At 42.7% G+C, this 70488-nt stretch overlaps 7 protein-coding genes across 8 annotated transcripts; all 7 read left to right on the forward strand.

Annotated features, from left to right (window-relative positions):
- The first annotated feature begins 10328 nt into the window (after nt 1–10328).
- LOC133118478 (cystatin-like) lies at nt 10329–12065 on the forward strand. Its single transcript, XM_061228521.1, has 3 exons — nt 10329–10629; nt 11262–11372; nt 11705–12065. The coding sequence occupies exons 1-3, from the start codon at nt 10420–10422 to the stop codon at nt 11783–11785; spliced, it is 402 nt and encodes a 133-aa protein (XP_061084505.1). The 5' UTR covers nt 10329–10419; the 3' UTR covers nt 11786–12065.
- Nucleotides 12066–17708: 5643 nt separating this feature from the next.
- On the forward strand, nt 17709–20072 carry LOC133118658 (cystatin-like). The gene is made up of 3 exons (XM_061228806.1): nt 17709–18015; nt 18654–18764; nt 19724–20072. The coding sequence occupies exons 1-3, from the start codon at nt 17806–17808 to the stop codon at nt 19802–19804; spliced, it is 402 nt and encodes a 133-aa protein (XP_061084790.1). The 5' UTR covers nt 17709–17805; the 3' UTR covers nt 19805–20072.
- Nucleotides 20073–24213: 4141 nt separating this feature from the next.
- LOC133118744 (cystatin-like) lies at nt 24214–26034 on the forward strand. The gene is made up of 3 exons (XM_061228930.1): nt 24214–24516; nt 25130–25240; nt 25794–26034. The coding sequence occupies exons 1-3, from the start codon at nt 24307–24309 to the stop codon at nt 25872–25874; spliced, it is 402 nt and encodes a 133-aa protein (XP_061084914.1). The 5' UTR covers nt 24214–24306; the 3' UTR covers nt 25875–26034.
- A 15075-nt stretch (nt 26035–41109) lies between these two features.
- On the forward strand, nt 41110–42926 carry LOC133118477 (cystatin-like). The gene is made up of 3 exons (XM_061228520.1): nt 41110–41412; nt 42051–42161; nt 42604–42926. The coding sequence occupies exons 1-3, from the start codon at nt 41203–41205 to the stop codon at nt 42682–42684; spliced, it is 402 nt and encodes a 133-aa protein (XP_061084504.1). The 5' UTR covers nt 41110–41202; the 3' UTR covers nt 42685–42926.
- A 5785-nt stretch (nt 42927–48711) lies between these two features.
- Nucleotides 48712–50452, forward strand: LOC133118743 (cystatin-like). Of its 2 annotated transcripts, none has more exons than XM_061228928.1 (3): nt 48712–49033; nt 49630–49761; nt 49811–50099. In XM_061228928.1, exons 1-3 carry the CDS (start codon nt 48824–48826, stop codon nt 49883–49885), a joined length of 417 nt encoding a protein of 138 aa, XP_061084912.1. In that variant the 5' UTR covers nt 48712–48823; the 3' UTR covers nt 49886–50099. The 2 variants fall into 2 exon arrangements, with proteins under 2 accessions (XP_061084912.1, XP_061084913.1); XM_061228929.1 differs by lacking the exon at nt 49811–50099 and adding an exon at nt 50126–50452 and having other exon boundaries at nt 48722–49033; nt 49630–49740.
- A 5622-nt stretch (nt 50453–56074) lies between these two features.
- On the forward strand, nt 56075–57990 carry LOC133118745 (cystatin-like). The gene is made up of 3 exons (XM_061228931.1): nt 56075–56397; nt 57011–57121; nt 57636–57990. The coding sequence occupies exons 1-3, from the start codon at nt 56188–56190 to the stop codon at nt 57714–57716; spliced, it is 402 nt and encodes a 133-aa protein (XP_061084915.1). The 5' UTR covers nt 56075–56187; the 3' UTR covers nt 57717–57990.
- Nucleotides 57991–63436: 5446 nt separating this feature from the next.
- Nucleotides 63437–65062, forward strand: LOC133117881 (cystatin-like). The gene is made up of 3 exons (XM_061227365.1): nt 63437–63721; nt 64344–64454; nt 64918–65062. The coding sequence occupies exons 1-3, from the start codon at nt 63512–63514 to the stop codon at nt 64996–64998; spliced, it is 402 nt and encodes a 133-aa protein (XP_061083349.1). The 5' UTR covers nt 63437–63511; the 3' UTR covers nt 64999–65062.
- The last annotated feature ends 5426 nt before the right edge of the window (nt 65063–70488 follow it).

Below are 70488 nucleotides of genomic sequence, written 5' to 3' on the forward strand. Positions count from 1 at the left end.
CACAGCAGAACTACAGCAGAACTACACCAGTCCTACAGCAGAACTACACCAGAGCTACACCAGACCAATACCAGTCCAATACCAGTCCAAAACCAGACCACAGATGCATGCCAGCTCTAAAACAGAAACACACCAGTGATATACCAGCCCTACACCCGTCATACACCAGTCCAATACCAGTCCAACACCAGTCCTATCACAGAAGTACACCAGTCATATACCAGCCCAACAACAGAACTACATCAGTCCTACACAACAATAGTGTGAAAGCAGGGCAATCAGAGAAAACCTCCACAGTAGTACATTCAGAGCACTAAGAATTATTGGCATCTGAATGTCACCATGGGAACAATACCAAATCAATGAGTAAACAAAGGCAGGCGGACACAAGGGATTCTGACCTGGCAACCCTTCAGCAGGCGGATACGGACCTGGCAACCCTTAATTCCCACTTTAATGAGCTGGAACTAAAGCCAGTAATATCTGACTGGGTTCAATGGCCAGATCGTAAAAAAAACAGATCAACATGGATGCATAAATAACTCGCAAAAGAGCGATAAACTAAAAGATACTCAAATAATTCTGTCACAGAAAGCATTCAAATGCTCATTCACTTTTACTCCATACCTTCAGCATATCAGTGCCTTACATTTTAAAGGGTAACCAGAGGCTTTTAATGTAATTATGATAATGTATATTTTAATGGGTTCTTTTGAATGAGTGCATTAATATACGGTCTCTTTTGAGGCTAAATGATACATTGGCACGCTCTGTATAAAACCCGACTCAACTCAGCAAATTAAATTAAGACGGCGCTTTTAGATGAGGTTGAGTAAGAAGGAACGACTCAAAGCAAAATTAGCATTCATTTTAGCATTTATTTTATTTATTTATTTTTTAAATTTTTATCCGATTTTTTCCCTTTTTCTCCCAATTTGGTAGCCAATTGGACCCCGTCTGATTCAATTAGAGCTAGTATTAGATACACCGCCCACACCCCGTCCCTCGGCGGCCGACGGGAGAGCGACACGCCTTCTTCAAGCCGTCTCGCCTCCCAAGCTGTAACCGTGATTCCGAGGCGCCCGAGGTTCTTGTTTTTGTGCGGCAATCTACTAACCCTGCCAAGTCCCTCCCCCTGGAGCAGCGAGCCAATTATTGCTGCTCCACGTGAGCCGGCCAAACTTGGCTTTTTGGCAGGACCGAGAATCGAACCCCGGTCCCCGGTGTGCAACTGCAGCGAACTGCAACCACGAGTCTGCTGCGTCTTAGCCTGTTCGCCACCGCGGCTCCATTTTAGCATTTAAAATAGATTGTAGACTTGTGCACTGATAATGTAAATTTTAATTCTAATTGATTCTCAAAACACGGATATAATAAAATGGTGTAATTTAGCTGACCGTTTTATCCAAAGTGACTTGAAGTTGATTAGACTAAACAGGGGACAATGCCCTCTCTGGAGCAATGCAGGGTTAAGGGCCTTGCTCAAGGGCCCAACAGCTGAGCGGATCTTATCATGGCTACACCGGGGCTTGAACCACTGACCTTCCGGGTCCAAGTTATGTCCCTTAGCCACTAGACCAGGGGTCGGCAACCCTGGTCCTGGAGAGCCGCAGGGTGTGCTGGCTTTCGTCCCCACCTTCAAATAAGCAACTGATTCAGACCCAAGAAACCAGGTGAGGTGAGTTAACTGTGTAATCAACAGCTTTCATTGATCAATTAATGCCAAGTAACAACGAAAGCCAGCACACCCTGTGGCTCTCAAGGACCTGGGTTGCTGACCCCTGCACTAGACTCATACCCTGCATGAATAACCTGCATATTTCCCACATATGAGGTGTGTGGGGTGCAGGACGGGCCTCTGTAGTGCACAGCAGCGTTAATGCAGACAGGCAGGACTGCAGAAACTGCACTTCCACCCTGCTAAACTACAGCTCTGTGGGAGATGAAGCATCCAGCACATACAAAACCATTAATGCTGGAACAACAAACACAGGAAACCGCGGCAACACTCCACGGACCACTCCAACGAGACACGTCAAAAGAAAATACACTACAGTATATTGTAAGCATGGAACTAGATAAATATTGTAAATGCATTATAATATGAAACTGTATAGCATGGTAAGCAGAATTGTGATGTGTTCTTTATGAAGATCTGCAGCCTTCCTGTGACCTCACACGCCCCTGTAGAGGGGTTACCCTGTGAATCACAGGAGTGTGTGAAGCTCTGCTCTGAAGCAGGAAGCCCCAGGCTAATGAGCACTGAGACACATTCAGCTGTGTGTGGGGAGAGTTACAGGAGCAAAGGGGCTGGCTTATACAACTACAGCACTGCTGCTGCTCACAACACACACACAGACACACGCGCGCGAGCACACACACACGCCCCCCCCCCCCACACACACACACACACACACACACACACACACACACACACACACACACACGTGGGAAGCATTCTGCTGCAGAACATTACCTAAGGAGTCAGCTCAGGACAAACCAAAGATGGAGGTCAGGGACTGGCTTCCCATTATAAAACAAACACACAGACCTGCTGGGCCCATCCTGCCCTCATTAACAACATCTCAGCACTGTCGCTGAAGGCACTAGCACCACCTGCACTAATCAATCAACCAATCAACCAGCTCATCAATCAAGCAGCCAACCAATGAAGCCACCCGCCTGTGCTAATCAATTAACCAAACAACCAATCAGCTCATTAATCAAGCAGCCAACCGATGAATCACACCCCAGCTAAAGAAGCTGAAGATCTGAGCATTTAAAGCTGCTGAGGTGGGCTATTCCAGTCCTGGGGGCCCCCGTAGTATATGCAGGTTTTTGTTTCCACCAATTACCCTGGCTAAATGAACCAATTGGCCCATGTACACCAACACGGGATCGATAGTAAAATGTAAAACGTTTCATACAGACACAAGAACAATCACCAGTGGGTAGCACTGTTGCCTCACAACAACACGGGTTTGAGCCTCGTCCGGGCCATTCTGTGAGGAGTTGGCATGTTCTCCCCGTGTGTGTGTGGGTTTCCTCCAGTTTCTCCAGTTTCCTCCCACAGTCCAAACACATGCAGGTTAGGGACGACATTAGCTAAATGGGGCTACACGGCTCAGGCAGTAAGACCAGTCGTCTCATTGGCTCAGGCAGTAAGAGCAGTCGTCTCATTCATTGGCTCAGGCAGTAAGAGCAGTCGTCTCATTGGCTCAGGCAGTAAGAGCAGTCGTCTGGCAGTCGGAGGGTTGCCGGTTCGATCCCCCGCTCGGGCTGTGTTGAAGTGTCCCTGAGCAAGACACCTAACCCCCAAATGCTCCTGACGAGCTGGTCGGTATCGACCTTGCATGGCAGCCAATCACCGTCGGTGTGTGAGTGTGTGTATGAGAAGCATCAATTGTACAGCGCTTTGGATAAAGGCGCCATATAAATGCCAACCATTTACCATTTCACTGAAATTGTACTTCCCTCTAGGGTCTTTCAGCGCACTTATCCCTGGTTATGGGTATGCACTTTGCACTATGCCATACGTCACTCTGGATAAGAGCGTCTCCCAAACGGCATTAATGTAATGTAATGTAACTCATTAGATAACTCTGGCACATTAACACTGATGTGTAAACTGAAAATGTTGATTAATGTGCACTGTCCCTAATAAATAAATCAAATAAATCAATTCAAAATTTAGGCCAGAAGTCGGCCATGAAAACCAGCAACAGAGACGGCCCCAGCTGCCCACCTGTGGTTTAAATCTTCCACGCGGGCCTGTTTACAGAGGGCCGTGTTCAGCCCTGACAGAGCGGGACGAGACGATCTGATCAAACCGCCACCGGTTTCTGCGTTCGACACCGCTCTGGCTCTGCGCTGTGTGAACTCCACTGTTTGTCCGCGGCTGAAGAGGCGATTGCGCCTACCCTCTCCTCCCAGAGACGGCGGTCTCCCATTCCACCCAAGCACCAGCTTTCACCTCAGATGTGCCTGAACCATCACATCACATTACATCACATTACATCACCTTATTGGCATTTGGGGAAACGCTCTTATCCAGAGCGACGTACAGTTGATTAGACTAAGCAGGAGACAATTGCCCCCCCTGGAGCAATGCAGGGTTAAGGGCCTTGCTCAAGGGCCCCAACGGCTGTGCGGATCTTATTGTGGCTACACCGGGAATCGAGCCGCCGACCTCGCGGGTCCCAGTCACGTACCTTAACCACTACGCTACAGGCCGCCCCCAAACCCAAAAGGTCACGAGGGTTTCCATTCCAACGGCCGTAAAGGGCACTGATGAGGACCGGGCCCAGCCCCCTCCACCTGACCCCATTCCAGCTTTCATTTTGAGTTTTTCTGCGCACGCTGAACGTCCAATCACACTCTTTCTGCCGCTGAGCAGTGTGACTCAGACTCCCGGCGAGAACGTGAGTAATCCCCAGGTCACTCACAGACCAGGGGGTGAGGAGTTCAGAGTGCTCATTTGTAAGCAGCAGACGACAGGGTCTGTCTGCACGCATCGACCGCTACCTCTCAAAGCGCCAACGCCTTTATCGACGTGTAGATCTCTCACACGCTGAGCAATACTTTATGAACAGATGATTGGATATTCCCTCCCAACTACACACATACACATTCATATTCTCCCTCCAACACACAGACACACACACGCACACAAACACACGCACTCCCTCACACACACATTCACCCTCATACACACAAAACACCATCCCCCACACAACCTCCAATACACACTCATTCACACACAAACGCATTCACAAACACATATACACACAGAGCATGCACACACACATACACAACATTACGTGCCGCTGTGACCTGTGCCACACAGGTTCACATTTCCACACTGCAGAGGGCAGCTGGACCCGTTTCCTTCTGCACACAGAGAGGCAGGAGTATAATGAGCCCAGGAAAACACAGCGTTTCCAGCAAAAGACAGCGTTTCCGAGCCGAGCACAGAGCTTTGCGGCAGAGCACAGAGCAGAGAGCAGAGAGCAGAGAGCAGAGAGCAGAGAGCAGAGAGCAGAGAGCAGAGAGCAGAGAGCAGAGAGCTCTCCAGCACAGCATAGAGCACAGAGCACAGAGCACAGAGCACAGAGCTCTCCAGCACAGCACAGAGCACAGAGCACAGAGCACAGAGCTCTCCAGCACAGCATAGAGCACAGAGCACAGAGCAGGGCTCTCCAGCAGAGCGCAGAGCTCTCCAGCACAGCACAGAGCACAGAGCTCTCCAGCACAGCACAGAGCACAGAGCTCTCCAGCACAGCACAGAGCACAGAGCTCTCCAGCACAGCACAGAGCAGAGCTCTCCAGCAGAGCGCTATAACCCAGTTCACATTCAAAGGCCTGTTTTAATAGGGAAGCTCAGGGTGCCCGTTAAACTAGGGCAGGTGGCCAGAGACATTTATTGTGTTTTTACTTGTCCTGCGTTTCTGCAGTCTGCACGGTGGGCTGGCAATCATATTTCATATTTCATACCGCAAGATTCATAAAAGTGCCTCTCTGAAAACCGAGAGGCAGCGACCTTTAAACAAGCTCTTTAGAAACACCGCTCTCAAGAAACCGCCTCCATTTGTTCTGTACTCTCACACAGCAGTTCCCCATCTCCTGCCAGTTTCATCATGTTCAGGCTTTGATAAGCAATCCATTTTTCACCACAGTTCTGGCTACCGACAAAGTAGAAGAAACTGAAATGGAAACGGTTTTGGGCTGCACGCCCACTCCCTGTTAATCAGCTTGAACATGCAATCATTGGTCCAGTATTACATACATAAAATACATAAAATGATCATATTGATGAGATATAAAGGGGGAGGGAACATATATGAAAATGGGGTGGGGGGGGGAGAGGGGGAGGTCATCGAATGTGCCGAGTTTGATTACCACTACTTGTGTATTTATTAACTTTTTTCTGTTCATGCAAACAACAAACAAAAAATGCCAATATTTGTGCCAAGAGGGAAAACTATCTTTTGCCTTGTATATAAGTTTAGCTTATTCATTGATCATGATCACAGAATGTCATTCTCATTCGTGGTCAAGATGATAACCGTTTTGAACACATTTTTCAGATGAAAATGCCTCCAAGTAACAACGAAAGAAAGAAGGGCACAGATAAGATTTAAGAGAATTTAACCGCACCATGTTTCCAATTAGTGCCAGCAGTGTATACATAAGCCATTTCACTTATTTCATCCTTCTGGTTTACACCCAGTAATGCCACTGCAGGCTGTGTTACTTCTGCAGACCTGGTAAGAGTCACGTAAACAGCTCCAGGTTCTAAGCAACACAAAGCTCAGTTATTCGCAGTGAAGCTGCCAGAAGCTAATCTCCCACACTGAATCTTACACACCCGCCCGTAAGCGCCTCTTTATTTAGACTGGAATGTAATTAAGTCGTATAGTGTGAAAACAGAATAAAACACCAGACAGACCCAGTGCATCAGCTTCTCCTGCGGAGGAATTCAGATTAAACGGCGTATGAAACTTTGGGGTGGGTGAAAGTGACTTTGCGCTGGAGCGATAAAACGGGTCGTTTTCTTTTAAACGGGTCCGTTCCCCCTCAGCCTCGTCACGCAGGCGGAGGGGCGGGAAGACTGCGTCCGCCAGAGCACAGGCAGCGCACAGGCAGAGCACAGGCAGCGCACAGGCAGAGCACAGGCAGCGCACAGGCAGAGCACAGGCAGAGCACAGAGAGAGAGAGAGAGAAAGGGGAGTGACCTGCCAGAAGATTGCAGTGTCAGTTATCTAAAGTAATAATTATCAACCTGAATAATCTGCCCGGTGCACAATTACAATTATTAAGCAGTAGACAGTATAACGTGTGCCGTAGGTGATGAATTTTAACATGATTATTGTCATGGGCACGCATGAATACGACCCTTCCCTGAACCCATCAGCAAAGCAAGTTTCTCATTGGTCAGGACCTGATCCCCATACCTTCACATCATTACACACAGTTGCACACGCTGCATCAAAAACACTTCATATGCAGTCAGGCCCAGTGTCAACTGATGAACTCTGACACAGGAGATTGACTCTAATTGACATTCAGGACACTGACGGAATTTTGTGTGTGTGTGTGTGTGTGTGTGTGTGTGTGTGTGTGTGTGTGTGTGTGTGTGTGTGTGGGGTGGAACAGGCTCTCTTTAGCAGATTAATTTAGCAATTAATAATGTCCACAAAAACAGCACAGAATTCACTTTACATTCAATCTCATTACAGAAACTTTACAGTACAGTGACCCACGAGGCAGGAAAGTCTGGCCTAAAACTGGAGTTTAAAAAAACTTGAGACAAGGATGAACAGAAGCGTTTTTTCTCAATTTGTATATAATTATATGTATATGCCCTACATATGTGTATATACGTGTGTATGTATATGCATGTGCATGTATATATATATGTATATATATATATATATAATTATTGTGTTAATTATTATCCCTGCTTTTATATGTAATCATATTACTGTGTTATTTTCATCTGTTTAACATGTTGCTCCAGACAGGACAGACAGGTAGCCTTTGCTCCAGACAGACAGACAGACAGCCTTTGCCAAGACAGACAGACAGACAGCCTTTGCTACAGACAGTCAGGTAGCCTTTGCTGAGGACAGACAGACAGGTAGCCTTTGCCACAGTCCAGCCCAGTAGAGCACGGTTAAATCACACTCCCACTGATAAACTGCCCAAATACAACTGCCTCACTTCCAGCCGAGACCCTGTCCTTTCAAATCAAATTCAATTTAAACCATTCACTACAAGGGGGAAAAAACTGAAATATACCTATCCATAAGACTGAATGCTGCAAGGAAGCAGGAGAGAGAGAGAGAGAGAGAGAGAGAGAGAGAGAGAGAGAGAGAGAGAGAGGAGAGAGAGAGAGAGAGAGAGAGGAGAGAGAGAGAGAGAGAGAGAGAGAGAGAGAGAGAGAGAGAGAGAGAGAGAGAGAGAGAGAGATTCTCAACCAATTCTCAAAGCAAGCAGCATGGGGGGGACAACATAAATATTGTATTTTTTATATTAAACATTTACAATATTTGTAAAGGGCAGTGGGCCCATTGTTAGGTTAGACAGAGTTTGCACAGGTTGTACATAAACAGAGACGACGGATCCTCCCTGGCCTTACGGACGCTCCAGCATCCGTCCACCGCGCCCAGGGGAAATTACAGTCACTCCGCAGGACCGCGAGAGACTTCACGCAAAAGCCTCGTCAACGTGACAGATCACCGAAGGCATATCAGACAGCTTATTTATAACCTTGGTCTTCGGCGGACGATAGCTCTTAATTAAACTGCCAAAATAATCACTGCCAGGGTGTCTGCTAAATTGTGGAAATGATAGACCAGTCTATTCAAGTTTCTTAAATAACACCTCTCTCCCTTCAGCGGTGTGCGTGAGCGCTCCCAGTCGCAGTCAGAGAGGGGAAATATCTCTCAACTCTGAGCGCGTTCGAATACGGTTTCACCTCAGTGAACGAATACGTTGACAGGTAATGACGTAGCGTCGCAACAGAGCTGCACGTTTTGAACAGCCTTATTGTGGCTACACCGGGGATTGAACAACCGACCTTGCGGGTCCCAGTAATGTACCTTAACTAATATGCTACAGGCTATCCTTGTCCTAGTTGGCTATCTTATCCTTAAATATATTTACATTCCTTAAAAATAAATGTAACCTTTGCACTTGCCAGTTCCAGGAAAGCTTTGGTCTGCTAACAGGAAATCGATTACCCTGAGCAATGTAAATTCAGCCTCTATGATTATTTAACCCAGTAATTAAAGTTGAGTTTCTGCACTTTACATTGCTGAAAGGTTTATTCATTTCCAAATCATTTTGGAGTTGGAACAATCCAAGCAAACGTTATGCATTTGTTTTATAGCATGTGTTGAAAAAAATAAATAAATTGCTTTCATTTTAAGTCCTCATAGTTGTTTTATAATACTCATCATCCAATTTAAAAATGTGCACAGAACATCTACACCAGCGCTAGTATTTTTAATACAGTTTCGTTTTAGAATGATAAGCAGGTAATACTAAAGTTTAGGTGGTACGTAGAGTGGAACATGAGCACACTAAATTAATGCAAGAAGCCACGAGTTTGGTGTTAGCAATGTGACAGAATGGTTTTGTCTAATAGACAGACAGCCTGAGAGCAGCACAGCATCAGAAAAGGAGTGCTAAATGAAAACATTTTGTAGTACTTCTACTGTAAATACTTCACATACAAAGAAGCAAGTGAGCAAGTTATAAAAATGAACTACAAATAAGACTAGAACTTAAAGGTGAGCACTTAAGTGAAACATCAAACTTTTCATTTTCATTGACTTAATTTGCAGGGGGTCCACTGAAAAGCAGCCAGTCTTCAAAGGAGTGGCATAGTGTGGTTTGAATGATTTCCTTTCGGAACGCTTGTAAATAAACTTCAATAATATTCAATAAAGTTTCAATAAACGTTTCATCTGACTGGTTCCTGGACAAAGATGTGTTGTCTTGAGAAATATTAAGAAGTAGAGTGGCCTTGATATTATTGTTTGTTTGTGTGTGTTTGTTTATTTTTTTTGGGGGGGGGGGGGGCAATCTATGCAGTTTCCTTAGAAAAGAATAGCGTTTTATGTGAAGGGGGGTACTACTTTTAGATACAGGTAGGAGGCCAGCACCCCAGTTCTGACCTGCAATATATTACACAATACTGGAACTGTACTTTCCTCGAGGGTCCTCAACGCACTTGCCCTGGGTTTGATTTGCACTTTATTGTATGTTGCTCTGGATCAGAGCGTCGGCTAAATGCCTCTAATGTAATGTAATGGCTACTCATCCCGTCTTTGAGAGATTATTTAATGTTGAAATCTAAATCGTGGTTGTTTTTAGTACAGTCAGCAGGTAACTGTATAACATTAAAGACCCTGAACATCAACTTGCCACAAGATGAATATTTAGATTTTCTAATTCCAATTCAATACGTCTGATTGCCTAGATTCTGGAAAACAATCCGTCTGATAACATCCCAATTCAGGCATCTCCTCTCCTCTGCATGATTTGACTCCAGAACAGTGCTGCGTAAGAAGCTTTTGAGCCCGTATCAGGTCATGAAGACCAACGAGTCCAGTTCAAACCAGGATGGGCCAGGAGGGTCCTGTGATGGACTGGCAGCCCGTCCAGGGTGCATTCCTGCCTCTTGCCCAAAGCCAATGCAGTTCTGAAGCCTAAATACAACCTTGAATTCTCTTCGGCCAATTTGACCTCTTTGCCTCCGCGGAAAGTTCCGCCCAGCAGCTCAGCAAAGACGAGTGGATTACACAAGTGCTTATATAAGCGCTTAGTTTGGGCAAGCAGAGCGTCACTGCACCCAACGGCTGCCTGCCGCAAAAAAGAGACAAGAAGAAGCGGCGGAAGGTTTGTTGCAAAATGTCAGCCAGTTGGAAGATGGCGCTGGCCCTCCTCGCGATGTCTCTGGCGGTGGCAGACGCTCTGCGGATCATTGGAGGACCCACTGACGCCGATCTGAATGACCCGGATGTCAAAAAAGCCTTGAAGTTTGCTGTGGATCAGACCATCAGTCACAGAAACACTACTCTCCTCAGAAAAATGACACGTGCACGCTCGGCCAAGCAACAGGTCAGTTGGCCGATTTTCAAACTGGGTTAGCTGTTCAAACCTGCCATTGCTAAAGAGAGGGGAAGAGATTGGGTTGGATTCTTTTAATTTATTATTATCTGTTTAGTAGGGAGATACTCAGAGATATTCAAACCACCCTGTCGGGCACCAACAACCATTCCACGGTCAAAGTCACTTGGATAACATTTCTTCCACATTCTGACATTTGGTCTGAAAAACAGCTGAACCTCTTGACCATGTCTGCATGCTTTTATGCATTTACACATTTAGTGACTGCCACATGATTGACCGATTACATATTTGCATTAACAAGCTAATATACAGGACTACCTAATGAAGTGATCACTGCGTGCAGGTGAATCATTTTGTGGGAAAAGAAAATTAAATTTGCCTTCCTGTCACTCCTTGCCACTCCTGCTCTTTATAAATTAATGTAATGCGATATTGTATGGTATGGGTGCAGGTCAGTATCCCACGTGGTGGGAGTATACCGTTTCTGCTGTAAGAGGGCCGTTAGGCACTGTCCCCACTGCTAATGCATCTCACGTGGTTCTTCACCTGTTCTTCATCCTCTTGAATAAATGAATGTAATGTCAGGTAATTCATGATGCACGCATTGCTTCTGAACGCAGGTGGTCGTCGGCATGATGTACATTCTCACGGCAGAGATGGCCACAACCAACTGTGCAAAGGGCGAGGACGAGACCAAGTGTGATATACATGAAAATGAACACATCGCATTCGTAATGTTTCTCCATTTCTACCTCCACTTTCCCACTCTCTCCGTACACACGATCCACGTTCAGGGCAGAAGCACCCTTCTGTACAGCATCATATGAACTTGTTTACCAACACAAACCTGCTATGGACACTTTCCTCTTTTTGTACAGTTTTGGTCATTAGTTTTGTAAACACACAAGGTACCAACCACCACCTCCTCCTCCTCCCCGATCACACGATTCATTCAGTCACATAAAACAACAGTCATTCACTTCACAAACTGTCATCGCCCATCACTACCAAGAGATACAAACAAACATTTCTTATAACTTGCTTTCTCTCTCATTTGTTTCAGCAAGAGCGATGCACTTTCCACGTGTGGGAGAACCCCTGGCATGGTGGACACGAGATGTTTCAAACTCGTTGTGTGGCTTAAATGCATCAAGAAGAGGCTGCATCACTCTAACTTCAATCACCGATGATAAGAGTCTCTTACTCCATCAGCCTGGGCTAGTGAATACTGAATCAACCCAAATCAACCATATTTCTTCACCCATATTCTGAAATCCATTACATTTTTTGTGCGTTTCTCAATCTTTCTTTTGGCTGTTTGTTATTCATTCCGCAAAATAAAAGTTCAGCTGGCAGTAAAAGCTTGCAATAAATAATTATATTCAAACTAGCCTAATAAATTACACTGCAATGTTTCTCTCTCACTTTTTTCAGTTTGCCACTCTGTTGTTTTCCCACAACATAACAGAACAAAACATTATGATGAGAACAGGCCATTCAGTCCAGCAATGCCTTTTCTTACCACTAGAGGGTACTACTGTTAATTTTCCCACACAGTGACCACTCTGTGTGAAAAAATACTTCCAAATGTCTGTGCAGAATTGATTTCCATTCATGCCACTTTCGTTCTTTATACATGGAATCAATATGGTGGCCCTTCTTTGAACCTTTTCCAGCACCACTATGTCTTGTGTAGTATGGTACCCGGAACTGCACACAATACTCAGAGCCACGTTTACAACTTTCTGAATCGAAAAGTAACACTCAGATACATGAAATTAAATGTTTATGGACATTGGCTTTGGTAAAAATTAAAAAATTTAAAATAAAAAGTAGGCCTATCACGCATACGCGTAGGTTTGGAGGGAGATGCTTTCATAGAAATGATCTTTCCAATGAGACAAGCAGCAGTGTGAAATAAAACCTAGTGATATGCTCGCCGCCTTCTTCCGTCCAAGCACAATTATGAAATCAACAGATTTTGCCAATAGCACCACCAAGTGGTAATGTCTCATATCTCGGTTTCAGAGGGAAAGAAGGCTGAAGTAACTGGCGTTTCCTCAAATACACTTAAATCACCAACTAAAACAGACATCCCACCGCCAGTTAAACTCGAAGCGGTGGAAAATATTAACTTAGTTTTGACACACACACAAAACTACCATGTTCAGGAAGCAATAGAGCAGTGTGTGGCATCTGACGCGGTTTCCTCAGCTGCTTCGGTAAAAGTAGACGCGGTCTTAAAAAGTTTCTTGGTCTGTTGTCATGACCTGAACAAATTTTAACACACAAGTTCATACATTTTCTACGACGAACACAAGTTGTACTCACGTACAGAGCAGAGCTGTTCATTTTCCCTTCAAAGAAAACAATAAAATAGAAAAATGTCGATGTATCAATTCACGACTGCATCAATGCACACCTGAACTGACCAACACCGTCGTTAGTATTCCGTTACTGCGCATGTCTGTCCTCCTCACTCATGCTGAAAATGAGTGAAATACTTCACATAAAAAAGAATACCGAAACTGCGGTCACATTGAGAGAATTGGGTGATTATCTAGCTTCTTATAATAAACATCTCCAAATAAACATTCGGGACAAGTGGCTTCACAGGTCTTTCTGATTAGCCAGGTGTGTTCAGTCAGTTCCGTAGTGAAAATATTGAAATACCAAGCTGTGCACACATATAACACAGCCATATTATTTCACATGCAGTAGTTTGTTTCCTACCTAAATATGTTCTCAAGGCTTCTGTGCTTCTCCTTGACCAAGTAAAGCGAGTGTGTTTTTGACTCGAAGTAAAACGTCGTTTGACGTCAAAACGTCCAATTATCAGGGGATTTTCTGAGCTCAGCGTGCTCCACCGTCTCTTATTTCGGGCCAGTATGATGCGTTTTTATTTGTGACACATTTTAATTGGTAGAGAGGATATTTTACCGAAGCATTTCAGGTGTAGTAGCTTGCTTAAAGATACAACGTGATACCCTAACTGAGAATGAAACCTGTAACCCCCAGGTTTTAAATGCAGTTCCCTCGAAGACACACCTTTGCACAAGCCTGGAGAGACACCTCGCACAAATCTTCCTCTTGCCTAGTAAAATAAAACTGCATTCATATTCATAAACCAATTCACTATAGGCGGTTGTTCACTGAATTTGGTAAAAACAAAATCCTGAATAATTATTCACATTTAAGATAGTGTGAAATATGCAAGTGCACCACAAGAGGGCGCATATTTCTGTGAACGTACAGTATACAACTGATGAGTATGAGCTTAATGGAATTGAATAAATGTCCCTTAAACTTAAAGCAACATGTGCTTAATTATTATACCCCAAATAAACATATGTGAATACATTATACACCACTGTACATTAGTCCAAAGTGTTACAGTGATGAGTTGAATAACAATTAATTCCACAAAATATACCACACATTTTACTTAATTCAGTTGTTTTATAACTTTGTGTAAAAATACAAAACAATGGAAAAATATAATTTCAATATTACTAATACTACTGGATTGGAGAGTCATTTATACAAAAACAGACTTTAAGTCGAAGCAAATAATACATTAGTTACATACAGTACAATACTTTACTCTGATAAATAGACGTGGTTCACATTTATATTTGAGGTCTTCCAAAGATTTTCAATTGATCAAATCAGTCAATTGCTAATTTGTTTATTTTAAAGGAGAGTGGGACAGTCCCTAATTTCACGTTTCAGTTCACTCAGACAGGTAGGGAGCAGAGGGACTAAAGACCCGTCTACACCGAGAACTACAACTATAACCAGAACTATAAAAGTTCACACCATAAATATCAGGAAAAGGAGAGTAACGAACGATATCACTAGGATCAGTCAGAGTGATTTCTAGCTCCTTGAATGATAGAAAACTGATAGGATCAAAATCCATCCAAATTTACTGCAAGTCACATTCAAAATGGCAGATGACATAGGCGAGAGACAGAAAGTTTACAGAATGTTATCGTTCATCGGTGTGGATGCTCACATCGTTATTGTTACAATCATAGTTATAGTTGCAGTTATCATTCTTGGTGTGGATGCTCACATTGTTATTGTTACAATCATTGGTATAGTTGCAGTAATAGTTATCGTTCTTGGTGTGGATGCTCACATCATTATTGTTATAATCATAGTTATAGTTGCAGTTATAGAGTTATCATTCATCGGTGTGGATGCTCACATCGTTATTGTTATAAATCATAGTTATAGTTATAATTCTTGGTGTGGATGCTCACATCGTTATTGTTATAATCAGTTATAGCTGCAGTAATAGTTATCGTTCTTGGTGTGGATGCTCACATCGTTATTGTTATAAATCATAGTTATAGTTATCGTTCTTGGTGTGGATGCTCACATCGTTATTGTTATAAATCATAGTTATAGTTATCGTTCTTGGTGTGGATGCTCACATCGTAATTGTTATAAATCATAGTTATAGTTATCGTTCTTGGTGTGGACAGGCCTGAACAGAGTGGGAAGGAATCACAGCTGAGATGACCATGTTGGGAGAAGCCCTGCCCACTTGGGGGATTGCATATGTGCTTGAGAGTCCAGTGTCAACAGCAAGAAAACCAAGAAGACAATCATCTCATTTCTATGGAAACAGGACCTCAGTGTTTTTTCCAGACATTCTGTATATGAAATAGCACAACAAACCAAGTGCTTGGTCTAACTATGTGTGATCCAATAATCCAAGACGTCATCCATGGCCCTGGTCTGGGCCATGCTCATAACAACCCTACAGACTACATAATAGAAATAAGAACATACAAACTTGGCTAGCAGTACAAAAATATCAATTTTACAGACTTCAGTGGAACCCACATGCATTCATTTATAAAGGGTTGCATCTTGAAATAAAATATTATTTTAATGGGGAGACCTGTCCCCTTTTTATAGATACCGGACGATCTCATCTGATCTTTTTTGTGTTGTTATGACAATATGCCATACCAGGGCAAGTACTGACACTAATTTCAGGACATGGATTCGTCAAGAAGTCCATCTGAAAGAGTAAGAGGGAGAGTCACACACAAAGTCCGTCTTCTGAACACAGATACAGACCATCTAATCCTCGGCACATACAGAGATCACGCATGACCGGTACCATCATGGTTAACAGCTCACACACAAGTGAGAATGTATGTTTTCACGTGGTGCAGTGTGTACGCACCAGATTGTATGTGTTGTGTTTAAAGGTACAATGGGTAATTTCCAACTTCTAACAGTCATGAAAGCTTGAATTACTGTACAGTATTGCACAATGTTTTGGGACAGAGTGTCGGGCTGCCAAGCCTGTAGGCACCTTTGCACTTGCCAGTTCCAGGAAAGCTTTGGCTGGTGTTGTGGTCTGCTAACAGGAAATCGATTGGCCTGACCAATGTAAATTCTGCCGCTATGATTATTTAACCCAGTAATTAAAGTTTAGTTTGCACACTACACTGCTCCAAGGTTTATTCATTTCCAAATTGGAATTGTTTACCAGAACATTGCGAGCAAACGTTATGCATTCGTTTCATAGTGTGTGTTCAAAAAAATTAATTTGAAGTTGAACTTTTCATAATACTCATCATCCAATATAAAAATGTGTCTTGCAGCACTGAACATCTATACCGGTGCTGGTATATTTAATACAGTTTAGTTTTAGAATCAGAAGCAGGTAAATACTGAAGTTTAGGCGGTGAAGTAGAGTGGAACAAGTACAATTCATGCAAAAAGCCACTAGTTTTGTGTTAGCAAATGTGACAGAATGGTTTAGTCTAATAGACAGACAGAGTCTGAGAGCAGCACAACATCAGCACAGGAGAGTGTTAATGAAAACAATACAGGTAAGTACATTACTGGACCACATGCCCTTTGAGTGCGTTAGGCTATATTGAAGCATTTTGAAGTAGTTTTACTGCATATATGTTTTCATATACGAAGAACCAAGCTAGCAAGTTCTACAAATGAACTACAAATGAGAATACAACTTATTTTTTTTAATCACTGAGGAAAAAAGGAGAGCATTTAACTGAAACAAACTTTTCATTTTCATAGATTTAACTTGCAGGGGGTCCATTGACAAGCAGTGAGTCTTCAAAGGAGTGTGGTTTGAATGATTTCCTTTTGGAACACTTGCAAATAGACTTCAATAATCTTCAACAAAGTTTCAATAAACGTTTTATCCAACTGGCTCCTGGTCAAAGATGTGTTGTCTTGAGAAATATTAAGAAGTGGAGTGGTCGTGCAATCTATGCAGTTGCCTTAGAAAAGAATAGCGTTTTATGTGAAGGGGGGTACTACTTTTAGATACAGGTAGGAGGCCAGCACCCCAGTTCTGACCTGCAATATATTACACAATACTGGAACTGTACTTTCCTCGAGGGTCCTCAACGCACTTGCCCTGGGTTTGATTTGCACTTTATTGTATGTTGCTCTGGATCAGAGCGTCGGCTAAATGCCTCTAATGTTATGTAATGGCTACTCATCCCGTCTTTGAGAGATTATTTAATGTTGAAATCTAAATCGTGGTTGTTTTTAGTACAGTCAGCAGGTAACTGTATAACATTAAAGACCCTGAACATCCACTCTTTGCATTTGAAGTGATAACTTGCCACAAGGTAAATATTTAGATTTTCTCATTCTTTCACAAAACATAAAATGCTCATAATTCAAGAGTCCAATTCAATACGTCTGATTGCCTAGATTCTGGAAAACAATCAGTCTGATAACATCCCAATTCAGGCATTTCCTCTCCTCTGCATGATTTGACTACAGAACAGTGCTGCGTAAGAAGCTTTTGAGCCCGTATCAGGTCATGAAGACAAACGAGTCCAGTTCAAACCAGGATGGGCCAGGAAGGTCCAGTGACGGACTGGCAGCCCGTCCAGGGTGCATTCCTGCCTCTTGCCCAAAGCCAGTGCAGTTCTGAAGCGTAAATACAACCTTGAATTCTCTTCGGCCAATTTGACCTCTTCGTTTTTAACCGACGCCTCCGTGGAAGGTTCCGCCCAGCAGCTCAGCAAAGACGAGTGGATTACACAAGTGCTTATATAAGCGCTTAGTTTGGGCAAGCGGAGCGTCACTGCACCCAACGGCTGCCTGCCACAAAAAAGAGACAAGAAGAAGCGGCGGAAGGTTTGTTGCAAAATGTCAGCCAGTTGGAAGATGGCGCTGGCCCTCCTCGCGATGTCTCTGGCGGTGGCAGACGCTCTGCGGATCATTGGAGGACCCACTGACGCCGATCTGAATGACCCGGATGTCAAAAAAGCCTTGAAGTTTGCTGTGGATCAGACCATCAGTCACAGAAACACTACTTTCCTCAGAAAAATGACAGGTGCAGGCTCGGGCAAGCAACAGGTCAGTTGGCCGATTTTCAAACTGGGTTAGCTGTTCAAACCTGCCATTGTTAAAGAGAGGGGAAGAGATTGGGTTGGATTTAGATTTAAAAACTTTTTTTTATTATTATTTGTTTAGTACAGAGATGTTCAGAGATGCTGAAACCACCCTATCTGGCACCGACAACCATTCCACAGTCAAAGTCACTTGGATCACATTTCTTCCACATTCTGACATTTGGTCTGAAAAACAGCTGAACCTGGTGACCATGTCTGCATGCTTTTATGCATTTAGTTACTGTCACATGATTAACTGATTACATATTCTCATTAACAAGCTAGTATAAAGGACTACCTAATGAAGTAATCACTGAGTGCAGGTGAATAGTTTTGTGGGAAAAGAAAAGAAAATTTGTCTTATGTAACTCACATAGTTGCACTCTTGTTCTTTATAAATTAATGTAATGCGATATTGTATGGTATGGGTGCTGGTCAGTATCCCACGTGATGCAAGTAAACCGTTTCTGGTGTAAGAGGGCCGTTAGGCACTGTCCCCACTGCTAATGCATCTCACGTGGTTCTTCACCTGTTCTTCATCCTCTTGAATAAATGAATGTAATGTCAGGTAATTCATGACGCACGCATTGCTTCTGAACACAGCTGGTCGTCGGCATGATGTACATTCTCTCGGCGAACATGGCCACAACCAACTGTGCAAAGGGCGAGGACGAGACCAAGTGTGATATACATGAAGACCAACGCATCGCATTCGTAATGTTTCTCCATTTCTACCTCCACATTCCCACTCTCTCCGTACACACTATCCATGTTCAGTCCATTTCTACCTCCACATTCCAACACTCTCCGAAAACACTATCCATGTTCAGGGCAGAATCACCGTTGTGTACAGCATCATATTGATTTTCTTTTTTATGAACTTGTTTACTAACACAAACCTGCTATGGACTCTTTTTTTGAACAGTTTTGTTCATTAGTTTTGTATACACACAAGGTACCAACCACTTCCTTCCCCTCCCCTATCACAGAATTCATTCAGTCACATATAACAATAGTCACTTCTAGGGGTGTGAACGGGTAACAGTTTAACCGGGTAACCGAAACTGATTTGTGAACGGTTACAAAAAATTGATAACCGATAACCAATATTTTTCTTTCTGAAGGTGAAACTGTTACCCGTTCACACCCCTAGAAGTAACCGAAACTGATTTGTGAACGGTTACAAAAAATTGATAACCGATATCCAATATTTTTCTTTCTGAAGGTGAAACTGTAAGCTCAAAATAAATGCACGTTCATCAGCAGGCGTATCATTGCGGTTCTAAACCAGCAATCGACAAGCTTCAGTATTTCGAGCAAGGAATCTGGGCATTTCAGCAGGTTTAAACTGCAAACAGGGAATTGAATGCTACAGTATTACAGTTATCAAAGAATTTCTGTAGCTGTTGGTTGACTTGTGGCTTTTTATAACGCAATTTAATTTCTCAGTAATCCAGTCTTAAAAAAGATATGAAAAATACCCCTAGCGGTCATAAGCAATATCGGTTAACCGGTTAACTGTTTAAAAAATGGGACGGTAATCGGTTACAAAACCAAATCCCTCGTCTCTTCACAAAGGTCATCGCCCATCACTACCAAGTCATACAAACAAACAAGCAAAAAACAAACACGGATGCTTTCCTAGAATGTCCTTTCTCTCACGTTTGTTTCAGTACGAGGGATGCACTTTCTACGTGTGGGAGAATCCCTGGCATGGTGGATACGAGGTGGTTAAGGGTAGTTGCGCGGCCTAAGAGCATCAGGAAGAAGCAGCTGCATTACTTTCATTTCAATCATCGAAGATAAAAGTCTCTAACTCCATCGGCCAGGGCTAGTGGTTGCTGAATCAACCATATTTTTTCACCCATATTCTGAAATCCATTACATTTTTTGTAAGTTTTTCCCGATCTTTCTTTTGGCCGTTTGTTCTTCATTACACAAAATAAAAGTTGAGCTGACAGTACAAGCTTTGCAATAAATAATTATATTGGAACTAGCCTAATAAATGACTGTTAAAACACTGCAATGTTTCTCTCTCACTTTTTTCAGTTTGCCACTCTGTTGTTTTCCCACAACATAACAGAACAAAACATTATGATGAGAACAGGCCATTCAGTCCAGCAATGCCTTTTCTTACCACTAGAGTGTACTACTGTTTATTTTGCCACACACTAACCTGTGTTCGTCAAGTGTTCATATTCTACCCTCGGTCCAGCGTGTTTATTTAATCAGAGCTTTCAGTTCATTTCAGAACCACGTTTACAACTTTCTGTATCGGAAAGTAACACTCAGATTAAGCTACATGAAATTAAATGTTTTTGCACACAGGCTTTGGTATAAAAGAAGTAGGCCTATCACGCATACGTGTAGGTTTGGAGGGAGATGTCATCCACCCCAATGCTTTCATAGAAATGATTCTTCCAATGACACAAGCAGCAGTGTGAAATAAAACCTATTGATATGCTCGCCGCCTTCTTCCGTCCAAGCACAATTATGAAATCAACAGATTTAGCCAATAGCACCTCATATCTCGGTTTCAGAGGGAAAGAAGGCTGTAACTGGCGTTTCCTCAAATACACAATCACCAACACAATCACCATTGCTTCCTCCACCAAAATGACGAACCTCCTGTTTTCACTTTTAAGGCCTTATGTGCGATTGCTATGGAGAGAGCAGTCCTCATTTTGCGCTCTCGTATTTATAAAAATTCACTCCATAGAGCGGGACCTTTCGGCTTAACTTCCACACTCAGTTGAAAGTGTTGCAATCTGTTGCCAATTAAGCCTGAACAACAATGTTACACGGTCTAAATAAAAGTCAATATTTCTGATGGAAAAAATCTTGCGTCTCATAATAAATATCTCCAAGTAAACATTTGGGACAAGTGGCTTCACAGTTGTTTCTGATTAGTCAGGTGTTCAGTCAGTTCCAAAGTGAAAATATTGAAATACCAAGCTGTGCACACATATAACCCAGGCATATGATTTCACGTGCAGTGGTTAGTTACCTACCTAAATATGTTCTCAAGGATTCTATGCTTCTCCTTGACCAAGTAAAGCCAAAAAAAAAACTGTTTAGAAGTGTTTTTGACTCGTAAAACGTTGTTTCAGGTCCAAATGCCCATTTAACAGGGGATTTTCTGAGCTCAGCGTGCTTCACCGTCTCTTATTTCGGGCCAGTATGATGCGTTTTTATTTGTTACACATTTGAATTTGTAGAGAGGATAAGGGAAAGTAGCTTGCTTAAAGATACAACGTGATACTCTAACTGGGAATTAAACCTGCAACCTACAGGTTTTAAATGCAGTTCCCTCGAAAGCACACCTTTGCACAAGCCGGGAGAGACTTCCTCTTGCCTAGTAAAATAAAACTGCATTCATATTCATGAGCCAATTCACTATAGGCGGTTCTTCACTGAATTTGGTAAAAACAAAATCCTGAATAATTATTCACATTTACGATCGTGTGAAATATGCAAGTGCACCACATGAGGGCGCATATTTCTGTGAACTTACAGTATACAATTGATGAGTATGAGCTTAATGGAATTGAATAAATGTCCCTTAAAATTAAAGCAACATGTGCTTAATTGTTATACCCCAAATAAACATATGTAAATACATTACACACCACTGTGTATTAGTCCAAAGTGTTACAGTGATGAGTTGAATAACAATTAATTTCACAAAATATATCACATATTTTACTTCATTCAGTTGTTTTATTACTTTGTGTAAAAACACAAAACAATGGAAAAATATCATTTCAATAATACTAATACTACTGGACTGGAGAGCCAAACCGGACGATCTCATCTGATCTTTTTTGTGTTGTTATGACAATATGCCATACCAGGGCTAGTACTGACACTAATTTCAGGACATGGATTCTTCAAGAAGTCCATCTGAAAGAGTAAGAGGGAGAGTCACACACAAAGTCCGTCTTCTGAACACAGATACAGACCATCTAATCCTCGGCACATACAGAGATCACGCATGACCGGTACCATCATGGTTTACAGCTCACACACAAGTGAGAATGTATGTTTTCACGTGGTGCAGTGTGTACGCACCAGATTGTATGTGTTGTGTTTAAAGGTACAATGGGTCATTTCCAACTTTTAACAGTCATGAAAGCTTGAATTATTGTACAGTATTGCACAATGTTTTGGGACAGAGTGTCGGGCTGCCAAGCCTGTAGGCACCTTTGCACTTGCCAGTTCCAGGAAAGCTTTGGCTGGTGTTGTGGTCTGCTAACAGGAAATCAATTGCCCTGACCAATGTAAATTCTGCCGCTATGATTATTTAACCCAGTAATAAAAGTTTAGTTTGCACACTTTACACTACTCCAAGGTTTATTCATTTCCAAATTGTTTTGGAATTGGAATTGTTTTCCAGAACATTGCGAGCAAACATTATGCATTATATGCATTTCATAGTGTGTGATCAAAAATTGTAATTTGAAGTTTAACTTTTTATAATACTCATCATCCAATATAAAAATGTGTCTTGCAGCACTGAACATCTGTACCGGTGCTGGTATATTTAATACAGTTTAGTTTTAGAATCAGAAGCAGGTAAATACTGAAGTTTAGGAGGTGAAGTAGAGTGGAACAAGTACAATTCATGCAAAAAGCCACTAGTTTGGTGTTAGCAAATGTGACAGAATGGTTTAGTCCAGGGGTCTCCAATCTTATCCTAAAAGGGCCGGCGTGGGTGCAGGTTTTTGTTTTAACCCAGCAGTAACATACCTGATTATACTAATGAACAAATCGTGGTCTTTAATCAAGACCTAGATGAGTAGAATCAGCTGTCTTAGTCTTGTGCTAAAACAACAACCTGCACACACACCGGCCCTTTCTGGATAAGATTGGAGACCCCTGGTTTAGTCTAATAGACAGACAGAGCCTGAGAGCAGCACAACATCAGCACAGGAGTGTTAATGAAAACAATACAGGTAAGTACATTTCTGGACCACATGCCCTTTGAGTGCGTTAGGCTATATTGAAGCATTTTGAAGTAGTTTTACTGCATATATGTTTTCATATACGAAGAACCAAGCTAGCAAGTTCTACAAATGAACTACAAATGAGAATACAACTTATTTTTTTAATGACTGAGGAAAAAAGGAGAGCATTTAACTGAAACAAACTTTTCATTTTCATTGATTTAACTTGTAAGGGGTCCAATTACCAGCAGTGAGTCTTCAAAGGAGTGTGGTTTGAATGATTTCCTTTTTGAACACTTGCAAATAGACTTCAATAATCTTCAATAAAGTTTCAATAAACGTTTTATCCGACTGGCTCCTGGTCAAAGAGGTGTTGTCTTGAGAAATATTAAGAAGTGGAGTGGTCGTGCAATCTATGCAGTTGCCTTAGAAAAGAATAGCGTTTTATGTGAAGGGGGGTACTACTTTTAGATACAGGTAGGAGGCCAGCACCCCAGTTCTGACCTGCGATATATTACACAATACTGGAACTGTACTTTCCTCGAGGGTCCTCAACGCACTTGCCCTGGGTTTGATTTGCACTTTATTGTATGTTGCTCTGGATCAGAGCGTCGGCTAAATGCCTCTAATGTAATGTAATGGCTACTCATCCCGTCTTTGAGAGATAATTTAATGTTGAAATCTAAATCGTGGTTGTTTTTAGTACAGTCAGTGGGTAACTGTATAACATTAAAGACCCTGAACATCCCCTCTCTTTGCATTTGAAGTGATAACTTGCCACAAGATGAATATTTCGATTTTCTCATTCTTTCACGAAACATAAAATGCTCATAATTCAAGAGCCCAATTCAATACGTCTGATTGCCTAGATTCTGGAAAACAACCAGTCTGATAACATCCCAATTCAGGTTCCTCCTTTTCTGCATGATTTGACTACAGAACAGTGCTGCGCAAGAAGCTTTTGAGCCCGTATCAGGTCATGAAGACAAACGAGTCCAGTTCAAACCAGGATGGGCCAGGAAGGTCCAGTGACGGACTGGCAGCCCGTCCAGGGTACATTCCTGCCTCTTGCCCAAAGCCAATGCAGTTCTGAAGCGTAAATACAACCTTGAATTCTCTTCGGCCAATTTGGCCTCTTCGTTTTAACTGACACCTCCGCGGAAGGTTCCGCCCAGCAGCTCAGCAAAGACGAGTGGATTACACAAGTGCTTATATAAGCGCTTAGTTTGGGCAAGCGGAGCATCACTGCACCCAACGGCTGCCTGCCACAAAAAAGAGACAAGAAGAAGCGGCGGAAGGTTTGTTGCAAAATGTCAGCCAGTTGGAAGATGGCGCTGGCCCTCCTCGCGATGTCTCTGGCGGTGGCAGACGCTCTGCGGATCATTGGAGGACCCACCGACGCCGATCTGAATGACCCAGATGTCAAAAAAGCCTTGAAGTTTGCTGTGGATCAGACCATCAGTCACAGAAACACTACTTTCCTCAGAAAAATGACAGGTGCAGGCTCGGGCAAGCAACAGGTCAGTTGGCTGATTTTCAAACTGGGTTAGCTGTTCAAACCTGCCATTGCTAAAGAGAGGGGAAGAGATTGGGTTGGATTCTTTTAATTTATTATTATCTGTTTAGTAGAGAGATACTCAGAGATATTCAAACCACCCTGTCTGGCACCAACAACCATTCCACGGTCAAAGTCACTTGGATCACATGTCTTCCACATTCTGACATTTGGTCTGAAAAACAGCTGAACCTCTTGACCATGTCTGCATGCTTTTATGCATTTACACATTTAGTTACTGCCACATGATTGACTGATTACATATTTGCATTAACAAGTTAATATACAGGACTACCTAATGAAGTGATCACTGAGTGCAGGTGAATAATTTTGTGGGAAAAGAAAATGAAATTTGTCTTCCTGTCACTCCTGCTCTTTATAAATAAATGTAATGCGATATTGTATGGTATGGGTGCTGGTCAGTATCCCACGTGATGCAAGTATACCGTTTCTGGTGTAAGAGCCACTGTCCCCACTGCTAATGCATCTCACGTGGTTCTTCACCTGTTCTTCATCCTCTTGAATAAATGAATGTAATGTCAGGTAATTCATGACGCACGCATTGCTTCTGAACACAGCTGGTCGTAGGCATGATGTACATTCTCTCGGCGAACATGGCCACAACCAACTGTGCAAAGGGCGAGGACGAGACCAAGTGTGATATACATGAAGACCAACGCATCGCATTCGTAATGTTTCTCCATTTCTACCTCCACATTCCCACTCTCTCTGTCTACACTATCCATGTTCAGTCCATTTCTACCTCCACACTCCCACTCTCTCTGTACACACTATCCATGTTCAGTCCATTTCTACCTCCACATTCCCACTCTCTCCGTACACACTATCCATGTTCAGTCCATTTCTACCTCCACATTCCCACTCTCTCTGTACACACTATCCATGTTCAATCCATTTCTACCTCCACATTCCCAATCTCTCTGTACACACTATTCATGTTCAGTGCAGAAGCCCCGTTTTGTACAGCATCCTATTGATTTTTTTTATTTTTTTTTATTGAATTCTTACGAACACAAACCTGCTGTGGACACTTTCCTCTTTTTCCGAACAGTTTTGTTCATTAGTTTTGTATACACACAACGTACCAACCACCTCCACCTCCTCCTCCCCGATCACACGATTCATTCAGTCACATAAAACAACAGTCATTGCCCATCACTACCAAGTGATACAAACAAACAAACATTTCTTATAACTTGCTTTCTCTCTCATGTGTTTCAGCAAGAGAAATGCATTTTCCACGTGTGGGAGAACCCCTGGCATGGTGGACACGAGATGTTTCAAACTGGTTGTGTGGCTTAAATGCATCAAGAAGAAGAGGCTGCATTACTCGAACTTCAATCACCGAAGATAAGAGTCTCTTACTGAATCAGCCTGGCTAGTGGATACTGAATCAACCCAAATCAACCATATTTCTTCACCCATCTTCTGAAATCCATTAAATTTTTTGTGCGTTTCTCAATCTTTCTTTTGGCTGTTTGTTATTCATTCCACAAAATAAAAGTAGAGCTGGCAGTACAAGCTTTGCAATAAATAATAATATTGGAACTAGCCTAACAAATGACTGTTAAAACACTGCAATGTTTCTCTCTCACTTTTTTCAGTTTGCCACTCTGTTGTTTTCCCACAACATAACAAAAAAATACATTATGATGAGAACAGGCCATTCAGTCCAGCAATGCATTTTCTTACCACTAGAGTGTACTACTGTTTATTTTGCCACACAGTGACCACTCTTGTGTGAAGAAATACTTCCAAATGTCTGTGCAGAATTGATTTCCATTCATGCCACTTTCGTTCTTTATACATGGAATCAATATGGTGGTCCTTCTTTGAACCTTTTCCAGCACCTCTATGTCTTGTGTAGTATGGTACCTGGAACTGCACACAATACTCTACAAGTGTGGGCTGACAAGGTTATTGTATAAGGGGAGTATAACTTCCTTAGATTTACACTCAGTACTCTTGGCTATGTATCCCAGCATTCTGTTGGCCTTTTTTTCTCCCCCTTTTCTTTTCTTTTTTACTGCTACAACACATAGACTAGGGGGTAATATTTGATCAAAGCCTTTCAGGTTCTAGTCACTTTTAACTTGAGCACATTCCAAATGTGGAAACCCAAATATCAGTGCCACTGCCGTCTTGTTAACAGTCGGCCATCTTGCCTTCATTCGAGGGCAGTTTCACGAAACCTCGCTGTTTCTAAATGCGGAGCTTCACATTCTACCCTCGGTCCAGTGTGTTTATTTAATCAGAGCTTTCAGTTCATTTCAGAGCCACGTTTACAACTTTCTGAATCGAAAAGTAACACTCAGATACATGAAATTAAATGTTTATGGACATAGGCTTTGGTAAAATAAAATAAAAAATAAAAAAGGTAGGCCTATCACGCATACGAGTAGGTTTGGAGGGAGATGTCACCCCCAATACTTTCTTAGAAATTATCCTTCCAATGACACAAGCAGCAGTGTGAAATAAAACCTACTGATATGCTTGCCGCCTTCTTCCGTCCAAGCACAATTATGAAATCAACAGATTTAGCCAATAGCACCACCAAGTGGTAATGTCTCATATCTCGGTTTCAGAGGGAAAGAAGGCTGAAGTAACTGGCGTTTCCTCAAATACACTTAAATCACCAACTAAAACAGACATCCCACCGCCAGTTCAACTCGAAGCGGTGGAAAATATTAACTTAGTTTTGACACACACACAAAACTATCATGTTCAGGAAACAATAGAGCAGTGTGTGGCATCTGACGCGGTTTCCTCAGCTGCTTCGGTAAAAGTGGACGCGGTCTTAAAAAGTTTCTTGGTCTTTTGTCATGACCTGAACAAATTTTAACACGCAAGCCCTTACAAGATATTCATACATTTTCTACGACGAACACAAGTTGTACTCACGTGCAGAGCAGAGCTGTTCATTTTCCCTTCAAAGAAAACAATAAAATAGAAAAATGTCGATGCTTCAATTCACGACTGCATCAATGCACACCTGAACTGACCAACTCCGTCGTTAGTATTCCGTTAATTCGCATGTCTGTCCTCCTCATTCCTCTCAATTTCATGTTGAAAATGAGTGAAATACTTCACCTTAAAAAAAAATACCGAAACTGCGGTTACATTGAGATAACCGGGTGATTATCTGGTGGCTTCGTTTTAGCTTCTAAGAAACTGTTAATCTCAGTGTCCTGTCTTCGTACTCGCCATTGCTTCCTCCACCAAAATGACGAACCTCCTGTTTTCACTTTTAAGGCCTTATGTGCGATTGCTACGGAGAGAGCAGTCCTCATTTTGCGCTCTCGTATTTATGAAAATTCACTCCATAGAGCGGGACCTTTCGGCTTAACTTCCACTCTCAGTCGAAAGTGTTGCAATCTGTTGCCAATTAAGCCTGAACAACAATGTTACACGGTCTAAATAAAAGTCAATATTTCTGATGGAAAATATTGGATAATAAATATCTCCAAGTAAACATTTGGGACAAGTGGCTTCACAGTTGTTTCTGATTAGTCAGGTGTGTTCAGTCAGTTCCATAGTGAAAATATTGAAATACCAAGCTGTGCACACATATAACCCAGGCAAATGATTTCACATGCAGTGGTTAGTTACCTACCAAAATATGTTCTCAAGGCGTCTGTGCTTCTCCTTGACAAGTAGTCCCGCCTGGACTACTGCAATTCCCTCTTGGCTGGCCTCCCAGTGCCATCAGACCCCTCCAACTTATCCAGAATGCAGTAGCTCGTCTGGTCTTCAACCTTCCCAAATACTCACGTCACCCCCCTGCTTACTTCCCTCCACTGGCTGCCTGTCATGGCTCGCATCAAATTCAAAACATTGGTGCTAGCCTTCCAAGCAGTTAAGGGGTCTTCCCCAGCTTATCTACAAAAAATCATCAGACCCTACACCCCTGCCAGACCTCTTCGTTCAGCCTCCACAGGCCGCTTGGCACCTCCCCCTCTCCGAACCTCCACCTCATGCTCACGACTACTGTCTGTTCTGGCTCCACGGTGGTGGAATGAACTCCCCGTTGAGGTCAGAACTGTAGAATCTCTCCCCACCTTACATTTTACATTTTAGTCATTTGGCAGACGCTTTTAATCCAAAGCGACTTACAAGTGCAAGTGTCTTCAAGCGCAAGCTGAAGACACACCTCTTCAAGCAGCACCTCTCCCCATCCCTCCCTACCTCCCTGTGAACCTTAATTGTTGTCTCTGTGACTTGCTTTGTGTATCAGTATTCTTAGTTGGCTAGGTAAGCAGTGTTTGGACAGTTAACTTTGGTCACTTTCGCCCTGTTGTTTGTTTCTTTGTTCAAAAAAAAAAAAGAAAAAAAGAAATTGGCCCTTGTCCTTATCTTTGTTGTACAGGTAGCAGTTGAAATTGTACTTCCCTCAAGGGTCTTTCAGCGAACTTATCCCTGGTTATGGGTATGCACTTTGTTGTACGTCGCTCTGGATAAGAGCGTCTGCCAAATGCCAATAATGTAATGTAATGTAAAGCTAAAAAAAATGCAGTTTAGAAGTGTGTTTTTGACTCAGAGTAAAACGTTGTTTCACGTCCAAACGCCCATTTATCAGGGGATTTTCTGAGCTCAGCATGCTTCACCGTCTCTTTTTTCTGGCCAGTATGATGCGTTTTTATTTGTTACACATTTGAATTTGTAGAGAGGATAAGGTAAAGTAGCTTGCTTAAAGATACAACGTGATACTCTAACTGGGAATTAAACCTGCAACCTACAGGTTTTAAATGCAGTTCCCTCGAAAGCACACCTTTGCACAAGCCGGGAGAGACTTCCTCTTGCCTAGTAAAATAAAACTGCATTCATATTTATAAACCACTTCACTATAGGCGGTTGTTCACTGAATTTGGTAAAAACAAAATCCTGAATAATTATTCACATTTAAGATAGTGTGAAATATGCAAGTGCACCACATGAGGGCACATATTTCTGTGAACGTCCAGTATACAATTGATGAGTATGAGCTTAATGGAACTGAATAAATGTCCCTTAAACTTAAAGCAACATGTGCTTAATTATTATACCCCAAATAAACATATGTGAATACATTATACACCACTGTACATTAGTCCAAAGTGTTACAGTGATGAGTTGAATAACAATTAATTCCACAAAATATATCACACATTTTACTGAATTCAGTTGTTTTATTACTTTGTGTAAAAATACAAAACAATGGAAAAATATAATTTCAATATTACTAATACAACTGGACTGGAGAGTCATTGATACAAAAACAGACTTTAAGTCGAAGCAAATAATACATTAGTTACATACAGTACAATACTTTACTCTGATAGATTTATATTTGAGGTCTTCCAAAGATTTTCAATTGATCAAATCAGTCAATTGCTAATTTGTTTATTTTAAAGGAGAGTGGGACAGTCCCTAATTTCACGTTTCAGTTCATTCAGACAGGTAGGAAGCAGAGGGACTAAAGACCTGTCTACACCGAGAACTACAACTATAACCACAACTATAAAAATTCACACCATAAATATCAGGAAAAGGAGAGTAACGAACGATATCACTAGGATCAGTCAGAGTGATTTCTAGCTCCTTGAATGATAGAAAACTGATAGGATCAAAATCCATCCAAATTTGCTGTGAGTCACGTTCAAAATGGCAGATGACATAGGCGAGAGACAAAGTTTACAGAATGTTATTGTTCATTGTGATGATGCTCACATCGTTATTGTTACAATCATTGTTATAGTTGCTGTGGGTGAGGGTTAGTAGATGGGTTAGACTCTATGGATGGGTAGGACTGTATAGGGCTGTTCGTATTTTAACACCGCACACAATCTGGAGTGTCGGCCAGAACACTACTTCAAGGCCAGAATGTTCAGGGCAGGAGGGGCGCACGTGAGAGAGGACACAGAATGAGGAGACGGGATTGGATGCAATCACTTGTATTATCCACAAGATATCACAGTGCAACAAGGTGTGTGTATATTCCAGTTCTTTCTCTACATTGAGTAGATGGCTAGTGTGTGGTTCTGAAAATAGAGAGAAATAATAATAAGCATAGGGCTACAACGTAGCACGCATGCATGTGTCATAGTTAACAAGCTAGTCAGCTTGCAGCATCACCGAGCAACAAGCAGGCAAATGACCAGCTAGATAATACCAGTAAACTATGTCCTTACACAGTACTAAGCAAACTAAGCATACAGATAAACCAAATAACACATTTGGCATATATGCGCCTGATAAAGGTCTGTGTGCTGGCACAATACGCGTAATTTAGCAGCTAATAATAACGTCAGCCAACACGGTAGTAAATGCTATAAGTGCGAACATTTTTCTCCCTCGCTTAAACTAGCAACAGGCAATTCACTTCTCCCAACACATTTCCTAGCTTAACATACAGCCTTAACTTCATATTAGAAAACTTACTTCGTTCATAGACGCACACTTTAAGCTACCGGGTATACTTTGCTCAGACAACACGGAGAGCAATGAAGTTGCTACTTCAACAGCGCGCCAGCCAAAAGTAAACAATAGGTCTCGCGTCTTAACGTAGGTGCTGGGAATATCAAATTAAAAGTTCATAAGCATGAAAAGGAGAAATAAACAGAATAGAAGTCCTGAGCCTTTTGTACAGCCGCCCCCAAATGTACAAGTTACATTTGCACCACTCAAAAGGCTACACTAACTTAAACAAGACTCAAAGGGGGTGGCTGCTGTCTTCAGCCGGAAGGGCAGGCAGGATAACCAGCCGGGCGACTGGCCGTGTGTACGTTCTGTCCTTGACCCTTACATCTGCTGACCTGATGTGGCCATCAGGACTAGGGTGAACCTTTACAATGTGCCCAGTCGGCCACAAGGCCCTCGGCAACTGGGGGTCCACGATCATTGCCACAGAGCCCTCTGTGACATCGGCTGGAGATGACTGCCACTTCGACCGGGCCTGCAGCCCAGGTAGATACAGTCGAATGAAACGGGCCCAGAAGTGGTCAGCAAGCACTTGTGCATGCTTCCACCGCCTACGACTGAGGAGCTCGTCCTTGGGGTAGACGACCTGAGGCAGGGACGCGTCAGGCCGCCCCATCAGTAGGCAGTTGGGTGTCACGGGGTCTGGATCGCTGACATCAGATGGAACGTAGCCCAATGGCTTGGCGTTCAGGATCCCTTCCACTTCGATGAGGACGGTGCGGAGGACCTCTTCCTGTAGGGGCTGTGCACCGACTGTGGTGTACAAGGCGGTCTTCACGGATCGGATCTCCCGCTCCCACACACCCCCAAAGTGGGGGGCAGCAGGAGGATTGAAGCGGAAGTCAATTTTCTGTGGGGCAAGGAGCAGCTGGAGGTCAGCGGACATTGCTGCAAATGCCTCGCTCAGCTCTCTCTCGCCACCTCTAAAGTTAGTGCCCTGGTCTGAGTAGAGCTCGGCAGGTCTTCCCCTCCTAGCAATAAACCGACGTAGGGCCATTAGAAAGGAGTCGGTGTCAATCGAGGTCAGGACGTCAAGGTGTACAGCCCTGACAGTGAGGCATTTAAATATTATTCCCCACCTCTTTTCTGTGCGCCGCCCCACTCTGACCTCAAACGGCCCGAAGCAGTCGACGCCTGTCGAGTGGAAAGCAGGCTTAAAGAGACGGAGGCGGGCTACAGGTAAGTCAGCCATTCTGGGGACTGTAGGCTTTGCTTTCCAGCGGCGGCATTCTGTACAAGTTCTTTGGAAGCGACGGACTGCCTCTCTTCCCCGCAGAATCCAGTACGTGCGTCGGATTTCAGCAAAGACACGTTCTGGTCCTGGGTGCTTCAGACGGCTGTCGAAGTCCTGTATGAGGAGGCAGGTTACTGGATGTGAGGGATCCAGCACCACCGGGTGTAGGCTGGTGTACGCCAGATTTTCGGACCGGCGGAGACGACCACCGACCCTGATGAGCTCTCCGGTGACGTCCAACTCTGGGGACAGGTTCAGGAGGCGGCTGCTGCGCTGAACAGGTTTCCCTGCTTTAAGGAGACGGAGTTCTTCAGGGAAGCTGTCTCGCTGTGCCCTGTTAAGGAGCAGTCTCTCAGCCTGGCGGTAATCCTCTGCATTAGCGCAGCTCTCCTCTGTAGCCACCCCATGAAGCTCCTGGACAGTGGCTTGTAGCAGTTCCTTCCATGTGCTATGTTGGAGGAGGTCTGAGTCAGACTGATTTGCAGCTACAGATGTCACACCACAGAAAGTTAGTTTGCGCAACTCAGTGGTATCTGGAGGGTCTCCCACTGCATTGGTAGGGTCAGCAGGCCACTGGTTAGGATCCGTAAGAAGAAAGGAGGGCCCTTGACTCCATCTGTTGGGCCTTACCAGGTCCTGCAGTGTTTTGCCACGGGTGATATCATCGGCAGGGTTCTGTGCCGAGTCGACGTATCGCCAGGTGTGCTGGTTGGTCATCTCTTGGATCTCCGCTACGCGAGTGCCAACAAAGACCTTGTAGCGGCAGGATTCAGATCGCAGCCAGGCCAGTACAGTTGTAGAGTCGGACCACATGACGGTCTTCTGAACCTCCAAAGTGAGCTCATCACTAAGGAGTTTGGAGAGCTGGGCTCCTGTGAGTGCACCACACAGCTCCAGCCGGGGCATTGAGTGCAGATGTCTTGGGGCTACCCGGGATCGGGCCATCACGAAGGCCAGGTGCACGGTGCCATCGTTGTCCACCACTCTAAGATACGCCACCGCACCATAGGCCTGCTCAGATGCGTCACAAAAGATGTGCAGCTCTCTTTCTCTCACTGAGGCAGCGATGGCCTTAGGTGTGTACGGACGACTGAGGCTTACTTGAGGGAGGAAGCGTAGCTCTTCTTCCCAGTCTCTCCACTGCTGGACGAGGTCTGGAGGAAGCTGGGTGTCATCCCATCCTCTCTGCTTGTCCCACAGGCATCTCACCAGCATCTTGGCTCTCGTTGTATACGGCAGGATGAAGCCTAAGGGGTCGTATTGGCTGGCGAGCACCTTGTAGATGTTGCGCATGGTGGGCTCACCATACTGGACTGGACGATGTTTGTACCCCAGCATGTCAGTGGAGAAGTGCCAGCTGAGGCCTAGTGTGGACTCTGGACTGTCTGTGTTATCTTGTGCAAGCCAGAGTTCTGCGCTGTTGGACCTAGCATCTTCGGGGAGGTGGCTAATGACGCTAGGTTTATTGCTGGCCCACTGCCGAAGCACAAAGCCAGCTGAGGACAGGAGGGCTCTCAGCTTGTCCACCAGGTCTCGTGCCGCTGTGCTGGAGGGAAGACTCTGGAGGCAATTGTCCACATAAAAGCATTTCTCAATGGAGTTTCTCACCTCATCTTCTGGCTGGCTGTTATCTCTTGTGTGGCGTTGCAAGGCAAATGTAGCACAGCACGGGCTACATGTGGTGCCAAACGGGAGTACCTGCCATTCATATACTGCCGCCGGCTCATCTTGGCGCAGGTCGCGCCACACAAAACGCAGGAGAGGGCGATCTTTGGGGAGCAGTCGAACTTGGTGGAACATGCTCTTTATGTCTCCACTTATGGCTATTGCATGTTCCCGAAATCTGAGGAGAACTCCCAGCAGCGATGCCCCTAGGGTAGGCCCAGGTAAGAGGTAGTCATTCAGGTTGTACCCTCGATGTTGGAATGAGCAGTTGAAGACAAGGCGGTGCTTGCCATTATGGCTAACAAGGTGGTGGGGGATGTACCATGCCTCATCTCCCCGGTTCAGTTCTGATGGGTCAAGCCTGACAACTGACCCTGCTTGGATCAACTTTTCAATCTCTGCCCGGTACACCTTGGCCTTTTTAGGATCTCTCTGGAGTCTTCTCTCGACTCCCCTCAAGCTAGGGATGACGGCGTCAGGGGTAGCCTGGAGGCGTGGCATATCTTTGCGGCGCAGCAATGGAGTGGCATAGCGCAATATACCATCAACCTCCCCACGGGTGGTGTTGTCTTGTTGCGAGCGCGTCACCACTTTGCTGCTCCTGAGGGGTATGACATCCGTCTGCCAGAGTTTCTCCACATGCTTCATTAGCTCGCTCACCTGAGGGGGGACAGAGGTCAACAGGCACTGCTGTGGGCTGTTCGATCGGCAGATGACACTGGAGGGGCCCTGTAGCGTCCAGCCCAGCCGGGTGTGGATGGCAGCAGGGCCGCCGGGGGGGCCCAGACGCACAGGCTCAGTTGGAGTGACGAGGTGTGGATGGTCACTGCCTATGAGCAGCAGTGGTTGGATCTTCTTGAATGGCTGGAGGGGTAGCCCGGACAGATGCTTATACTTTTTTTGGAGTGCTTCGATGGGGTAAGTATGATCTGCGAGGTCGATGTTAGCTGCTGTGAAGGCGTTGGTGATGCGATAGCGGGTCTTTGGCCAAGCCTTGGGTGAGATGAGGAAGGAGACACAGTTGCCCTGGAGGGTCTGCACGTCCTGTCTGATGGTGCGTAACGGCAGGTTTTCTGGTGTGCCTTGGAGGCCTAATTTCCGAGCAGCTGTTGGCAGCAGCATCGTTCTCTCCGACCCGTCGTCCAATACCGCATAGGTATCGAGGGTGCGGCTGCCGTGGTGCAGGGACACTGGGATGACTTTGAGCAGGATCCGGCTGCCCTCTGTTGGCCGGTCGAGGTAAAACACACTTGTTGACACCTCACCTCTATCCTGATTCACCACTGCCTGTGTTGTTCCCTTCTGCTGCCCCGTATTGACATCGTGTAGGACTTGAAGATGGCGACCATTGCACAGCTTGCAGGGCTTCTTCAAATTGCACTGGGCTGCTTGGTGTGGGCGAGCACAGCGCCAGCATCTTTTGTTGGACTTTATCCACTCCGTCAGCTGGTCTTTGTTGAGTTTACTTATGGCTGCACACTGGCTTAGGTGATGTTCACGGTTATCACAGAAGGCACAGTAAGGTGAAGGCTTACCATTGGTAGGAGAGCTACTGGGAGGTTTAATTTCCCTCTGTGTGTTCTCTGATCCATGCAGCACAGTGACAGGATGTTTTCCGAATTGCTTGTGAGGCTTCAGACTATTCTGGTTGTCTTTGCCTGCTGTGGAGGATAGCTGACCATCGAAATCTTGGCACCAGGACTCGTACTTCAGCCATTCGGCTAGGTCGTTGAGGGTGTAGGTATTGCCTGACTGACTGAACGTGCATCTGCGGAACTCCGTTCGCTGCTCGGGTGGTAACTTGCTGAGCAGGCGAGCAACATGGGAACCGCACTGCAGCTCCACTTCTCCATCAGCACCAAGCGTCTTTAACATACCCACCAGCGACTGGATCTGAAGAGAGAATCTTTCGAAGGCAGCCACATTTCCACGCCTGATGTCGGGTGAGTCCATTACTGTGGCAATTCGCTTCAGCGCTAACTGGTGTGGTTGGCCAAACTTCTCATTCAGAGCCATCATGGTGTCAGTAAAGGGTGTACGGGAGTGGAGGTAAGCGTCAGCAATCAGTTTGGCCTCCTCCAGCTTAAGGTGGTCTGTGAGCACTTGATACTTAAACACTTCTGAGCTGTAAGGGGGTAACAAGTTCTCTAAGGCGATCTTGAGGTGGGCGAACTCACCAGGGTCTCGATGTGAGAGGTTGGGAATGGTTGGACGAGGGCCACGGTACGCTGTGTCCAAACTGGGGCTCTGATAAGATGGCCTTGGGTACAAGGATGGCCAACTTGGTGTGTAGAGAGGGTGCTGAGGAGGCTGTTGGCGGCGTACTGGTGGGTTTACAGGCACTTCATATGGCGTGGAGGTGTACCTGTGTGGTGCTGAAGCCACACCGGACCAGGCAGGAGGCTGTAGCGGGATAGCCGCGGGAGCATACATGGGGTGACTAGCCCTGGTGGGTCTCTGGGCTGGGCCTGCTGGCCGCAGCTGGTCTGGTGTTGACTGGTTCTGCTTGGCTGCTAAAGTGTCAGCTTTCATTTCTTGCAGTTCAATCATAAGTCTGTCGAGGCGTTCAATCTCAGGTTGGTTGCTAGTTGCATCTCCGTCGCATAGCGGCGGTGGCGGTAGGGGCCAGTCATCATCCTCATCGGCTTTCACTGGGTTCAGGTGGTTGTCAGACACTTCTTGTGACTGTTGGAGGCTGCGCGCAGCACTGACCAGCTGTTGCAGGTCTGCGCGGACTTCTTTTAGTTCTTCCAGGTCGGCTGACATACGCTGATGAGACTGCTGAAGCAGGCGCCGCTCATTCTGGATCTCCTCTAACTCTGTTGTGATGACTGCGGCTTGTTGGGTTTCGTGGCGCAGGCCATAACCGGGGGTAAGATGACCACGTGACCTCTCTTCTCCTCCGTCTTGATGTAGCTGGTGGGCTAGCTGTTCCTCCTGGTCATGCAGCAGACCTTTGAGTGCGTAGCATGCTTCGATTTTGAGGGCAGCATCCCGGTTCAGCGGCGGGCGTAGTGGAGTAGAATACTGAGAGGTGAGGGTGGTCTTCTCGGCCGCTCCCTTCATGTGAGTCATCTGTTCTCTGTCGTGTCTGCGCCAGTGCGATCCAAGGCCATGGAGATTTACCTCATAGTCTTCAAAACGAAGAGGGGGGCGTCTGGGGCGCGCACCATAGGCTTCATATCCATGAACATCCATATTGAGCTAGATTGAGTGCAATGTAGATCCGGCTCGAAGGACCATTAATGTGGGTGAGGGTTAGTAGATGGGTTAGACTCTATGGATGGGTAGGACTGTATAGGGCTGTTCGTATTTTAACACCGCACACAATCTGGAGTGTCGGCCAGAACACTACTTCAAGGCCAGAATGTTCAGGGCAGGAGGGGCGCACGTGAGAGAGGACACAGAATGAGGAGACGGGATTGGATGCAATCACTTGTATTATCCACAAGATATCACAGTGCAACAAGGTGTGTGTATATTCCAGTTCTTTCTCTACATTGAGTAGATGGCTAGTGTGTGGTTCTGAAAATAGAGAGAAATAATAATAAGCATAGGGCTACAACGTAGCACGCATGCATGTGTCATAGTTAACAAGCTAGTCAGCTTGCAGCATCACCGAGCAACAAGCAGGCAAATGACCAGCTAGATAATACCAGTAAACTATGTCCTTACACAGTACTAAGCAAACTAAGCATACAGATAAACCAAATAACACATTTGGCATATATGCGCCTGATAAAGGTCTGTGTGCTGGCACAATACGCGTAATTTAGCAGCTAATAATAACGTCAGCCAACACGGTAGTAAATGCTATAAGTGCGAACATTTTTCTCCCTCGCTTAAACTAGCAACAGGCAATTCACTTCTCCCAACACATTTCCTAGCTTAACATACAGCCTTAACTTCATATTAGAAAACTTACTTCGTTCATAGACGCACACTTTAAGCTACCGGGTATACTTTGCTCAGACAACACGGAGAGCAATGAAGTTGCTACTTCAACAGCGCGCCAGCCAAAAGTAAACAATAGGTCTCGCGTCTTAACGTAGGTGCTGGGAATATCAAATTAAAAGTTCATAAGCATGAAAAGGAGAAATAAACAGAATAGAAGTCCTGAGCCTTTTGTACAGTTGCAGTTATAATTATCATTCTTGGTGTGGATGCTCACATCGTTATTGTTATAATCATAGTAATAGTTGCAGTTATAGTTATCGTTCTTGGTGTGGATGCTCACATCATTATTGTTATAATCATAGTTATAGTTGCAGTTATAGAGTTATCATTCATCGGTGTGGATGCTCACATCGTTATTGTTGTGAATCATAGTTATAGTTATCGTTCTTGGTGTGGATGCTCACATCGTTATTGTTATAAATCATAGTTATAGTTATCGTTCTTGGTGTGGATGCTCACATCGTTATTGTTATAAATCATAGTTATAGTGATCGTTCTTGGTGTGGATGCTCACATCGTTATTGTTATAATCAGTTATAGCTGCAGTAATAGTTATCGTTCTTGGTGTGGATGCTCACATCGTTATTGTTTTAAATCATCGTTATAGTGATCGTTCTTGGTGTGGATGCTCACATCGTTACTGTTATAAATCATAGTTATAGTGATCGTTCTTGGTGTGGACAGGCCTGAACAGAGTGGGAAGGAATCACAGCTGAGATGACCATGTTGGGAGAAGCCCTGCCCACTTGGGGGATTGCATATGTGCTTGAGAGTCCAGTGTTTCTATGGAAAGAGGACCTCAAGTGTTTTTTCCAGACATTCTGTGTATGGAATAGCACAACAAACCAAGTGCTTGGTCTAACTATGTGTGATCCAATAATCCATGACATCATCCATGGCCCTGGTCTGGGCCATGCTCATAACAACCCTACAGACTACATAATAGAAAAGAACATACAAACTTGGCTAGCAGTACAAAAATATCAATTTTAGTGGAACTCAAATGCATTCATTTATAAAGGGTTGCATTTTGAAATAAAATATTCTTTTATTGGGGAGACCTGTCCCCTTTTTATAGATACCGGACGATCTCATCTGATCTTTTTTGTGTTGTTATGACAATATGCCATACCAGGGCTAGTACTGACACTAATTTCAGGACATGGATTCTTCAAGAAGTCCATCTGAAAGAGTAAGAGGGAGAGTCACACACAAAGTCCGTCTTCTGAACACAGATACAGACCATCTAATCCTCGGCACATACAGAGATCACGCATGACCGGTACCATCATGGTTTACAGCTCACACACAAGTGAGAATGTATGTTTTCACGTGGTGCAGTGTGTGTACGCACCAGATTGTATGTGTTGTGTTTAAAGGTACAATGGGTAATTTCCAACTTCTAACAGTCATGAAAGCTTGAATTATTGTACAGTATTGCACAATGTTTTGGGACAGAGTGTCGGGCTGCCAAGCCTGTAGGCACCTTTGCACTTGCCAGTTCCAGGAAAGCTTTGGCTGGTGTTGTGGTCTGCTAACAGGAAATCGATTGCCCTGACCAATGTAAATTCTGCCGCTATGATTATTTAACCCAGTAATTAAAGTTTAGTTTGCACACTTTACACTGCTCCAAGGTTTATTCATTTCCAAATTGTTTTGGAATTGGAATTGTTTTCCAGAACATTGCAAGCAAACGTTATGCATTTGTTTCATAGTGTGTGATCAAAAAAATTAATTTGAAGTTGAACTTTTTATAATAATCATCATCCAATATAAATGCACTGAATAGCACTGAACATCTATACCGGTGCTGGTATATTTAATACAGTTTAGTTTTAGAATCTGAAGCAGGTAAATACTGAGGTTTAGGCGGTGAAGTAGAGTGGAACAAGTACAATTCATGCAAAAAGCCACTAGTTTTGTGTTAGCAAATGTGACAGAATGGTTTAGTCTAATAGGCAGACAGAGCCTGAGAGCAGCACAACATCAGCACAGGAGAGTGTTAATGAAAACAATACAGGCAAGTACATTACTGGACCACATGCCCTTTGAGTGCGTTAGGCTATATTGAAGCATTTTGAAGTAGTTTTACTGCATATATGTTTTCATATACGAAGAACCAAGCTAGCAAGTTCTACAAATGAACTACAAATGAGAATACAACTTATTTTTTTAATCACTGAGGAAAAAAGGAGAGCATTTAACAGAAACAAACTTTTCATTTTCATTGATTCAACTTTTGACAAGCAGTGAGTCTTCAAAGGAGTGGCAAAGTGTGGTTTGAATGATTTCCTTTTGGAACTCTTGCAAATAGACTTCAATAATCTTCAATAAAGTTTCAATAAACGTTTTATCCAACTGGCTCCTGGTCAAAGATGTGTTGTCGTGAGAAATATTAAGAAGTGGAGTGGTCGTGCAATCTATGCAAGTTGCCTTAGAAAAGAATAGCGTTTTATGTGAAGGGGGGTACTACTTTTAGATACAGGTAGAACAGCACCCCTGTTCTGACCTGCAATATATTACACAATACTGGAACTGTACTTTCCTCGAGGGTCCTCAACGCACTTGCCCTGGGTTTGATTTGCACTTTATTGTATGTTGCTCTGGATCAGAGCGTCGGCTAAATGCCTCTAATGTAATGTAATGGCTACTCATCCCGTCTTTGAGAGATTATTTAATGTTGAAATCTAAATCGTGGTTGTTTTTAGTACAGTCAGCAGGTAACTGTATAATATTAAAGACCCTGAACATCCACTCTCTTTGCATTTGAAGTGATAACTTGCCACAAGGTAAATATTTCGATTTTCTCATTCTTTCACAAAACATAAAATGCTCATAATTCAAGAGTCCAATTCAATACGTCTGATTGCCTAGATTCTGGAAAACAATCAGTCTGATAACATCCCAATTCAGGCATCTCCTCTCCTCTGCATGATTTGACTACAGAACAGTGCTGCGTAAGAAGCTTTTGAGCCCGTATCAGGTCATGAAGACAAACGAGTCCAGTTCAAACCAGGATGGGCCAGGAAGGTCCAGTGACGGACTGGCAGCCCGTCCAGGGTGCATTCCTGCCTCTTGCCCAAAGCCAGTGCAGTTCTGAAGCGTAAATACAACCTTGAATTCTCTTCGGCCAATTTGACCTCTTCGTTTTTAACCGACGCCTCCGCGGAAGGTTCCGCCCAGCAGCTCAGCAAAGACGAGTGGATTACACAAGTGCTTATATAAGCGCTTAGTTTGGGCAAGCAGAGCATCACTGCACCCAACGGCTGCCTACCACAAAAAAGAGACAAGAAGAAGCGGCGGAAGGTTTGTTGCAAAATGTCAGCCAGTTGGAAGATGGCGCTGGCCCTCCTCGCGATGTCTCTGGCGGTGGCAGACGCTCTGCGGATCATTGGAGGACCCACTGACGCCGATCTGAATGACCCGGATGTCAAAAAAGCCTTGAAGTTTGCTGTGGATCAGACCATCAGTCACAGAAACACTACTTTCCTCAGAAAAATGACAGGTGCAGGCTCGGGCAAGCAACAGGTCAGTTGGCCGATTTTCAAACTGGGTTAGCTGTTCAAACCTGCCATTGTTAAAGAGAGGGGAAGAGATTGGGTTGGATTTAGATTTAAAAACTTTTTTTTATTATTATTTGTTTAGTACAGAGATGTTCAGAGATGCTGAAACCACCCTATCTGGCACCAACAACCATTCCACAGTCAAAGTCACTTGGATCACATTTCTTCCACATTCTGACATTTGGTCTGAAAAACAGCTGAACCTGGTGACCATGTCTGCATGCTTTTATGCATTTAGTTACTGTCACATGATTAACTGATTACATATTCTCATTAACAAGCTAGTATAAAGGACTACCTAATGAAGTGATCACTGAGTGCAGGTGAATAGTTTTGTGGGAAAAGAAAAGAAAATTTGTCTTATGTAACTCACATAGTTGCACTCTTGTTCTTTATAAATTAATGTAATGCGATATTGTATGGTATGGGTGCAGGTCAGTATCCCACATGGTGGGAGTATACCGTTTCTGCTGTAAGAGGGCCGTTAGGCACTGTCCCCACTGCTTATGCATCTCGCATGGTTCTTCACCTGTTCTTCATCCTCTTGAATAAATGAATGTAATGTCAGGTAATTCATGACGCACGCATTGCTTCTGAACGCAGGTGGTCGTCGGCATGATGTACATTCTCTCGGCGACCATGGCCACAACCAACTGTGCAAAGGGCGAGGACGAGACCAAGTGTGATATACATGAAGACCAACGCATCGCATTCGTAATGTTTCTTCATTTCTACCTCCACATTCCCACTCTCTCTGTACACACTATCCATGTTCAGTCCATTTCTACCTCCACTTTCCCACTCTCACTGTACACACTATCCATGTTCAGTCCATTTCTACCTCCACATTCCCACTCTCTCCGTACACACGATCCACGTTCAGGGCAGAAGCACCCTTCTGTACAGCATCATATGAACTTGTTTACCAACACAAACCTGCTATGGACACTTTCCTCTTTTTGTACAGTTTTGTTCATTAGTTTTGCATACACACAAGGTACCAACCACCACCTCCTCCTCCTCCCCTATTACACGATTCATTCAGTCACATAAAACAACAGTCATTCACTTCACAAACTGTCATCGCCCATCACGATCAAGTGATACAAACAAACAAACATTTCTCATAACTTGCTCTCTCTCTCATTTGTTTCAGTACGAGCGATGCACTTTCCATGTGTGGGAGAATCCCTGGCACGGTGGATACGAGGTGCCTGCCGTTCAGTGCGTGGCCTAAGAGCATCAAGAAGAAGAGGCTGCATTGCTGATGATAATCACTGATGATAAGAGTCTCTGACTCCATCAACCTGGGCTAGTGGATACCGAATCAACCACATTTCTTCACCCATATTCTGAAGTCCATTACATTTTTTGTACGTTGTTTGTTATTCATTACGCAAAATTTTGAAAAAAGTTGAGTACAAGCTTTGCAATAAATCATTACATTGGAACTAGTATAATAAATGACTGTTAAAACACTGCAATGTTTCTCTCTAACTTTTCTCAGTTTTCCACTCTGTTGTTTTCCCACAACATAACAAAACAAAACATTATGATGAGAACAGGCCATTCAGTCCAGCAATGCCTTTTCTTACCACTAGAGGGTACGACTGTTTATTTTGCCACACAGTGACCATCTTGGCTATATATCCTAGCATTCTGTTTTCTTTCTTTTCTTTTCTTTTCTTTTTACTGCTACAGCACATAGACTAGGGGGTAATCTTTGATCAAAGCCTTTCAGGTTCTAGTCACTTTTAACTTGAGCACATTCCAAATGTGGAAACCCCAATGTCAGTGCCGCTGCCGTCTCGCTAACAGTCGGCCATCTTGCCTTCATCGAGGGCAGTTTCACGAAACCTCGCTGTTTCTAAATGCGGAGCTACACATTTGACCCTCGGTCCAGTGTGTTTATTTAATCAGAGCTTTCAGTTCATTTCTTTCTGAATAGAAAAGTAACACTCAGATTAAGCTACATGAAATTAAATGTTTATGCACATAGGATTTGGTATCAACACAGTAGGCATATCACCCATATGCGTAGGTTTGGAGGGAGATGTCACCCGCCCCAATATTTCCATAGAAATGATCCTTCCAATGAGACAAGCAGCAGTGTGAAATAAAACCTACTGATACGCTTGCCGCCTTCTTCCGTCCAAGCGCCATTATTAAATCAACATTTAGCCAATAGCACCACCAAGTGGTAATGTCTCATATCTCGGTTTCAGAGGGAAAGAAGGCTGAAGTAACTGGCGTTTCCTCAAATACACTTCAATCACCAACTAAAACAGACCTCCCATCGCCAGTTAAACTCGAAGCAGTGGGAAATATTAGCTTCGTTTTGACACACACAAAACTACCATGTTCATTAAACAATAGAGCAGTGTGTGGCAACTGACGCGGTTTCCTCAGCTGCTTCGGTAAAAGTGGACGCGGTCTTAAAAAGTTTCTTGGTCTGTTGTCATGACCAGAACAAATTATAACACGCAAGCCCTTACAAGATATTCATACATTTTCGACGACGAACACAAGTTGTACTCACGTACAGAGCAGAGCTGTTCATTTTCCCTTCAAAGAAAACAATAAAATAGAAAAATGTCGATGTGTCAATTCACGACTGCATCAATGCACACCTGAACTGACCAACACCGTCGTTAGTATTCCGTTACTGCGCATGTCTGTCCTCCTCACTCATGCTGAAAATGAGTGAAATACTTCACATAAAAAAAGAATACCGAAACTGCGGTCACATTGAGAGAATTGGGTGATTATCTAGCTTCTTATAATAAACATCTCCAAGTAAACATTCGGGACAAGTGGCTTAACAGGTCTGATTAGCCAGGTGTGTTCAGTCAGTTCCATCGTGAAAATATTGAAATACCAAGCTGCGCACACATATAACCCAGGCATATTATTTCACATGCAGTGGTTTGTTCCCGACCTAAATATGTTCTCAAGGCTTCCGTGCTTCTCCTTGACCAAGTAAAGCGAAAGTGTGTTTTTGACTCGGAGTAAAACGTCGTTTGACGTCAAAACGTCCAATTATCAGGGGATTTTCTGAGCTCAGCGTGCTCCACCGTCTCTTATTTCGGGCCAGTATGATGCGTTTTTATTTGTGACGCATTTTAATTGGTAGAGAGGATATTTTACCGAAGCACTTCAGGTGAAGTAGCTTGCTTAAAGATACAACGTGATACCCTAACTGAGAATGAAACCTGCAACCTCCAGGTTTTAAATGCAGTTCCCTCGAAGGCACACCTTTGCACAAGCCTGGAGAGACACCTCGCACAAATCTTCCTCTTGCCTAGTAAAATAAAACTGCATTCATATTTATAAACCACTTCACTATAGGCGGTTGTTCACTGAATTTGGTAAAAACAAAATCCTGAATAATTATTCACATTTAAGATAGTGTGCATATTTCTGTGAACGTCCAGTATACAATTGATGAGTATGAGCTTAATGGAATTGAATAAATGTCCCTTAAACTTAAAGCAACATGTGCTTAATTATTATACCCCAAATAAACATATGTGAATACATTATACACCACTGTACATTAGTCCAAAGTGTTACAGTGATGAGTTGAATAACAATTAATTCCACAAAATATCTCACACATTTTACTGAATTCAGTTGTTTTATTACTTTGTGTAAAAATACAAAACAATGGAAAAATATAATTTCAATATTACTAATACTACTGAACTGGAGAGTCATTGATACAAAAACAGACTTTAAGTCGAAGCAAATAATACATTAGTTACATACAGTACAATACTTTACTCTGATAGATTTATATTTGAGGTCTTTCAAAGATTTTCAATTGATCAAATCAGTCAATTGCTAATTTGTTTATTTTAAAGGAGAGTGGGACAGTCCCTAATTTCACGTTTCAGTTCACTCAGACAGGTAGGGAGCAGAGGGACTAAAGACCTGTCTACACCGAGAACTACAACTATAACCACAACTATAAAAGTTCACACCATAAATATCAGGAAAAGGAGAGTAACGAACGATATCACTAGGATCAGTCAGAGTGATTTTTTTCTAGCTCCTTGAATGATAGAAAACTGATAGGATCAAAATCCATCCAAATTTACTGCGAGTCACATTCAAAATGGCAGATGACATAGGCGAGAGACAGAAAGTTTACAGAATGTTAACGTTCATCGGTGTGGATGTTCACATCGTTATTGTTACAATCATAGTTATAGTTGCAGTTATCATTCTTGGTGTGGATGCTCACATTGTTATTGTTACAATCATAGTTATAGTTGCAGTTATAGTTATCGTTCATCGGTGTGGATGCTCACATCGTTATTGTTATAATCATCATTATAGTTGCAGTTATCGTTCTTGGTGTGGATGCTCACATCGTTATTTTTATAATCATAATTATAGTTGGCGTTATAGTTATCATTCATCGGTGTGGATGCTCACATCATTATTGTTATAATCAGTTATAGCTGCAGTAATAGTTATCGTTCTTGGTGTGGATGCTCACATCGTTATTGTGATAATCAGTTGTAGCTGCAGTAATAGTTATCGTTCTTGGTGTGGATGCTCACATCGTTATTGTTACAATCATAGTTATAGTTGCAGTTACAGTTATCGTTCTTGGTGTGGATGCTCACATCATTATTGTTATAAATCATAGTTATAGTGATCGTTCTTGGTGTGGACAGGCCTGAACAGAGTGGGAAGGAATCACAGCTGAGATGACCATGTTGGGAGAAGCCCTGCCCACTTGGGGGATTGCATATGTGCTTGAGAGTCCAGTGTCAACAGCAAGAAAACCAAGAAGACAATCATCTCAGTTCTATGGAAACAGGACCTCAGTGTTTTTTCCAGTCATTCTGTATATGAAATAGCACAACAAACTAAGTGCTTGGTCTAACTATGTGTGATCCAATAATCCATGACGTCATCCATGGCCCTGGTCTGGGCCATGCTCATAACAACCCTACAGACTACATAATAGAAAAGAACATACAAACTTGGCTAGCAGTACAAAAATATCAATTTTACAGACTTCAATGGCACCCAAATGCATTCATTGATAAAGCGTTGCATCTTTCAATAAAATATTATTTCATTGGGGAGACCTGTCCCCTTTTTACGCGTACCGAATGATCTGATCAGTCTTCTTTGGACCCAGCGAAGAAGCTTTTTGCGTTGTTATGACAATATGCCATACCAGGGCTAGTACTGACACTAATTTCAGGACATGGATTCTTCAAGAAGTCCATCTGAAAGAGTAAGAGGGAGAGTCACACACAAAGTCCGTCTTCTGAACACAGATACAGACCATCTAATCCTCGGCACATACAGAGATCACGCATGACCGGTACCATCATGGTTTACAGCTCACACACAAGTGAGAATGTATGTTTTCACGTGGTGCAGTGTGTACGCACCAGATTGTATGTGTTGTGTTTAAAGGTACAATGGGTAATTTCTAACTTTTAACAGTCATGAAAGCTTGAATTATTGTACAGTATTGCACAATGTTTTGGTACAGAGTGTCGGGCTGCCAAGCCTGTAGGCACCTTTGCACTTGCCAGTTCCAGGAAAGCTTTGGCTGGTGTTGTGGTCTGCTAACAGGAAATCGATTGCCCTGAACAATGTAAATTCTGCCGCTATGATTATTTAACCCAGTAATTAAAGTTTAGTTTGCACACTTTACACTGCTCCAAGGTTTATTCATTTCCAAATTGTTTTGGAATTGGAATTGTTTTCCAGAACATTGCAAGCAAACGTTATGCATTTGTTTCATAGTGTGTGATCAAAAAAATTAATTTGAAGTTGAACTTTTTATAATAATCATCATCCAATATAAATGCACTGAATAGCACTGAACATCTATACCGGTGCTGGTATATTTAATACAGTTTAGTTTTAGAATCAGAAGCAGGTAAATACTGAAGTTTAGGCGGTGAAGTAGAGTGGAACAAGTACAATTCATGCAAAAAGCCACTAGTTTGGTGTTAGCAAATGTGACAGAATGGTTTAGTCTAATAGACAGACAGAACCTGAGAGCAGCACGTCAGCAGCACAGGAGAGTGTTAATGAAAACAATACAGGTAAGTACATTACTGGACCACATGCCCTTTGAGTGCGTTAGGCTATATTGAAGCATTTTGAAGTAGTTTTACTGCATATATGTTTTCATATACGAAGAACAAAGCTAGCAAGTTCTACAAATGAACTACAAATGAGAATACAACTTATTTTTTTAATCACTGAGGAAAAAAGGAGAGCATTTAACTGAAACAAACTTTTCATTTTCATTGATTTAACTTGTAAGGGGTCCATTGACAAGCAGTGAGTCTTCAAAGGAGTGTGGTTTGAATGATTTCCTTTTGGAACACTTGCAAATAGACTTAAATAATCTTCAATAAAGTTTCAATAAACGTTTTATCTGACTGGTTCCTGGTCAAAGATGTGTTGTCTTGAGAAATATTGAGAAGTGGAGTGGTCTTGCAATCTATGCAGTTTCCTTAGAAAAGAATAGCGTTTTATGTGAAGGGGGATACTACTTTTAGATACAGGTAGCACCCCTGTTCTGACCTGCGATATATTACACAATACTGGAACTGTACTTTCCTCGAGGGTCCTCAACGCACTTGCCCTGGGTTTGATTTGCACTTTATTGTATGTTGCTCTGGATCAGAGCGTCGGCTAAATGCCTCTAATGAAATGTAATGGCTACTCATCCCGTCTTTGAGAGATTATTTAATGTTGAAATCTAAATCGTGGTTGTTTTTAGTACAGTCAGTGGGTAACTGTATAACATTAAAGACCCTGAACATCCCCTCTCTTTGCATTTGAAGTGATAACTTGCCACAAGATGAATATTTCGATTTTCTCATTCTTTCACAAAACATAAAATGCTCATAATTCAAGAGTCCAATTCAATACGTCTGATTGCCTAGATTCTGGAAAACAACCAGTCTGATAACATCCCAATTCAGGTTCCTCCTTTTCTGCATGATTTGACTACAGAACAGTGCTGCGTAAGAAGCTTTTGAGCCCGTATCAGGTCATGAAGACCAACGAGTCCAGTTCAAACCAGGATGGGCCAGGAAGGTCCAGTGACGGACTGGCAGCCCGCCAGGGTGCATTCCTGCCTCTTGCCCAAAGCCAGTGCAGTTCTGAAGCGTAAATACAACCTTGAATTCTCTGCGGCCAATTTGACCTCTTCGTTTTTAACCGACGCCTCCGTGGAAGGTTCCGCCCAGCAGCTCAGCAAAGACGAGTGGATTACACAAGTGCTTATATAAGCGCTTAGTTTGGGCAAGCAGAGCATCACTGCACCCAACGGCTGCCTACCACAAAAAAGAGACAAGAAGAAGCGGCGGAAGGTTTGTTGCAAAATGTCAGCCAGTTGGAAGATGGCGCTGGCCCTCCTCGCGATGTCTCTGGCGGTGGCAGACGCTCTGCGGATCATTGGAGGACCCACTGACGCCGATCTGAATGACCCGGATGTCAAAAAAGCCTTGAAGTTTGCTGTGGATCAGACCATCAGTCACAGAAACACTACTTTCCTCAGAAAAATGACACATGCAGGCTCGGGCAAGCAACAGGTCAGTTGGCTGATTTTCAAACTGGGTTAGCTGTTCAAACCTGCCATTGTTAAAGAGAGGGGAAGAGATTGGGTTGGATTCTTTTAATTTATTATTATCTGTTTAGTAGAGAGATACTCAGAGATATTCAAACCACCCTGTCGGGCACATGTCTTCCACATTCTGATATTTGGTCTGAAAAACAGCTGAACCTCTTGACCATGTCTGCATGCTTTTATGCATTTACACATTTAGTTACTGCCACATGATTGACCGATTACATATTTGCATTAACAAGCTAATATACAGGACTACCTAATGAAGTGATCATTGAGTGTAGGTGAATAATTTTGTGGGAAAAGAAAATGAAATTTGCCTTCCTGTCACTCCTTGCCACTCCTGCTCTTTATAAATTAATGTAATGCGATATTGTATGGTATGGGTGCTGGTCAGTATCCCACGTGATGCAAGTATACCGTTTCAGGTGTAAGAGGGCCGTTAGGCACTGTCCCCACTGCTAATGCATCTCACATGGTTCTTCATCTGTTCTTCATCCTCTTGAATAAATGAATGTAATGTCAGGTAATTCATGACGCACGCATTGCTTCTGAACACAGCTGGTCGTAGGCATGATGTACATTCTCTCGGCGACCATGGCCACAACCAACTGTGCAAAGGGCGAGGACGAGACCAAGTGTGATATACATGAAGACCAACGCATCGCATTCGTAATGTTTCTCCATTTCTACCTCCACATTCCCACTCTGTCTACACTATCCATGTTCAGTCCATTTCTACCTCCACTTTCCCACTCTCTTCATACACACGATCCACGTTCAGGGCAGAAGCACCGTTCTGTACAGCATCATATGAACTTGTTTACTAACACAAACCTGCTATGGACACTTTCCTCTTTTTGTACAGTTTTGTTCATTAGTTTTGCATACACACAAGGTACCAACCACCTCCTCCTCCTCCTCCCCTATCACACGATTCATTCAGTCACATAGAACAACAGTCATTCACTTCACAAACTGTCATTACCCATCACTACCAAGTGATACAAACAAACAAACATTTCTTATAACTTGCTCTCTCTCTCATTTGTTTCAGTACGAGCGATGCACTTTCCACGTGTGGGAGAATCCCTGGCACGGTGGATACGAGGTTCCTGCCGTTCAGTGCGTGGCCTAAGAGCATCAAGAAGAAGAGGCTGCATTGCTATAACTTCAATCACTGATGATAAGAGTCTCTGACTCCATCAACCTGGGCTAGTGGATACTGAATCAACCATATTTCTTCACCCATATTCTGAAATCCATTACATTTTTTGTACGTTGTTTGTTATTCATTATGCAAAATTTTGAAAAAAAAGTTGAGTACAAGCTTTGCAATAAATCATTATATTGGAACTAGTATAATAAATGACTGTTAAAACACTGCAATGTTTCTCTCTCACTTTTCTCAGTTTGCCACTCTGTTGTTTTCCCACAACATAACAAAACAAAACATTATGATGAGAACAGGCCATTCAGTCCAGCAATGCCTTTTCTTACCATTAGAGGGTACTACTGTTTATTTTGCCACACAGTGACCATCTTGGCTATGTATCCTAGCATTCTGTTTTCTTTCTTTTCTTTTCTTTTTTACTGCTACAGCACATAGACTAGGGGGTAATATTTGATCAAAGCCTTTCAGGTTCTAGTCACTTTTAACTTGAGCACATTCCAAATGTGGAAACCCCAATGTCAGTGCCACTGCCGTCTCGCTAACAGTCGGCCATCTCGCCTTCATCGAGGGCAGTTTCACGAAACCTCGCTGTTTCTAAATGCGGAGCTACACATTTGACCCTCGGTCCAGTGTGTTTATTTAATCAGAGCTTTCAGTTCATTTCTTTCTGAATAGAAAAGTAACACTCAGATTAAGCTACATGAAATTAAATGTTTATGCACATAGGATTTGGTATCAACACAGTAGGCCTATCACCCATATGCGTAGGTTTGGAGGGAGATGTCACCCGCCCCAATATTTCCATAGAAATGATCCTTCCAATGAGACAAGTAGCAGTGTGAAATAAAACCAACTGATATGCTTGCCGCCTTCTTCCGTCCAAGCACAATTATTAAATCAACATTTAGCCAATAGCACCACCAAGTGGTAATGTCTCATATCTCGGTTTCAGAGGGAAAGAAGGCTGAAGTAACTGGCGTTTCCTCAAATACACTTCAATCACCAACTAAAACAGACCTCCCATCGCCAGTTAAACTCGAAGCAGTGGGAAATATTCGCTTAGTTTTGACACACACAAAACTACCATGTTCATTAAACAATAGAGCAGTGTGTGGCAACTGACGCGGTTTCCTCAGCTGCTTCGGTAAAAGTGGACGCGGTCTTAAAAAGTTTCTTGGTCTGTTGTCATGACCAGAACAAATTATAACACGCAAGCCCTTACAAGATATTCATACATTTTCGACGACGAACACAAGTTGTACTCACGTACAGAGCAGAGCTGTTCATTTTCCCTTCAAAGAAAACAATAAAATAGAAAAATGTCGATGTGTCAATTCACGACTGCATCAATGCACACCTCAACTGACCAACACCGTCGTTAGTATTCCGTTACTGCGCATGTCTGTCCTCCTCACTCATGCTGAAAATGAGTGAAATACTTCACATAAAAAAAGAATACCGAAACTGCGGTCACATTGAGAGAATTGGGTGATTATCTAGCTTCTTATAATAAACATCTCCAAGTAAACATTCGGGACAAGTGGCTTAACAGGTCTTTCTGATTAGCCAGGTGTGTTCAGTCAGTTCCATCGTGAAAATATTGAAATACCAAGCTGCGCACACATATAACCCAAGCATATTATTTCACATGCAGTGGTTTGTTCCCGACCTAAATATGTTCTCAAGGCTTCCGTGCTTCTCCTTGACCAAGTAAAGCGAAAGTGTGTTTTTGACTCGGAGTAAACCGTCGTTTGACGTCAAAACGTCCAATTATCAGGGGATTTTCTGAGCTCAGCGTGCTCCACCGTCTCTTATTTCGGGCCAGTATGATGCGTTTTTATTTGTGACACATTTTAATTGGTAGAGAGGATATTTTACCGAAGCACTTCAGGTGAAGTAGCTTGCTTAAAGATACAACGTGATACCCTAACTGAGAATGAAACCTGCAACCCCCAGGTTTTAAATGCAGTTCCCTCGAAGACACACCTTTGCACAAGCCTGGAGAGACACCTCGCACAAATCTTCCTCTTGCCTAGTAAAATAAAACTGCATTCATATTCATAAACCTATTCACTATAGGCGGTTCTTCACTGAATTTGGTAAAAACAAAATCCTGAATAATTATTCACATTTAAGATAGTGTGAAATATGCAAGTGCACCACAAGAGGGCGCATATTTCTGTGAACGTACAGTATACAACTGATGAGTATGAGCTTAATGGAATTGAATAAATGTCCCTTAAACTTAAAGCAACATGTGCTTGATTATTATATCCCAAATAAACATATGTGAATACATTATACACCACTGTACATTAGTCCAAAGTGTTACAGTGATGAGTTGAATAACAATTAATTCCACAAAATATATCACACATTTTACTAAATTCAGTTGTTTTATTACTTTGTGTAAAAATACAAAACAATGGAAAAATATAATTTCAATATTACTAATACTACTGGATTGGAGAGTCATTTATACAAAAACAGACTTTAAGTCGAAGCAAATAATACATTAGTTACATACAGTACAATACTTTACTCTGATAAATAGACGTGGTTCACATTTATATTTGAGGTCTTCCAAAGATTTTCAATTGATCAAATCAGTCAATTGCTAATTTGTTTATTTTAAAGGAGAGTGGGACAGTCCCTAATTTCACGTTTCAGTTCACTCAGACAGGTAGGGAGCAGAGGGACTAAAGACCCGTCGACACCGAGAACTACAACTATAACCACAACTATAAAAGTTCACACCATAAATATCAGGAAAAGGAGAGTAACGAACGATATCACTAGGATCAGTCAGAGTGATTTCTAGCTCCTTGAATGATAGAAAACTGATAGGATCAAAATCCATCCAAATTTACTGTGAGTCACGTTCAAAATGGCAGATGACATAGGCGAGAGACAGAAAGTTTACAGAATGTTATCGTTCATCGGTGTGGATGCTCACATCGTTAATGTTACAATCATAGCTATAGTTGCAGTTATCATTCTTGGTGTGGATGCTCACATTGTTATTGTTACAATCATTGGTATAGTTGCAGTAATAGTTATCGTTCTTGGTGTGGATGCTCACATCATTATTGTTATAATCATAGTTATAGTTATCGTTCTTGGTGTGGATGCTCACATCGTTATTGTTTTAAATCATCGTTATAGTTATCGTTCTTGGTGTGGATGCTCACATCATTATTGTTATAAATCATAGTTATAGTTATCGTTCTTGGTGTGGACAGGCCTGAACAGAGTGGGAAGGAATCACAGCTGAGATGACCATGTTGGGAGAAGCCCTGCCCACTTGGGGGATTGCATATGTGCTTGAGAGTCCAGTGTCAACAGCAAGAAAACCAAGAAGACAATCATCTCAGTTCTATGGAAACAGGACCTCAAGTGTTTTTTACCAGACATTCTGTATATGAAATAGCACAACAAACTAAGTGCTGGGTCTAACTATGTGTGATCCAATAATCCATGACGTCATCCATGGCCCTGGTCTGGGCCATGCTCATAACAACCCTACAGACTACATAATAGAAAAGAACATACAAACTTGGCTAGCAGTACAAAAATATCAATTTTACAGACTTCAATGGCACCCAAATGCATTCATTGATAAAGCGTTGCATTTTTCAATAAAATATTATTTCATTGGGGAGACCTGTCCCCTTTTTACGCGTACCGAATGATCTGATCAGTCTTCTTTGGACCCAGCGAAGAAGCTTTTTGCGTTGTTATGACAATATGCCATACCAGGGCTTGTACTGACACTAATTTCAGTACATGGATTCTTCAAGAAGTCCATCTGAAAGAGTAAGAGGAAGAGTCACACACAAAGTCCGTCTTCTGAACACAGATACAGACCATCTAATCCTCGGCACATACAGAGATCACGCATGACCGGTACCATCATGGTTTACAGCTCACACACAAGTGAGAATGTATGTTTTCATGTGGTGCAGTGTGTACGCACCAGATTGTATGTGTTGTGTTTAAAGGTACAATGGGTAATTTCCAACTTTTAACAGTCATGAAAGCTTGAATTATTGTACAGTATTGCACAATGTTTTGGGACAGAGTGTCGGGCTGCCAAGCCTGTAGGCACCTTTGCACTTGCCAGTTCCAAGAAAGCTTTGGCTGGTGTTGTGGTCTGCTAACAGGAAATCGATTTCCCTGACCAATGTAAATTCTGCCGCTATGATTATTTAACCCAGTAATAAAAGTTTAGTTTGCACACTTTACACTGCTCCAAGGTTTATTCATTTCCAAATTGTTTTGGAATTGGAATTGTTTTCCAGAACATTGCAAGCAAAGATTATGCATTTGATGCATTTCATAGTGTGTGATCAAAAATTGTAATTTGAAGTTTAACTTTTTATAATACTCATCATCCAATATAAAAATGTGTCTTGCAGCACTGAACACCTATACTGGTGCTGGTATATTTAATACAGTTTAGATTTAGAATCAGAAGCAGGTAAATACTGAAGTTTAGGAGGTGAAGTAGAGTGGAACAAGTACAATTCATGCAAAAAGCCACTAGTTTGGTGTTAGCAAATGTGACAGAATGGTTTAGTCCAGGGGTCTCCAATCTTATCCTAAAAGGGCCGGCGTGGGTGCAGGTTTTTGTTTTAACCCAGCAGTAACATACCTGATTATACTAATGAACAAATCGTGGTCTTTAATCAAGACCTAGATGAGTAGAATCAGCTGTCTTAGTCTTGTGCTAAAACAACAACCTGCACACACACCGGCCCTTTCTGGATAAGATTGGAGACCCCTGGTTTAGTCTAATAGACAGACAGAGCCTGAGAGCAGCACAACATCAGCACAGGAGAGTGTTAATGAAAACAATACAGGTAAGTACATTTCTGGACCACATGCCCTTTGAGTGCGTTAGGCTATATTGAAGCATTTTGAAGTAGTTTTACTGCATATATGTTTTCATATACGAAGAACCAAGCTAGCAAGTTCTACAAATGAACTACAAATGAGAATACAACTTATTTTTTTAATCACTGAGGAAAAAAGGAGAGCATTTAACTGAAACAAACTTTTCATTTTCATTGATTTAACTTGTAAGGGGTCCAATTACCAGCAGTGAGTCTTCAAAGGAGTGTGGTTTGAATGATTTCCTTTTGGAACACTTGCAAATAGACTTCAATAATCTTCAATAAAGTTTCAATAAACATTTTATCCGACTGGTTCCTGGTTAAAGATGTGTTGTCTTGAGAAATATTGAGAAGTGGAGTGGTCGTGCAATCTATGCAGTTGCCTTAGAAAAGAATAGCGTTTTATGTGAAGGGGGATACTACTTTTAGATACAGGTAGAACAGCACCCCTGTTCTGACCTGCGATATATTACACAATACTGGAACTGTACTTTCCTCGAGGGTCCTCAACGCACTTGCCCTGGGTTTGATTTGCACTTATTTTCTAATTCTTTCAAAACATAAAATGCTCATAATTCCAATTCAATTCAATACGTCTGATTGCCTAGATTCTGGAAAACAACCAGTCTGATAACATCCCAATTCAGGTTCCTCCTTTTCTGCATGATTTGACTACAGAACAGTGCTGCGTAAGAAGCTTTTGAGCCCGTATCAGGTCATGAAGACAAACGAGTCCAGTTCAAACCAGGATGGGCCAGGAAGGTCCAGTGACGGACTGGCAGCCCGTCCAGGGTGCATTCCTGCCTCTTGCCCAAAGCCAGTGCAGTTCTGAAGCGTAAATACAACCTTGAATTCTCTTCGGCCAATTTGACCTCTTCGTTTTTAACCGACGCCTCCGCGGAAGGTTCCGCCCAGCAGCTCAGCAAAGACGAGTGGATTACACAAGTGCTTATATAAGCGCTTAGTTTGGGCAAGCAGAGCGTCACTGCACCCAACGGCTGCCTGCCACAAAAAAGAGACAAGAAGAAGCGGCGGAAGGTTTGTTGCAAAATGTCAGCCAGTTGGAAGATGGCGCTGGCCCTCCTCGCGATGTCTCTGGCGGTGGCAGACGCTCTGCGGATCATTGGAGGACCCACTGACGCCGATCTGAATGACCCGGATGTCAAAAAAGCCTTGAAGTTTGCTGTGGATCAGACCATCAGTCACAGAAACACTACTTTCCTCAGAAAAATGACAGGTGCAGGCTCGGGCAAGCAACAGGTCAGTTGGCCGATTTTCAAACTGGGTTAGCTGTTCAAACCTGCCATTGCTAAAGAGAGGGGAAGAGATTGGGTTGGATTCTTTTAATTTATTATTATCTGTTTAGTAGAGAGATACTCAGAGATATTCAAACCACCCTGTCGGGCACCAACAACCATTCCACGGTCAAAGTCACTTGGATCACATGTCTTCCACATTCTGACATTTGGTCTGAAAAACAGCTGAACCTCTTGACCATGTCTGCATGCTTTTATGCATTTACACATTTAGTTACTGCCACATGATTGACCGATTACATATTTGCATTAACAAGTTAATATACAGGACTACCTAATGAAGTGATCACTGAGTGCAGGTGAATAATTTTGTGGGAAAAGAAAATGAAATTTGCCTTCCTGTCACTCCTGCTCTTTATAAATAAATGTAATGCGATATTGTATGGTATGGGTGCTGGTCAGTATCCCACGTGATGCAAGTATACCGTTTCTGGTGTAAGAGCCACTGTCCCCACTGCTAATGCATCTCACGTGGTTCTTCACCTGTTCTTCATCCTCTTGAATAAATGAATGTAATGTCAGGTAATTCATGACGCACGCATTGCTTCTGAACACAGCTGGTCGTAGGCATGATGTACATTCTCTCGGCGAACATGGCCACAACCAACTGTGCAAAGGGCGAGGACGAGACCAAGTGTGATATACATGAAGACCAACGCATCGCATTCGTAATGTTTCTCCATTTCTACCTCCACATTCCCACTCTCTCTGTCTACACTATCCATGTTCAGTCCATTTCTACCTCCACATTCCCACTCTCTCTGTACACACTATCCATGTTCAGTCCATTTCTACCTCCACATTCCCACTCTCTCTGTACACACTATCCATGTTCAATCCATTTCTACCTCCACATTCCCAATCTCTCTGTAGACACTATTCATGTTCAGTGCAGAAGCCCCGTTTTGTACAGCATCCTATTGATTTTTTTTTTTTTTTTTAATGAATTCTTACGAACACAAACCTGCTGTGGACACTTTCCTCTTTTTTCGTACAGTTTTGTTCATTAGTTTTGTATACACACAACGTACCAACCACCTCCACCTCCTCCTCCCCGATCACACGATTCATTCAGTCACATAAAACAACAGTCATTCACTTCACAAACTGTCATTACCCATCACTACCAAGAGATACAAACAAACATTTCTTATAACTTGCTTTCTCTCTCATTTGTTTCAGCAAGAGAAATGCATTTTCCACGTGTGGGAGAACCCCTGGCATGGTGGACACGAGATGTTTCAAACTGGTTGCGTGGCTTAAATGCATCAAGAAGAAGAGGCTGCATTACTCTAACTTCAATCACCGAAGATAAGAGTCTCTTACTGAATCAGCCTGGCTAGTGGATACTGAATCAACCCAAATCAACCATATTTCTTCACCCATCTTCTGAAATCCATTAAATTTTTTGTGCGTTTCTCAATCTTTCTTTTGGCTGTTTGTTATTCATTCCGCAAAATAAAAGTAGAGCTGGCAGTACAAGCTTTGCAATAAATAATAATATTGGAACTAGCCTAACAAATGACTGTTAAAACACTGCAATCTTTCTCTCTCACTTTTTTCAGTTTGCCACTCTGTTGTTTTCCCACAACATAACAAAAAAATACATTATGATGAGAACAGGACATTCAGTCCAGCAATGCATTTTCTTACCACTAGAGTGTACTACTGTTTATTTTGCCACACAGTGACCACTCTGTGTGAAAAAAACCATCAATACGTTCTTTATACATGGAAACAATATGGTGGTCCTTCTTTGAACCTTTTCCAGCACCTCAATGTCTTGTGTATTATGGTACCTGGAACTGCACACAATACTCTACAAGTGTGGGCTGACAAGGTTATTGTATAAGGGGAGTGTAACTTCCTTAGATTTACACTCAGTACTCTTGGCTATGTATCCCAGCATTCTGTTGGCCTTTTTTTCTCCCCCTTTTCTTTATTTTTTACTGCTACAGCACATAGACTAGGGGGTAATATTTGATCAAAGCCTTTCAGGTTCTAGTCACTTTTAACTTGAGCACATTCCAAATGTGGAAACCCAAATATCAGTGCCACTGCCGTCTTGTGAACAGTCGGCCATCTTGCCTTCATCGAGGGCAGTTTCACGAAACCTCGCTGTTTCTAAATGCGGAGCTTCACATTCTACCCTCGGTCCAGTGTGTTTATTTAATCAGAGCTTTCAGTTCATTTCAGAGCCACGTTTACAACTTTCTGAATCGAAAAGTAACACTCAGATACATGAAATTAAATGTGTATGCACATAGGCTTTGGTAAAATAAAATAAAAAATAAAAAGGTAGGCCTATCACGCATACGCGTAGGTTTGGAGGGAGATGTCACCCCCAATACTTTCTTAGAAATTATCCTTCCAATGACACAAGCAGCAGTGTGAAATAAAACCTACTGATATGCTTGCCGCCTTCTTCCGTCCAAGCACAATTATGAAATCAACAGATTTAGCCAATAGCACCACCAAGTGGTAATGTCTCATATCTCGGTTTCAGAGGGAAAGAAGGCTGAAGTAACTGGCGTTTCCTCAAATACACTTAAATCACCAACTAAAACAGACATCCCACCGCCAGTTCAACTCGAAGCGGTGGAAAATATTAACTTAGTTTTGACACACACACAAAACTATCATGTTCAGGAAACAATAGAGCAGTGTGTGGCATCTGACGCGGTTTCCTCAGCTGCTTCGGTAAAAGTGGACGCGGTCTTAAAAAGTTTCTTGGTCTTTTGTCATGACCTGAACAAATTTTAACACACAAGTTCATACATTTTCTACGACGAACACAAATTGTACTCACGTGCATAGCAGAGCTGTTCATTTTATCTTCAAAGAAAACAATAAAATAGAAAAATGTCGATGCGTCAATTCACGACTGCATCAATGCACACCTGAACTGACCAACACCGTCGTTAGTATTCCGTTACTGCGCATGTCTGTCCTCCTCATCCCTCTCAATTTCATGCTGAAAATGAGTGAAATACTTCACATAAAAAAGAACACCGAAACTGCGGTTACATTGAGATAACCGGGTGGCTTCGTTTTAGCTTCTAAGAAACTGTTCATCTCAGTGTCCTGTCTTCGTACTCGCCATTGCTTCCTCCACCAAAATGATGTACCTCCTGTTTTCACTTTTAAGGCCTTATGTGCGATTGCTATGGAGAGAGCAGTCCTCATTTTGCGCTCTCGTATTTATGAAAATTCACTCCATAGAGCGGGACCTTTCGGCTTAACTTCCACACTCAGTTGAAAGTGTTGCAATCTGTTGCCAATTAAGCCTGAACAACAATGTTACACGGTCTAAATAAAAGTCAATATTTCTGATGGAAAAAATCTTGCGTCTCATAATAAATATCTCCAAGTAAACATTTGGGACAAGTGGCTTCACAGTTGTTTCTGATTAGTCAGGTGTTCAGTCAGTTCCAAAGTGAAAATATTGAAATACCAAGCTGTGCACACATATAACCCAGGCATATTATTTCACATGCAGTGGTTTGTTACCTACCTAAATATGTTCTCAAGGATTCTATGCTTCTCCTTTACCAAGTAAAGCCAAAAAAAAAACTGTTTAGAAGTGTTTTTGACTCGTAAAACGTTGTTTCAGGTCCGAACGCCCATTTATCAGGGGATTTTCTGAGCACAGCGTGCTTCATCGTCTCTTATTTCGGGCCAGTATGATGCGTTTTTATTTGTTACACATTTGAATTTGTAGAGAGGATAAGGTAAAGTAGCTTGCTTAAAGATACAACGTGATACTCTAACTGGGAATTAAACCTGCAACCTACAGGTTTTAAATGCAGTTCCCTCGAAAGCACACCTTTGCACAAGCCGGGAGAGACTTCCTCTTGCCTAGTAAAATAAAACTGCATTCATATTTATAAGCCAATTCACTATAGGCGGTTCTTCACTGAATTTGGTAAAAACAAAATCCTGAATAATTATTCACATTTACGATCGTGTGAAATATGCAAGTGCACCACATGAGGGCGCATATTTCTGTGAACTTACAGTATACAATTGATGAGTATGAGCTTAATGGAATTGAATAAATGTCCCTTAAAATTAAAGAGACATGTGCTTAATTATTGTGTATTAGTCCAAAGTGTTACAGTGATGAGTTGAATAACAATTAATTTCACAAAATATATCACATATTTTACTTCATTCAGTTGTTTTATTACTTTGTGTAAAAACACAAAACAATGGAAAAATATCATTTCAATAATACTAATACTACTGGACTGGAGAGTCATTCATACAAAAACATAAGGCAGATTGAAAAAGCAAATAATACATTAGTTACATACAGTACAATACTTTGTCTCTGATAAACAGAGACATGGTTCACATTTATATTTGAGGTCTTCCAAAGATTTTCAATTGATCAAATCAGTCAATTACTAGTTTGTTTATTTTAAAGGAGAGTGGGACAGTACCAAATTTCACGTTTCACTTCACTCAAACAGGTGGGGAGCAGAGGGACCCGTTTTGACCCGTCTTGACCCGTCTACACCGAGAACTACAACTATAACCACAACTATAAAAGTCCACACCATAAATATCAGGACAAGGAGAATAACGAAAGATATCACTAGGATCAGTTACAGAGTGATTTTTTTCTAGCTCCTTGAATGATAGAAAACTGATGGGATCAAAATTTACTGTGTCACGTTCAAAATGGCAGAGGACATAGGCGAGAGACAGAAAGTTTACAGAATGTCATCGGTGAGGATGCTCACATCGTTATTGTTGCAACAGCATTGTGTCAACAGCAAGAAAACCAAGAAGACAATCATCTCATTTCTATGGAAACAGGACCTCAGTGTTTTTTCCAGACATTCTGTTTGTGAAATAGCACAACAAACCAAGTGCTTGGTCTAAATATATATATAATCCATGACGTCATCCATGGCCCTGGTCTGGGCCATGCTCTTAACAACCCTAGTGACTACATAAAACAAATAAGAACATACAAACTTGGCTAGCAGTACAAAAATATGAATTTTACAGACTTCAGTGGAACCCACATGCATTCATTTATAAAGGGTTGCATCTTATTTTATTATATTTATCATATTTCATTGGGGAGACCTGTCCCCTTTTTATAGATACCGGACGATCTTTTCTGATCTTTTTTGTGTTGTTATGACAATATGCCATACCAGGGCTAGTACTGACACTAATTTCAGGACATGGATTCTTCAAGAAGTCCATCTGAAAGAGTAAGAGGGAGAGTCACCCACAAAGTCCGTCTTCTGAACACAGATACAAACCATCTAATCCTCGGCACGTACAGAGATCACGCATGACCGGTACCATCATGGTTTACAGCTCACACACAAGTGAGAATGTATGTTTTCACGTGGTGCAGTGTGTACGCACCAGATTGTATGTGTTGTGTTTAAAGGTACAATGGGTAATTTCCAACTTTTAACAGTCATGAAATCTTGAATTATTGTACAGTATTGCACAATGTTTTGGTACAGAGTGTCAGGCTGCCAAGCCTGTAGGCACCTTTGCACTTGCCAGTTCCAGGAAAGCTTTGGCTGGAGTTGTGGTCTGCTAACAGGAAATCGATTGCCCTGACCAATGTAAATTCTGCCGCTATGATTATTTAACCCAGTAATAAAAGTTTAGTTTGCACACTTTACACTGCTCCAAGGTTTATTAATTTCCTAATTGTTTTGGAATTGGAATTGTTTTCCAGAACATTGCGAGCAAACATTATGCATTTGATGCATTTCATAGTGTGTGATCAAAAATTGTAATTTGAAGTTTAAGTGTGTTAGGCTATATTGAAGCATTTTGAAGTAGTTTTACTGCATATATGTTTTCATATACGAAGAACAAAGCTAGCAAGTTCTACAAATGAACTACAAATGAGAATACAACTTATTTTTTTAATCACTGAGGAAAAAAGGAGAGCATTTAACAGAAACAAACTTTTCATTTTCATTGATTTAACTTGTAAGGGGTCCATTGACAAGCAGTGAGTCTTCAAAGGAGTGTGGTTTGAATGATTTCCTTTTGGAACACTTGCAAATAGACTTCAATAATCTTCAATAAAGTTTCAATAAACGTTTTATCCAACTGGCTCCTGGTCAAAGATGTGTTGTCTTGAGAAATATTAAGAAGTGGAGTGGTCGTGCAATCTATGCAGTTGCCTTAGAAAAGAATAGCGTTTTATGTGAAGGGGGGTACTACTTTTAGATACAGGTAGGAGGCCAGCACCCCAGTTCTGACCTGCAATATATTACACAATACTGGAACTGTACTTTCCTCGAGGGTCCTCAACGCACTTGCCCTGGGTTTGATTTGCACTTTATTGTATGTTGCTCTGGATCAGAGCGTCGGCTAAATGCCTCTAATGTAATGTTATGGCTACTCATCCCGTCTTTGAGAGATTATTTAATGTTGAAATCTAAATCGTGGTTGTTTTTAGTACAGTCAGCAGGTAACTGTATAACATTAAAGACCCTGAACATCCACTCTTTGCATTTGAAGTGATAACTTGCCACAAGGTAAATATTTAGATTTTCTCATTCTTTCACAAAACATAAAATGCTCATAATTCAAGAGTCCAATTCAATACGTCTGATTGCCTAGATTCTGGAAAACAACCAGTCTGATAACATCCAAATTCAGGTTCCTCCTTTTCTGCATGATTTGACTCCAGAACAGTGCTGCGTAAGAAGCTTTTGAGCCCGTATCAGGTCATGAAGACAAACGAGTCCAGTTCAAACCAGGATGGGCCAGGAAGGTCCAGTGACGGACTGGCAGCCAGTCCAGGGTGCATTCCTGCCTCTTGCCCAAAGCCAGTGCAGTTCTGAAGCGTAAATACAACCTTGAATTCTCTTCGGCCAATTTGACCTCTTCGTTTTTAACCGACGCCTCCGCGGAAGGTTCCGCCCAGCAGCTCAGCAAAGACGAGTGGATTACACAAGTGCTTATATAAGCGCTTAGTTTGGGCAAGCGGAGCATCACTGCACCCAACGGCTGCCTGCCACAAAAAAAGAGACAAGAAGAAGCGGCGGAAGGTTTGTTGCAAAATGTCAGCCAGTTGGAAGATGGCGCTGGCCCTCCTCGCGATGTCTCTGGCGGTGGCAGACGCTCTGCGGATCATTGGAGGACCCACTGACGCCGATCTGAATGACCCGGATGTCAAAAAAGCCTTGAAGTTTGCTGTGGATCAGACCATCAGTCACAGAAACACTACTTTCCTCAGAAAAATGACAGGTGCAGGCTCGGGCAAGCAACAGGTCAGTTGGCCGATTTTCAAACTGGGTTAGCTGTTCAAACCTGCCATTGTTAAAGAGAGGGGAAGAGATTGGGTTGGATTCTTTTAATTTATTATTATCTGTTTAGTAGAGAGATACTCAGAGATATTCAAACCACCCTGTCGGGCACCAACAACCATTCCACAGTCAAAGTCACTTGGATCACATGTCTTCAACATTCTGACATTTGGTCTGAAAAACAGCTGAACCTCTTGACCATGTCTGCATGCTTTTATGCATTTACACATTTAGTTACTGCCACATGATTGACCGATTACATATTTGCATTAACAAGCCAATATACAGGACTACCTTATGAAGTGATCACTGAGTGCAGGTGAATAATTTTGTGGGAAAAGAAAATGAAATTTGCCTTCCTGTCACTCCTGCTCTTTATAAATTAATGTAATGCGATATTGTATGGTATGGGTGCAGGTCAGTATCCCACGTGGTGGGAGTATACCGTTTCTACTGTAAGAGGGCCGTTAGGCACTGTCCCCACTGCTTATGCATCTCACGTGGTTCTTCACCTGTTCTTCATCCTCTTGAAAAAATGAATGTCATGTCAGGTAATTCATGATGCACGCATTGCTTCTGAACACAGCTGGTCGTAGGCATGATGTACATTCTCTCGGCGAACATGGCCACAACCAACTGTGCAAAGGGCGAGGACGAGACCAAGTGTGATATACATGAAGACCAACGCATCGCATTCGTAAAGTTTCTCCATTTCTACCTCCACATTCCCACTCTCTCTGTACACACTATCCATGTTCAGTCCATTTCTACCTCCACATTCTCACTCTCTCTGTACACACTATCCATGTTCAATCCATTTCTATCTCCACATTCCCAATCTCTCTGTACACACTATTCATGTTCAGTGCAGAAGCCCCGTTTTGTACAGCATCCTATTGATTTTTTTTTTTTTTTTTTTAATGAATTCTTACGAACACAAACCTGCTGTGGACACTTTCCTCTTTTTCCGAACAGTTTTGTTCATTAGTTTTGTATACACACAACGTACCAACCACCTCCACCTCCTCCTCTCCGATCACACGATTCATTCAGTCACATAAAACAACAGTCATTCACTTCACAAACTGTCATCGCCCATCACTACCAAGAGATACAAACAAACATTTCTTATAACTTGCTCTCTCTCTCATTTGTTTCAGCAAGAGAAATGCATTTTCCACGTGTGGGAGAACCCCTGGCATGGTGGACACGAGATGTTTCAAACTGGTTGTGTGGCTTAAATGCATCAAGAAGAAGAGGCTGCATCACTCGAACTTCAATCACCGAAGATAAGAGTCTCTTACTGAATCAGCCTGGCTAGTGGATACTCTCAAACGCAAATTCAGAACTCTGCTTCTAACCCCCGGAAACTTTTCTCCATTTTCTCCTCTCTCCTCAACGCACCGCCTCCTCCTCCTCAGTCCTCCTTCGCTGCTGATGACTTTGCTGATTTCTTCGATGAGAAGGTCGCAGTCATCCGCAGATCCTTTACAACCGCCGCCCCCCTCACTGTGCCCTTCCCCCCCTCTAGGCCCATCCCTTCCTTTTCCACTTTCTCCCCCCTTACAGACTCTAATGTTTCTCAACTCCTGCTCTGCCACCGCCCTACAACCTGTGCCCTTGACCCTATCCCCTCTTCTCTTCTCCAAACTATCACACCTGACATTCTCCCATTTGTCACCTCCCTTGTCAACTCCTCCCTGTCTTCCGGCTGTTTTCCGGCATCCTCCAAGAGGGCCCACATCACTCCGCTGCTAAAAAAGCCTACCCTGGATCCCTCCATCATCCAGAACTACCGCCCGGTATCTCTTCTTCCTTTCCTTTCTAAAACTATAGAACGAGCCGCTTCTACTCAACTTTCTTCCTTCTTTTCTAACAACAACCTGCTAGACCCCCATCAGTCTGGCTTCAGATCGGGCCACTCGACAGAGACTGCGCTCCTCTCCGTCAGTGAGTCACTTCATGCCGCACGAGCAGCCTCCCTCTCCTCTGTCCTCATTCTTCTAGATCTCTCTGCTGCCTTCGACACTGTGGATCACTCCATCCTCCTGTCTGCCCTGTCAGCAACGGGCATCTGTGGCACAGCCCTGGACTGGATTGAGTCCTACCTCTCTGGTCGCTCCTTCCAGGTTGCCTGGGCTGGTTCGGTATCGACACCTCGGCCCCTCGCCACAGGAGTTCCCCAGGGCTCAGTCCTTGGCCCGCTTCTTTTTTCTCTCTACACTCGCTCCCTTGGCCCTGTGATCACTGCACATGGGCTATCCTACCACTGCTATGCGGACGATACCCAACTCTTCGTCTCGTTCCCGCCGTCTGATACGCAGGTTTCAGCCCGTATCTCTGCTTGCCTGAGGGACATCCAGAGCTGGATGGACAACCACCATCTAAAGCTCAACCCAGGTAAAACTGAAATGATATTCATCCCTGCTAATACCTCTCCCCATCTGGATCTCTCCATTTCCCTCGGGGATACCACACTCACGCCGTCACCCAGTGCAAGGAACCTCGGCGTGGTGATGGACAGCAGACTGTCCCTTTCCGAGAACATTGCGGTGGTGACCCGGTCTTGCAGGTTCTTCCTATACAACATACGGAGAATCCGCCCCTTTCTCACCCCCTACTCGACCCAGCTCCTGGTCCAAGCGATGGTTCTGTCCCGCCTGGACTACTGCAATTCCCTCTTGGCTGGCCTCCCAGCGTCTGCCATCAGACCCCTCCAACTCATCCAGAATGCAGCAGCTCGTCTGGTCTTCAACCTTCCCAAATACTCACACGTCACCCCCCTGCTTACTTCCCTCCACTGGCTGCCTGTCATGGCTCGCATCAAATTCAAAACATTGGTGCTAGCCTTCCAAGCAGTTAAAGGGTCTTCCCCAGCTTATCTGCAAAAAATCATCAGACCCTACACCCCTGCCAGACCTCTTCGTTCAGCCTCCACAGGCCGCTTGGCACCTCCCCCTCTCAGAACCTCCACCTCACGCTCACGACTACTGTCTGTTCTGGCTCCACGGTGGTGGAACGAACTCCCCGTTGAGGTCAGAACTATAGAATCCCTCCCCACCTTCAAGCGCAAGCTGAAGACACACCTCTTCAAACAGCACCTCTCCCCATCCCTCCCTACCTCCCTGTGAACCTTAATTGTTGTCTCTGTGACTTGTGTATCAGTATTTTAGTTGGCTAGGTAAGCAGTGTTTGGATAGTTAACTTTGGTGACTTTTGCTCTGTTTGTTTGTTTGTTCAAAAAAAAAAAAAAAAAAAAAAAAAAAAAAAAAAAAAAAAATGGCCCTTGTCCTTATCTTTGTTGTACAGGTAGCAGTTGAAATTGTACTTACCTCTAGGGTCTTTCAGCGAACTTATCCCTGGTTATGGGTATGCACTTTGTTGTACGTCGCTCTGGATAAGAGCGTCTGCCAAATGCCAATAATGTAATGTAATGTAATGTAATGTAATCAACCCAAATCAACCATATTTCTTCACCCATCTTCTGAAATCCATTAAATGTTTTGTGCGTTTCTCAATCTTTCTTTTGGCCGTTTGTTATTCATTCCGCAAAATAAAAGTAGAGCTGGCAGTACAAGCTTTGCAATAAATAATAATATTGGAACTAGCCTAACAAATGACTGTTAAAACACTGCAATGTTTCTCTCTCACTTTTTTCAGTTTGCCACTCTGTTGTTTTCCCACAACATAACAAAAAAATATATTATGATGAGAACAGGCCATTCAGTCCAGCAATGCATTTTCTTACCACTAGAGGGTACTACTGCTTATTTTGCCACACAGTGACCACTCTGTGTGAAAAAATACTTCCAAATGTCTGTGCAGAATTGATTTCCATTCATGCCACTTTCGTTCTTTATACATGGAATCAATATGGTGGTCCTTCTTTGAACCTTTTCCAGCACCTCTATGTCTTGTGTAGTATGGTACCTGGAACTGCACACAATACTCTACAAGTGTGGGCTGACAAGGTTATTGTATAAGGGGAGTATAACTTCCTTAGATTTACACTCAGTACTCTTGGCTATGTATCCCAGCATTCTGTTGGCCTTTTTTTCTCCCGCTTTTCTTTATTTTTTACTGCTACAGCACATAGACTAGGGGGTAATATTTGATCAAAGCCTTTCAGGTTCTAGTCACTTTTAACTTGATCACATTCCAAATGTGGAAACCAAAATATCAGTGCCACTGCCGTCTTAACAGTCGGCCATCTTGCCTTCATCGAGGGCAGTTTCACGAAACCTCGCTGTTTCAAAATGCGGAGCTTCACATTCTACCCTCGGTCCAGTGTGTTTATTTAATCAGAGCTTTCAGTTCATTTCAGAGCCACGTTTACAACTTTCTGAATCGAAAAGTAACACTCAGATACATGAAATTAAATGTTTATGGACATAGGCTTTGGTTAAAAAAAAAAAAGTAGGCCTATCACGCATACGCGTAGGTTTGGAGGGAGATGTCACCCCCAATACTTTCTTAGAAATTATCCTTCCAATGACACAAGCAGCAGTGTGAAATAAAACCTACTGATATGCTTGCCGCCTTCTTCCGTCCAAGCACAATTATGAAATCAACAGATTTAGCCAATAGCACCACCAAGTGGTAATGTCTCATATCTCGGTTTCAGAGGGAAAGAAGGCTGAAGTAACTGGCGTTTCCTCAAATACACTTCAATCACCAACTAAAACAGACCTCCCATCGCCAGTTAAACTCGAAGCAGTGGGAAATATTAGCTTAGTTTTGACACACACAAAACTACCATGTTCATTAAACAATAGAGCAGTGTGTGGCAACTGACGCGGTTTCCTCCGCTGCTTCGGTAAAAGTGGACGCGGTCTTAAAAAGTTTCTTGGTCTGTTGTCATGACCAGAACAAATTATAACACGCAAGCCCTTACAAGATATTCACAAGTTGTACTCACGTACAGAGCAGAGCTGTTCATTTTCCCTTCAAAGAAAACAATAAAATAGAAAAATGTCGATGTGTCAATTCACGACTGCATCAATGCACACCTGAACTGACCAACACCGTCGTTAGTATTCCGTTACTGCGCATGTCTGTCCTCCTCACTCATGCTGAAAATGAGTGAAATACTTCACATAAAAAAAGAATACCGAAACTGCGGTCACATTGAGAGAATTGGGTGATTATCTAGCTTCTTATAATAAACATCTCCAAGTAAACATTCGGGACAAGTGGCTTAACAGGTCTTTCTGATTAGCCAGGTGTGTTCAGTCAGTTCCATCGTGAAAATATTGAAATACCAAGCTGCGCACACATATAACCCAGGCATATTATTTCACATGCAGTGGTTTGTTCCCGACCTAAATATGTTCTCAAGGCTTCCGTGCTTCTCCTTGACCAAGTAAAGCGAAAGTGTGTTTTTGACTCGGAGTAAAACGTCGTTTGACGTCAAAACGTCCAATTATCAGGGGATTTTCTGAGCTCAGCGTGCTCCACCGTCTCTTATTTCGGGCCAGTGTGACGCGTCTTTATTTGTTACGCTTTTTAATTGGCAGAGAGGATATTTTACCGAAGCACTTCAGGTGAAGTAGCTTGCTTAAAGATACAACGTGATACCCTAACTGAGAATGAAACCTGCAACCTCCAGGTTTTAAATGCAGTTCCCTCGAAGGCACACCTTTGCACAAGCCTGGAGAGACACCTCGCACAAATCTTCCTCTTGCCTAGTAAAATAAAACTGCATTCATATTTATAAACCACTTCACTATAGGCGGTTCTTCACTGAATTTGGTAAAAACAAAATCCTGAATAATTATTCACATTTACGATCGTGTGAAATATGCAAGTGCACCACATGAGGGCGCATATTTCTGTGAACTTACAGTATACAATTGATGAGTATGAGCCTAATGGAATTGAATAAATGTCCCTTAAACTTAAAGCAACATGTGCTTAATTATTATACCCCAAATAAACATATGTGAATACATTTTACACCACTGTACATTAGTCCAAAGTGTTACAGTGAGGAGTTGAATAACAATGAATTCCACAAAATATATCACACATTTTACTGAATTTACTGTTGTTTTATTACTTTGTGTAAAAATACAAAACAATGGAAAAATATAATTTCAATATTACTAATACTACAGGACTGGAGAGTCATTGATACAAAAACAGACTTTAAGTCGAAGCAAATAATACATTAGTTACATACAGTACAATACTTTACTCTGATAGATTTATATTTGAGGTCTTCCAAAGATTTTTAATTGATAAAATCAGTCAATTGCTAATTTGTTTATTTTAAAGGAGAGTGGGACAGTCCCTAATTTCACGTTTCAGTTCATTCAGACAGGTAGGGAGCAGAGGGACTAAAGACCTGTCTACACCGAGAACTACAACTACAACCACAACTATAAAAGTTCACACCATAAATATCAGGAAAAGGAGAGTAACGAACGATATCACTAGGATCAGTCAGAGTGATTTCTAGCTCCTTGAATGATAGAAAACTGATAGGCTCAAAATCCATCCAAATTTACTGCAAGTCACATTCAAAATGGCAGATGGCATAGGCAAGAGACAGAAAGTTTACAGAATGTTATTGTTCATCGGTGATGATGCTCACATCTTTATTGTTATAATCATAGTTATAGTTGCAGTTATAGAGTTATCATTCATCGATGTGGATGCTCACATTGTTATTGTTACAATCATTGGTATAGTTGCAGTAATAGTTATCGTTCTTGGTGTGGATGCTCACA

The sequence above is a fragment of the Conger conger genome, chromosome 18 (genome assembly GCF_963514075.1).
Source record: "Conger conger chromosome 18, fConCon1.1, whole genome shotgun sequence".
NCBI lineage: Eukaryota > Metazoa > Chordata > Actinopteri > Anguilliformes > Congridae > Conger > Conger conger.

Excerpts from the sequence above, each read along its gene's own strand:
- LOC133118743 (XM_061228928.1), top strand. The coding sequence starts at position 48,824 with ATGTCAGCCAGTTGGAAGATGGCGCTGGCCCTCCTCGCGATGTCTCTG. Across the intron at positions 49,034-49,629 it reads CAGGCTCGGGCAAGCAACAG|CTGGTCGTAGGCATGATGTA; the intron begins GTCAGTTGGCTG and ends TTCTGAACACAG. Across the intron at positions 49,762-49,810 it reads TAATGTTTCTCCATTTCTAC|CTCCACTTTCCCACTCTCTT; the intron begins CTCCACATTCCC and ends GTCCATTTCTAC.
- LOC133118478 (XM_061228521.1), top strand. The coding sequence starts at position 10,420 with ATGTCAGCCAGTTGGAAGATGGCGCTGGCCCTCCTCGCGATGTCTCTG. Across the intron at positions 10,630-11,261 it reads CACGCTCGGCCAAGCAACAG|GTGGTCGTCGGCATGATGTA; the intron begins GTCAGTTGGCCG and ends TTCTGAACGCAG. Across the intron at positions 11,373-11,704 it reads AAAATGAACACATCGCATTC|CAAGAGCGATGCACTTTCCA; the intron begins GTAATGTTTCTC and ends CATTTGTTTCAG.
- LOC133117881 (XM_061227365.1), top strand. The coding sequence starts at position 63,512 with ATGTCAGCCAGTTGGAAGATGGCGCTGGCCCTCCTCGCGATGTCTCTG. Across the intron at positions 63,722-64,343 it reads CAGGCTCGGGCAAGCAACAG|CTGGTCGTAGGCATGATGTA; the intron begins GTCAGTTGGCCG and ends TTCTGAACACAG. Across the intron at positions 64,455-64,917 it reads AAGACCAACGCATCGCATTC|CAAGAGAAATGCATTTTCCA; the intron begins GTAAAGTTTCTC and ends CATTTGTTTCAG.
- LOC133118745 (XM_061228931.1), top strand. The coding sequence starts at position 56,188 with ATGTCAGCCAGTTGGAAGATGGCGCTGGCCCTCCTCGCGATGTCTCTG. Across the intron at positions 56,398-57,010 it reads CAGGCTCGGGCAAGCAACAG|CTGGTCGTAGGCATGATGTA; the intron begins GTCAGTTGGCCG and ends TTCTGAACACAG. Across the intron at positions 57,122-57,635 it reads AAGACCAACGCATCGCATTC|CAAGAGAAATGCATTTTCCA; the intron begins GTAATGTTTCTC and ends CATTTGTTTCAG.
- LOC133118477 (XM_061228520.1), top strand. The coding sequence starts at position 41,203 with ATGTCAGCCAGTTGGAAGATGGCGCTGGCCCTCCTCGCGATGTCTCTG. Across the intron at positions 41,413-42,050 it reads CAGGCTCGGGCAAGCAACAG|GTGGTCGTCGGCATGATGTA; the intron begins GTCAGTTGGCCG and ends TTCTGAACGCAG. Across the intron at positions 42,162-42,603 it reads AAGACCAACGCATCGCATTC|TACGAGCGATGCACTTTCCA; the intron begins GTAATGTTTCTT and ends CATTTGTTTCAG.
- LOC133118744 (XM_061228930.1), top strand. The coding sequence starts at position 24,307 with ATGTCAGCCAGTTGGAAGATGGCGCTGGCCCTCCTCGCGATGTCTCTG. Across the intron at positions 24,517-25,129 it reads CAGGCTCGGGCAAGCAACAG|CTGGTCGTAGGCATGATGTA; the intron begins GTCAGTTGGCTG and ends TTCTGAACACAG. Across the intron at positions 25,241-25,793 it reads AAGACCAACGCATCGCATTC|CAAGAGAAATGCATTTTCCA; the intron begins GTAATGTTTCTC and ends CATGTGTTTCAG.
- LOC133118658 (XM_061228806.1), top strand. The coding sequence starts at position 17,806 with ATGTCAGCCAGTTGGAAGATGGCGCTGGCCCTCCTCGCGATGTCTCTG. Across the intron at positions 18,016-18,653 it reads CAGGCTCGGGCAAGCAACAG|CTGGTCGTCGGCATGATGTA; the intron begins GTCAGTTGGCCG and ends TTCTGAACACAG. Across the intron at positions 18,765-19,723 it reads AAGACCAACGCATCGCATTC|TACGAGGGATGCACTTTCTA; the intron begins GTAATGTTTCTC and ends CGTTTGTTTCAG.